Raw genomic sequence first — 72,089 nt, forward strand, 5'->3', positions numbered from 1 at the left:
ACATAGAACATAATTCTTGGTATGTGTAAATCCTTAAAAGCAACAAGTATTGTGAAACGGGCAATAACAAGGAAGGGTCACAAAATGATAAATAATTTAAAAAGTTTTGCTCACAATTAAGCCTTTTTTGTTGGTCAAACATGTAATAAATAAAAGTCAATGAACAATTCCAATGTTGTACGTGTATTATTTAAAATTAATCATTATAAAAAAAATTACTTTGAAAAACTTAAAGAAACGACCTCTCAATGCTCTATAAATTAAGATTGATGTAAGTCCTGTAGGCATTGTGCATACAACAATGGCAATTCCAAGTGCATCCACCTTAAAATTATCAATACTCATAATCATACTACTTGCATTTGAGGCTAGAGAGACTATCGCTATTGGTGCCAGGGTAAGAGTTACTATTGAAAATAACGTACGAGCTCCAAATCCAACAACCATGACTGTTCATTGCAAATCCAAAGATGATGATCTTGGATATCACACAGTCATATTTGGACAAAGTTACATGTTTTCATTCAAACCAATAGTATTCCCGATTAAGGTAGCTACCTTATTCTTCTGTAGTTTTACTTGGCCACAAGACCCGAGTCTTCATTATCTTGACGTTTACGACGAAAACAAAGACACTTGCAGAAATTGCTCATGGACAATAAATGTTGATGGTGGATGTTTGAATGGTGAGTGTCGTTCTTTTAAAAAAAATATCCAATTAATGGATGTAAGAGCTTAGCCTTGTAATTTTAAGGTACTCTTTCAAATTTAAGTGGGGGATGGTTGTAAAATGGCCAGAAGTGTCAATTTAATTAATAAAATATTTCCTGAGAAAAATTATATTTCTGTCAACTAGTTTTATAATCTTTCAATATTTATTTTAAGTATATTACTTATCACTCAAATTAAAAGTATTGAGTAATTGAAAATAAGAAGTAAACTATATGAGTTTTCTAGAAGTTATTGTTACTCTTACTATCTACAACAGTAAAATAAAATAAGAAGCGAACAACGTTCTCCTCCTACGCCATAATTTGTACGCGGATGCACTTCCAACGTAAGATATATAAAAAAACACACACACCCCAACACACAAAGATATATATATATATATATATATATATATATATATATATATATATATAGATCATAAGAAGAGTTTCATCCCCAACAAAATTTGACTCGTTTGCCCCTTTGAAGAATGCTCGGTTGTTAGGAATAATACATTGTCATATACAAAGGTCGAGGGTTGAACTACGGACACCCCACTTATTCACCTTAAAGATATATTATAACCACTATACTATACTTGACAAAAATAACAATATAACACATTAAATATCTTTTATTTAATATGTTGACTCCCCTTTTTCGGCATATTATGTTGATGCTAGGACAATGGTTAGAAACAAAACTATTTTATTTTTCAAGAATAATTAAAAAAATCGTATAAATCAAATAAATTATTTTATTAAATATATAAGGTATTTTTTTAACAACAATAAGGTTTATTTTATAACACTTATCGATTTGTTTTACGTGTAATTTAATACAGAAACTCCCAAATATATATAAATTGTTTATACAACTAAATTTTTTTGGAAAGCTACCACCTCTGTTTCCCTCACCTTTTTGTAGGTTTTGGACAAGACTACACCAATACGGAGTAAAGTAAGCCAAGCACAAACTCCAGGGCCCAAAGCAGAGAATCAAAAAGCAATATTGAAAGAGCCTGATTCTCTAAATATGTATAGATTAATTACGCCGTCCGTTTAAAATTATAAGTGATTTTAAGAAAATTAATTTATAGTCATTTTACATTACCAATATAGCATTTACGTGACTTTTCCTATTATACTCTTAAATTTGTTGTGTTTTTTTATTGTTGAGTTGGCTTCATTTTGTTAAAACAATATTTTCTGGCAAGCTGTTGTACCAAATGACCTAGACATGTAGTACAACATCGTTCATGTGTAGTTGTACCGTATTTTGCCTTCATTGGCGTGATGTACTTTTGTGTGTGATCTTAGAAGATTTGATTGAATATTTTTTTTGTGATACATGAGCTCCAATAAGCGTGTGGTTCTAAAAGCTTGCATGTGTTGGTTTATGTTGCCGTATATTTGAAGTTATTTTCCAACATAGATTTCATAAAAATATATTTTGCTTATAGAAATATTGTAGCTCAAGAATATAATTTTGTTCAACTGATTTGTTTAACCCATGCGAAGAAAAGTCTATGATGAGAAGAACAACTGGCTATATCAGGAGACTCTGACCCTAGTTCCTAATTGTGAAAGTGAGGATTAAAAGAAGAAATTATTAGGTTTTTTCGTTTGAGTCTTTGAGTTATTTTCTACACCTCTCCTGTGTCTCCCTTGAATATCAAAATGTTACGAGTTTGTTTGTTTGGTTGAGCTGTAATTATTCTTTGTATACCGCTCTAGTGCTTCTAGCCAGAATTGGTTTGTGTTTAGAGTTGTTCGCCTCATATTATTATAACTGTGATTGAGTCAATCACTGGGGAGTGGGGATATTGGTTGGGAGAAATTGAGAAGGGTTTCTCATATTTAGGGGGAGTCCTAGATAGAAATGCACGAGTAGTATTAGGAGAAGAAGCAGTGAATAAGGTTTGTTCACATAAGACTAGGAAATGATACTATTGAGAATGAATTTCCTTTCTTGGGTGGATGGTCCCCAGATGTAGGTGTTGTTGCACCGAACTGGGTTACCAAATCTCGTGTTCTTCTTAATCGCACTTTTTTTAATTTATTTCTATTATTTATTGTGCTATATTGTCGTGCCTATTTTCCAGGACATCACATAGAACATAATTCTTGGTATGTGTAAATTCCTTAAAAGCAACAAGTATTGTGAAACGGAGGCAATAACAAGGAAGGGTCACAAAATGATAAATAATTTAAAAAGTTTTGCTCACAATTAAGCCTTTTTTGTTGGTCAAACATGTAATAAATAAAAGTCAATGAACAAAAGTCAATGAACAATTCCAATGTTGTACGTGTATTATTTAAAAAAAATTACTTTGAAAAACTTAAAGAAACGACCTCTCAATGCTCTATAAATTAAGATTGATGTAAGTCCTGTAGGCATTGTGCATACAACAATGGCAATTCCAAGTGCATCCACCTTAAAATTATCAATACTCCTAATCATACTACTTGCATTTGAGGCTAGAGAGACTATCGCTATTGGTGCCAGGGTAAGAGTTACTATTGAAAATAACGTACGAGCTCCAAATCCAACAACCATGACTGTTCATTGCAAATCCAAAGATGATGATCTTGGATATCACACAGTCATATTTGGACAAAGTTACATGTTTTCATTCAAACCAATAGTATTCCCGATTAAGGTAGCTACCTTATTCTTCTGTAGTTTTACTTGGCCACAAGACCCGAGTCTTCATTATCTTGACGTTTACGACGAAAACAAAGACACTTGCAGAAATTGCTCATGGACAATAAATGTTGATGGTGGATGTTTGAATGGTGAGTGTCGTTCTTTTAAAAAAAATATCCAATTAATGGATGTAAGAGCTTAGCCTTGTAATTTTAAGGTACTCTTTCAAATTTAAGTGGGGGATGGTTGTAAAATGGCCAGAAGTGTCAATTTAATTAATAAAATATTTCCTGAGAAAAATTATATTTCTGTCAACTAGTTTTATAATCTTTCAATATTTATTTTAAGTATATTACTTATCACTCAAATTAAAAGTATTGAGTAATTGAAAATAAGAAGTAAACTATATGAGTTTTCTAGAAGTTATTGTTACTCTTACTATCTACAACAGTAAAATAAAATAAGAAGCGAACAACGTTCTCCTCCTACGCCATAATTTGTACGCGGATGCACTTCCAACGTAAGATATATAAAAAAACACACACACCCCAACACACAAAGATATATATATATATATATATATATATATATATATATATATATATAGATCATAAGAAGAGTTTCATCCCCAACAAAATTTGACTCGTTTGCCCCTTTGAAGAATGCTCGGTTGTTAGGAATAATACATTGTCATATACAAAGGTCGAGGGTTGAACTACGGACACCCCACTTATTCACCTTAAAGATATATTATAACCACTATACTATACTTGACAAAAATAACAATATAACACATTAAATATCTTTTATTTAATATGTTGACTCCCCTTTTTCGGCATATTATGTTGATGCTAGGACAATGGTTAGAAACAAAACTATTTTATTTTTCAAGAATAATTAAAAAAATCGTATAAATCAAATAAATTATTTTATTAAATATATAAGGTAATTTTTTAACAACAATAAGGTTTATTTTATAACACTTATCGATTTGTTTTACGTGTAATTTAATACAGAAACTCCCAAATATATATAAATTGTTTATACAACTAAATTTTTTTGGAAAGCTACCACCTCTGTTTCCCTCACCTTTTTGTAGGTTTTGGACAAGACTACACCAATACGGAGTAAAGTAAGCCAAGCACAAACTCCAGGGCCCAAAGCAGAGAATCAAAAAGCAATATTGAAAGAGCCTGATTCTCTAAATATGTATAGATTAATTACGCCGTCCGTTTAAAATTATAAGTGATTTTAAGAAAATTAATTTATAGTCATTTTACATTACCAATATAGCATTTACGTGACTTTTCCTATTATACTCTTAAATTTGTTGTGTTTTTTTATTGTTGAGTTGGCTTCATTTTGTTAAAACAATATTTTCTGGCAAGCTGTTGTACCAAATGACCTAGACATGTAGTACAACATCGTTCATGTGTAGTTGTACCGTATTTTGCCTTCATTGGCATGATGTACTTTTGTGTGTGATCTTAGAAGATTTGATTGAATATTTTTTTTGTGATACATGAGCTCCAATAAGCGTGTGGTTCTAAAAGCTTGCATGTGTTGGTTTATGTTGCCGTATATTTGAAGTTATTTTCCAACATAGATTTCATAAAAATATATTTTGCTTATAGAAATATTGTAGCTCAAGAATATAATTTTGTTCAACTGATTTGTTTAACCCATGCGAAGAAAAGTCCATGATGAGAAGAACAACTGGCTATATCAGGAGACTCTGACCCTAGTTCCTAATTGTGAAAGTGAGGATTAAAAGAAGAAATTATTAGGTTTTTTCGTTTGAGTCTTTGAGTTATTTTCTACACCTCTCCTGTGTCTCCCTTGAATATCAAAATGTTACGAGTTTGTTTGTTTGGTTGAGCTGTAATTATTCTTTGTATACCGCTCTAGTGCTTCTAGCCAGAATTGGTTTGTGTTTAGAGTTGTTCGCCTAATATTATTATAACTGTGATTGAGTCAATCACTGGGGAGTGGGGATATTGGTTGGGAGAAATTGAGAAGGGTTTCTCATATTTAGGGGGAGTCCTAGATAGAAATGCACGAGTAGTATTAGGAGAAGAAGCAGTGAATAAGGTTTGTTCACATAAGACTAGGAAATGATACTATTGAGAATGAATTTCCTTTCTTGGGTGGATGGTCCCCAGATGTAGGTGTTGTTGCACCGAACTGGGTTACCAAATCTCGTGTTCTTCTTAATCGCACTTTTTTTAATTTATTTCTATTATTTATTGTGCTATATTGTCGTGCCTATTTTCCAGGACATCACATAGAACATAATTCTTGGTATGTGTAAATTCCTTAAAAGCAACAAGTATTGTGAAACGGAGGCAATAACAAGGAAGGGTCACAAAATGATAAATAATTTAAAAAGTTTTGCTCACAATTAAGCCTTTTTTGTTGGTCAAACATGTAATAAATAAAAGTCAATGAACAAAAGTCAATGGACAATTCCAATGTTGTACGTGTATTATTTAAAATTAATCATTATAAAAAAAATTACTTTGAAAAACTTAAAGAAACGACCTCTCAATGCTCTATAAATTAAGATTGATGTAAGTCCTGTAGGCATTGTGCATACAACAATGGCAATTCCAAGTGCATCCACAATTATCAATACTCCTAATCATACTACTTGCATTTGAGGCTAGAGAGACTATCGCTATTGGTGCCAGGGTAAGAGTTACTATTGAAAATAACGTACGAGCTCCAAATCCAACAACCATGACTGTTCATTGCAAATCCAAAGATGATGATCTTGGATATCACACAGTCATATTTGGACAAAGTTACATGTTTTCATTCAAACCAATAGTATTCCCGATTAAGGTAGCTACCTTATTCTTCTGTAGTTTTACTTGGCCACAAGACCCGAGTCTTCATTATCTTGACGTTTACGACGAAAACAAAGACACTTGCAGAAATTGCTCATGGACAATAAATGTTGATGGTGGATGTTTGAATGGTGAGTGTCGTTCTTTTAAAAAAAATATCCAATTAATGGATGTAAGAGCTTAGCCTTGTAATTTTAAGGTACTCTTTCAAATTTAAGTGGGGGATGGTTGTAAAATGGCCAGAAGTGTCAATTTAATTAATAAAATATTTCCTGAGAAAAATTATATTTTTGTCAACTAGTTTTATAATCTTTCAATATTTATTTTAAGTATATTACTTATCACTCAAATTAAAAGTATTGAGTAATTGAAAATAAGAAGTAAACTATATGAGTTTTCTAGAAGTTATTGTTACTCTTACTATCTACAACAGTAAAATAAAATAAGAAGCGAACAACGTTCTCCTCCTACGCCATAATTTGTACGCGGATGCACTTCCAACGTAAGATATATAAAAAAACACACACACCCCAACACACAAAGATATATATATATATATATATATATATATATATATATATATATATATATATATAGATTTAGATCATAAGAAGAGTTTCATCCCCAACAAAATTTGACTCGTTTGCCCCTTTGAAGAAAGCTCGGTTGTTAGGAATAATACATTGTAATATACAAAGGTCGAGGGTTGAACTACGGACACCCCACTTATTCACCTTAAAGATAGATTATAACCATTATACTATACTTGACAAAAATAACAATATAACACATTAAATATCTTTTATTTAATATGTTGACCCCCCTATTTCGGCATAGTATGTTGATGCTAGGACAATGGTTAGAAACAAAACTATTTTATTTTTCAAGAATAATTAAAAAAATCGTATAAATCAAATAAATTATTTTATTAAATATATAAGGTATTTTTTTAACAACAATAAGGTTTATTTTATAACACTTATCGATTTGTTTTACGTGTAATTTAATACAGAAACTCCCAAATATATATAAATTGTTTATACAACTAAATTTTTTTGGAAAGCTACCACCTCTGTTTCCCTCACCTTTTTGTAGGTTTTGGACAAGACTACACCAATACGGAGTAAAGTAAGCCAAGCAAAAACTCCAGGGCCCTAAGCAGAGAATCAAAAAGCAATATTGAAAGAGCCTGATTCTCTAAATATGTATAGATTAATTACGCCGTCCGTTTAAAATTATAAGTGATTTTAAGAAAATTAATTTATCGTAAATTAAGTCATTTTACATTACCAATATAGCATTTACGTGACTTTTCCTATTATACTCTTAAATTTGTTGTGTTTTTTTATTGTTGAGTTGGCTTCATTTTGTTAAAACAATATTTTCTGGCAAGCTGTTGTACCAAATGACCTAGACATTTAGTACAACATCGTTCATGTGTAGTTGTACCGTATTTTGCCTTCATTGGCGTGATGTACTTTTGTGTGTGATCTTAGAAGATTTGATTGAATATTTTTTTTGTGATACATGAGCTCCAATAAGCGTGTGGTTCTAGAAGCTTGCATGTGTTGGTTTATGTTGCCGTATATTTGAAGTTATTTTCCAACATAGATTTCAAAAAAATATATTTTGCTTATAGAAATATTGTAGCTCAAAAATATAATTTTGTTCAACTGATTTGTTTAACCCATGCGAAGAAAAGTCCATGATGAGAAGAACAACTGGCTATATCAGGAGACTCCGACCCTAGTTCCTAATTGTGAAAGTGAGGATTAAAAGAAGAAATTATTAGGTTTTTTCGTTTGAGTCTTTGAGTTATTTTCTACACCTCTCCTGTGTCTCCCTTGAATATCAAAATGTTACGAGTTTGTTTGTTTGGTTGAGCTGTAATTATTCTTTGTATACTGCTCTAGTGCTTCTAGCCAGAATTGGTTTGTGTTTAGAGTTGTTCGCCTAATATTATTATAACTGTGATTGAGTCAATCACTGGGGAGTGGGGATATTGGTTGGGAGAAATTGAGAAGGGTTTCTCATATTTAGGGGGAGTCCTAGATAGAAATGCACGCGTAGTATTAGGAGAAGAAGCAGTGAATAAGGTTTGTTCACATAAGACTAGGAAATGATACTATTGAGAATGAATTTCCTTTCTTGGGTGGATGGTCCCCAGATGTAGGTGTTGTTGCACCGAACTGGGTTACCAAATCTCGTGTTCTTGTTAATCGCACTTTTTTTAATTTATTTCTATTATTTATTGTGATATATTGTCGTGCCTATTTTCCAGGACATCACATAGAACATAATTCTTGGTATGTGTAAATTCCTTAAAAGCAACAAGTATTGTGAAACGGAGGCAATAACAAGGAAGGGTCACAAAATGATAAATAATTTAAAAAGTTTTGCTCACAATTAAGCCTTTTTTGTTGGTCAAGCATGTAATAAATAAAAGTCAATGAACAAAAGTCAATGAACAATTCCAATGTTGTACGTGTATTATTTAAAATTAATCATTATAAAAAAAATTACTTTGAAAAACTTAAAGAAACGACCTCTCAATGCTCTATAAATTAAGATTGATGTAAGTCCTGTAGGCATTATGCATACAACAATGGCAATTCCAAGTGCATCCACCATAAAATTATCAATACTCCTAATCATACTACTTGCATTTGAGGCTAGAGAGACTATCGCTATTGGTGCCAGGGTAAGAGTTACTATTGAAAATAACGTACGAGCTCCAAATCCAACAACCATGACTGTTCACTGTAAATCCAAAGATGATGATCTTGGATATCACACAGTCATATTTGGACAAAGTTACATGTTTTCATTCAAACCAATAGTATTCCCGATTAAGGTAGCTACCTTATTCTTCTGTAGTTTTACTTGGCCACAAGACCCGAGTCTTCATTATCTTGACGTTTACGACGAAAACAAAGACACTTGCAGAAATTGCTCATGGACAATAAATGTTGATGGTGGATGTTTGAATGGTGAGTGTCGTTCTTTTAAAAAAAATATCCAATTAATGGATGTAAGAGCTTAGCCTTGTAATTTTAAGGTACTCTTTCAAATTTAAGTGGGGGATGGTTGTAAAATGGCCAGAAGTGTCAATTTAATTAATAAAATATTTCCTGTGAAAAATTATATTTTTGTCAACTAGTTTTATAATCTTTCAATATTTATTTTAAGTATATTACTTATCACTCAAATTAAAAGTATTGAGTAATTGAAAATAAGAAGTAAACTATATGAGTTTTCTAGAAGTTATTGTTACTCTTACTATCTACAACAGTAAAATAAAATAAGAAGCGAACAACGTTCTCCTCCTACGCCATAATTTGTACGCGGATGCACTTCCAACGTAAGATATATAAAAAAACACACACACCCCAACACACAAAGATATATATATATATATATATATATATATATATATATATATATATATATATATATATAGATTTAGATCATAAGAAGAGTTTCATCCCCAACAAAATTTGACTCGTTTGCCCCTTTGAAGAAAGCTCGGTTGTTAGGAATAATACATTGTAATATACAAAGGTCGAGGGTTGAACTACGGACACCCCACTTATTCACCTTAAAGATAGATTATAACCACTATACTATACTTGACAAAAATAACAATATAACACGTTAAATATCTTTTATTTAATATGTTGACCCCCCTTTTTCGGCATAGTATGTTGATGCTAGGACAATGGTTAGAAACAAAACTATTTTATTTTTCAAGAATAATTAAAAAAATCGTATAAATCAAATAAATTATTTTATTAAATATATAAGGTATTTTTTTAACAACAATAAGGTTTATTTTATAACACTTATCGATTTGTTTTACGTGTAATTTAATACAGAAACTCCCAAATATATATAAATTGTTTATACAACTAAATTTTTTTGGAAAGCTACCACCTCTGTTTCCCTCACCTTTTTGTAGGTTTTGGACAAGACTACACCAATACGGAGTAAAGTAAGCCAAGCACAAACTCCAGGGCCCTAAGCAGAGAATCAAAAAGCAATATTGAAAGAGCCTGATTCTCTAAATATGTATAGATTAATTACGCCGTCCGTTTAAAATTATAAGTGATTTTAAGAAAATTAATTTATCGTAAATTAAGTCATTTTACATTACCAATATAGCATTTACGTGACTTTTCCAATTATACTCTTAAATTTGTTGTGTTTTTTTATTGTTGAGTTGGCTTCATTTTGTTAAAACAATATTTTCTGGCAAGCTGTTGTACCAAATGACCTAGACATGTAGTACAACATCGTTCATGTGTAGTTGTACCGTATTTTGCCTTCATTGGCGTGATGTACTTTTGTGTGTGATCTTAGAAGATTTGATTGAATATTTTTTTTGTGATACATGAGCTCCAATAAGCGTGTGGTTCTAGAAGCTTGCATGTGTTGGTTTATGTTGCCGTATATTTGAAGTTATTTTCCAACATAGATTTCAAAAAAAAATATTTTGCTTATAGAAATATTGTAGTTCAAAAATATAATTTTGTTCAACTGATTTGTTTAACCCATGCGAAGAAAAGTCCATGATGAGAAGAACAACTGGCTATATCAGGAGACTCCGACCCTAGTGCCTAATTGTGAAAGTGAGGATTAAAAGAAGAAATTATTAGGTTTTTTCGTTTGAGTCTTTGAGTTATTTTCTACACCTCTCCTGTGTCTCCCTTGAATATCAAAATGTTACGAGTTTGTTTGTTTGGTTGAGCTGTAATTATTCTTTGTATACCGCTCTAGTGCTTCTAGCCAGAATTGGTTTGTGTTTAGAGTTGTTCGCCTAATATTATTATAACTGTGATTGAGTCAATCACTGGGGAGTGGGGATATTGGTTGGGAGAAATTGAGAAGGGTTTCTCATATTTAGGGGGAGTCCTAGATAGAAATGCACGCGTAGTATTAGGAGAAGAAGCAGTGAATAAGGTTTGTTCACATAAGACTAGGAAATGATACTATTGAGAATGAATTTCCTTTCTTGGGTGGATGGTCCCCAGATGTAGGTGTTGTTGCACCGAACTTGGTTACCAAATCTCGTGTTCTTCTTAATCGCACTTTTTTTTAATTTATTTCTATTATTTATTATGATATATTGTCGTGCCTATTTTCCAGGACATCACATAGAACATAATTCTTGGTATGTGTAAATTCCTTAAAAGCAACAAGTATTGTGAAACGGAGGCAATAACAAGGAAGGGTCACAAAATGATAAATAATTTAAAAAGTTTTGCTCACAATTAAGCCTTTTTTGTTGGTCAAGCATGTAATAAATAAAAGTCAATGAACAAAAGTCAATGAACAATTCCAATGTTGTACGTGTATTATTTAAAAAAAATTACTTTGAAAAACTTAAAGAAACGACCTCTCAATGCTCTATAAATTAAGATTGATGTAAGTCCTGTAGGCATTGTGCATACAACAATGGCAATTCCAAGTGCATCCACCTTAAAATTATCAATACTCCTAATCATACTACTTGCATTTGAGGCTAGAGAGACTAAAATGCCTAAAATGGGTTTTAATACAGGAAATGACTAAAATGCCCTTTTTCATTATTTTTGCAAATAAAGTTGAAATAAAATGCAGAGAAATATGCAATTGATCAGAGACAATCTTCAAATAACTTGGAATGCAAGAAAACCCTTTTGGATGGCTTAAAATGCAAGAAAACCACAGACAAAATCACAATTGAAAATATTTTCAAAACAAAGACAGTAACATATGCAGAGAAAGCATGGTGAAATATCAGGGTAAAACAATATCGAATTGGCAATCTCTCAAGAGTAATAGACACATATCAAAGATGGAAAAACATTTTGAACAAGTATTTTTAGGTCCAAAATTAGGGTATGACAGCTGCCCCTATTTAAGTTTCTTTGTCCGGAGGGTCAAGAGACGAAGTCTTTGATTTGACGGGACGAAGATACTTAAATATCAACATTTGCACTGTTTTTGGACATAAAAATACGCTCTCACATTTGCAAAAACATGAATGCCATGCAACATTTTGATTATGAATGCAAGACAAACGAATGGAGTCTACAGAGCATGTCATATCACTGGGGATCTAGGTAGACATTAACAGGGTAGACAAATTAGGGGACGAAAGGTAGGTACAAGCTGTTCTTTGGATCGAACTGGCCACTTGACCAAGTGATACAAACAAAAGATGGGTACAAGCTGTTCTTTGGATCGAACTTGCTACTTGACTGGGGATAGAAGTACAAGACAGGTACAAGCTGTTCTTTGGATCGAACTTGTCACTTGACCGGAAACATAGACATATAGGCATGTACAAGCTGTTCTTTGGATCGAACTTGCTACTTGATCAATATCACAACATGCAGGCAGGTCCAAACTGTTCTTTGGATCGAACTTGCTATTTGACCGATAACAAAACATAAGCAGGGTACAAACTGTTCTTTGGATCGAACTTGTCGTTTGACCGGAAACACAGGCATATAAGCAGGTACAAGCTGTTCTTTGGATCGAACTAGCCACTTGACCAATGACAAAACATATAGCAAGATACAAATTGAGAGTAGATCGACATTGACTGGACTTGAAGATAGACATGACCATTATCGTTGGCCCAGAAGAAACTTTCACAAAGATTTAATCATAGACATCAAATTTGCAGGTAGAAACATGGCCAAGTAACGTTGGCTCACAGAAATTTCACAGGAGTTTTCACATAGACATAAACAGAGACTTTAACAGAGACATTAACAGAGGCATTATCAGAGACATTGAATTGAAGATTGAGATTGAAAGAGACATAGGCATTGAATTGAATTGAGAGTTGAGATAGAAAATGCAACATGTATATATGGTATAACAGTCTTACAAATGCATGAGCACATAGAATGCATCATTATGCATGTATGAATGGTTGGAAATGCATGATTGGTTTACAATTTGGCAGGACAGTTTCACAGAGACAGACAAAACATTGGAAGATTGGGCACGTGGTGGCTCGTGCTATAACATATACACACAGGAATCCTCCTTGGAGAGACCGTCGTTGAGAGACGTATCGAAACCATGGCTGAGGGCAATATATCACTTCACATATATAAAACTTGCAGAAGAGGGAACCTTGGAAGATTCCTTGATACAGGTCGCCATTGCTAGGCGTGTCAGTGCTGGGTAAACATTGGATGTTCGCATCTGTGGTCAATGCTCTTCATATCATTTTTCATTCTTTCATTTTTCATTCTTTCATTTTTCAATCCCATTTTTGCCTGAACCGCCATTTCGGGTTTTCGATTCACCGGGAATAAATTCTTCTCATTGCCCCATTTTTGCCTGAATTGCCTTCATAGGTTGTCAATCAGCGGGGTGCTCATTTTTGCCTAAGCCGCCCTTTCGGGTTTTCAACTTTGCGAGCTTTTTATTTGCATTTTTCAATTTTTTTATTTTCATTCTGTTTTTTCGTTCTTTCCATTGACCACAGATCATCCTAGGGAACAACCTGCTTGTAACATGTATTGAAATGGACATTGATACACATTTATTCATGCATGTTTCACTGGAATGTACCCTATTGCTCAGGTTTGCTTTCAAAATAGACAGAAAAAGGATTTTTCAATTTTCAAAGATGTTTGTTTCAGACATTGACATTATCAAATAGAAAGAAAATATTTTGTATATAGCATTGAAAATAGAAAGAAAATAGAATTTCAAACAAAAGCACAGGCTCAAATTGAGGTAGAAGGGTGAAAGTCAGCCAAAGGCATAACTCCACGGATTTACAAAGCTTGGAAAATGGTAATTTTATTGGTTGGTGGTACATTGAACACGATGACCACTACATTTCATAGAAATTTTGAATTCACAAGTACAGAAGCTTCTGATGAAGACGATCATTGACAGTTGCAAATGCCCCAAGGGGTGATGGTGATTTGCCAGATATAGTTACTTGTCTTTCATTATCAATCTCATTTTTGCATGAACCGCCCTTTCGGGTTTTCGGCTCATCGAGACGCTCGTTTTTGCCTGAGTTGCATACAATCTCAGCGAGCTTCTTCATATTCATTTTTTTGTCCCTAAATTTTGCCTGGATCGCCCTTTCGGGTTTTCGATCCACCAGGAAGCGCATTTTTGGCTAGGCCGCCCTTTCGGGTTTTCGACCTACCACGCTGTTCTTTTAATATTTTTAGACAAAGTATTTCTTGACTATATCGGCATTTATAGGATTCGGAAGTTCAACACCATCCATGTGTGTAAGGATCAAATCACCACCATAGAAAGCCTTCTTGACAACATAAGGACCTTCATAGTTAGGTGTCCACTTGCCCCTTGGGTCGGGTTGCTGGCTTATCCTCCTTTTCAATACAAGTTCACCTTCCTTGAATTCACGAGGCCGGACTTTCTTGTCAAAAGCATTCTTCATTCGCACTTGATACAACTATCCATGAGTCATAGCATCCATGCATTTCTCTTCAATCAAATTCAACTGATCATACCGACTTTGACACCATTCAGCCTCAGTTAATTTTGCTTCCATGATCACTCGAAGAGACGGAATCTCCACTTCCAGAGGGAGAACTGCTTCAATACCATATACCAGAGAAAAATGTGTTGCCCCGGTTGAAATGCGCACTGTAGTACGGTAACCATGCAATGCAAAAGGTAGCATCTCATGCCAGTCTTTGTAAGTAGTGACCATCTTCTGAACAATCCTCTTGATGTTCTTGTTAGCGGCCTCAACTGCACCATTCATCTGAGGTCTATAAGGAGAAGAGTTGTGATGTTCAATCTTGAATTCTTCACATAAAGCTCGCATTATGTTATTGTTCAGATTGGAACCATTGTCAGTGATGATCTTGCTGGGAACACCGTGTCGGCGGATGATGTTATTCTTGATAAACTTCACTACCACTTGCTTGGTCATATTAGCATAGGAAGCAGCTTCAACCCATTTGGTGAAGTAATCAATTGCCACTAAAATGAAACGATGACCATTGGAAGCTTTTGGTTCAATTCTTCCGATCATGTCGATGCCCCACATAGAGAAAGGCCATGGGGAAGAGATAACATTGAGGGCATGTGGAGGCACATGAATCTTGTCAGCATAGATTTGACATTTGTGGCATCTCTTGGCATGTTTGTAGCAGTCACGCTCGATAGTCATCCAGTAATAGCCGGCTCTTAACAGTTTTCTTGACATAGTGTGACCCGTAGCATGGGTCCCAAAAGTACCGTCATGTACATCATGCATCAATTTCTCAGCTTCTTGTTCATCAACACATCTCAACAAGACCATATCATAGTTCCTCTTGTATAGGATTTCTCCGTCCAGAAGGAATCTACTAGCCCATCTCCTCAGGGTCTTTTTATCCCTATTGGAAGCGCCATGTGGATATTCATGATTCTGCAAGAACTGCTTGATGTTATAATACCAAGGTTTTCCATCATTCACATTTTCATCAGTCTGACTAGGTGCTTTTTCAATAGTAAACACATGAGCGGGTCTATCAAGACGCTGCACTTTGATTATGGGCACGTCATTCCAGTGGTTCACACGAAACATGGAAGACAAAGTAGCAAGGGCATCAGCCATCTGATTTTCATCCCGAGGGATATGGTGTAGCTCAACCTTCGTAAAATATGTCAACAAACGTCTTGCATAGTCACGGTAAGGGATCAGCTTCTCATGATGAGTCTCCCATTCACCTTTTATCTGATTAATGACAAGCGCGGAATCACCGTAGATGTCAAGATGCTTGATTCTCATATCAATGGCTTCTTCAATTCCCAAGATACACGCTTCATATTCAGCCATATTGTTCGTGCATTCAAAAGTTATTCGAGCAGTGAAAGGAATGTGGTGCCCCTGCGGAGTTACAATAATGGCCCCAATCCCTTTACCATAAGCATTGACAGCGCCATCAAATACGAACCCCCATTTGCTGTTGGGGTCTGGCCCTTCATCAATCAGCGGTTCCTCACAGTCTTTTGCTTTCAGATACATAATCTCTTCATCAGAGAATTCAAACTTAATCGGCTGGTAATCATCAAGAGGTTGACAAGCAAGATGCTCAGCAAGGAAGCTTCCTTTGATTGCTTTTTGAGCTTTATACACAATATCATATTCAGACAACAACATTTGCCAACGTGCAATCTTTCCAGTAACAGCAGGCTTTTCAAAGATGTATTTGATTGGATCCATTCAGGATATCAACCAAGTTGTATGATTCACCATATAATGACGCAGGCGTTTGGCAGCCCAACCTAAAGCACAACAAGTCTTTTCAAGCATTGTATACCGAGTCTCACAGTCGGTGAATTTCTTGCTCAGATAGTAGATAACATGTTCTCTCTTCCCAGTCTCGTCTTGTTGACCGAGAACACAACCCATGGGTCCATTTAACACTGACAGATACATAATCAAAGGCCTTCCTTCCACTGGCGGGCCAAGGATAGGTGGTTCTAACAGGTATTCCTTGATGCTATCAAAGGCTTCCTGGCATTCATCATTCCATACAACAGGCTGATTCTTTCTGTGCAATTTGAAAATTGGTCCACAAGTAGCAGTCATATGAGATATGAATCTGGATACGTAATTCAGGCATCCGAGGAAACCTCTGACTTGCTTTTCAGTTTGAGGGGCCGGCATCTCTCTGATAGCTCGGACTTTGTCAGGATCAACTTCAATGCCTCTTTGGCTGACAATGAAGCCTATCAACTTTCCAGATCTTACACCAAATGTACATTTGTTGGGATTCAACCGCAACTTGTACTTTCTCAACCTTTCAAACATCTTTTTCAAGTACACAACATGCTGCTCTTCATCACTTGATTTCACAATCATGTCATCAACATATACTTCAATTTCTTTGTGAATCATATCATGAAACAGAGTGGTCATACCCCTTTGATAGGTGGCACCAGCATTTATCAAGCCGAAAGGCATTACCTTATAACAGAATGTTCCCCATGGAGTGATGAAGGACGTCTCTTCTCTATCTTCAGGCGACATCCGTATCTGATTATAGCCAGAGAAACCATCCATAAAGGAGAACACTTTGGATTGAGCAGTACTGTCAACGAGTACATCAATATGAGGCAATGGGAAGTTATCTTTTGGACTGGCTTTATTCAAATCTCTGTAATTGTTTTATCTTGGTTTTTGGGTGTCAAACATTGATTAAGTTTGAACCTTTTTAACCTTTGATATCTCATTTTTTCTTGGGAAGGGAAAAAATAAGCAAAACCCTTGAGAATCGAGGTCCGGGAGTTGTTTTCGCTACGGGAAGGTGTTAGGCACCCATAATGACTATAGTATCCTATAGGAACCGTCTTTACTTTCTACGCGCGCGCTTTATTTTTAAATGCTATTTGAAAGTGATATTTACACCTAAGAGTTTACTAAGTCAAGAATTGGAGGGAGGAGAAAGTGTTTGAATTTTTGTTTTATTTGAATTGAAGGAATTTTGATTCCTTGCCTACGTACCCTTTTAAGGGATCAAATCCACCGTAGTTCTCTTCCAAAAATGTTTTTGTTTTTGTTGGTTGATTTTAAGTTTGAAAATTGGACTTTGAAGAATGAGAGAGAGAGGCCTGAAGGGCATAAGATTGGAAAAGAGTGGGGTGGAATTAGTTATTTTGCAAATGGAGTCTTGTATGGTTAAAGTTCATTAAAATTTTATTTAAGAAAATAAAAGGAAAATCAATGGAACTTTGATCCCAAAGTTTATTTAGAAAATGATTTGAGTGACATTGTTCATATTTTTTGGAAAAGAGAATTTTTCTAAGTATCGCGATTCCTAAGCATACATCTAAACATACATTCCCTAAGCATACATCTAAAGTAACCATGTGTTGTGTGTGCATATGTCGGTGCTTGTGTCAGTGTACATCATTAGAGTCCATTGTCCTTTACATCATTTGCCTAAATACAAACTACTTCCCTTTGTGAGAACTTAGTCTCACATAAAATGAATTAAAGCCAAAACAAAGTGCAATAGGAAGGAAATGGGGAATGAAGTGAAGATGGTGAGGGATGCTTATGAAACAATGAACAAAGTGGTTAGTGACAATAGGCATAGGATGATAAGAAAATAGGCAAGGAGAAAGGCATAACAACATGGTAAAATGGCAAGAAAAAGTGACAAAGTACACCTAACAAAATACCAAAATCCCAAGCAAGCAAAAGACTCATAACCCTCACATTATGACATTTTCCAAAGAGTTTTAAGCTCAGCCCTAATGTGAGAGTTATAAGAGAATCTCAAGCCAAAAAGTCATGGTACATTCTTAGGTCTATTTTGCACTCAATCACATGTTAAAATTCAAGTAACTTGCCATATAAGAAACTAGTTATCATATATCACAAACAGCACCAAATACACTAAACCAAGGGCAAACATATCACAAAATTGATTCATCAAGTATCAATCATTATGAGATCAAGTATTGGAATCAAATTATGCAAAGAAAACTTCACAAATGTTGACAAAAAGCACCAAAACATCACAAGCAAGATCACCTATGTTTTTATATCCATTTTTCATGTCAAAATATCATAGGAAACTAGTATTAAACATCAAGTATGATTGCAAGAAAATTCTCAAGATTTTAGAAATTTTAACAAGATTTTTTTTGACAAGAAATGGAAAAGAAATGAATCAACAAAAGAACAAAATATTTCCTCATTTTTTGATGAATACTTAACATATAAATACATCAAGATTCATCAAAAATGACAAGAAAATGATTTGAACAATCTTTAAGCATTTTAAGGGTTTTTTAATGAGACAGAGGTGTAAAAAGTATTAGGCAGCGTAGGAATAGCAAGAAAAACATAAGAATATAAAGCCTGCACAAGAAAAGAACCCAGGCCTAAGGGAACGTGGATCCTGGATCATCCAAATGTATCAGGGACGTTGGATTGATCCAGTTCCTAAAACCCTAGATCAGACAGTGTAAACACATGGTCCAAGGGTGAACCAGACCGGTTCGAATGAACCAGTTCGGTTCACGCCTATATAAAAGCAAAAGAGGCCGGTTCTTTTCATTCTTAACCCTAGTTTCTCTCTCTAAGGCTCTCTCTCTCTCTCTCAGAGCTCTGCAAAGAACTCGCCGGAGAGGATGAATACCGGTCGGAAACTTCATCTTCTCCGACATAGCCTCCAGATTCCGATGAACATGAAACTTAAACGTTTTTTTAGAACAGAAACACCGTAACACTCGTTTCTTCGTCCTCTATCTGAATCTTTCATTATTTCTTGCAAAAAATTTGTAGATCTTCCTAGATCTACACTTTTAGGGTTCGGTTATGTTGAGACTGACGAAGAACAAGTTGAAACGATGTTATGACGTTCGTCTTTACGGTGTAAATCCTCACCTCTTCCTCTATTTGCAAACGTTTTCAAGAAAAAATGAGGAAAGAAGTGAAGATTCACACCGATTCACTTCGATCTGACTTCGCTGATGTATTTAAAGGAAAAAACTGAGAAGTTTTACGTGTTTACCTGTTGGAAATTGGTGATTCGAAGGAAAACAAAGGAAGATTCCTTGATTCTTCTCTGATCTTCTGGTGAACGCTTCGTTGTTGTTTCAACTAAAAAGATAAAACGGTGAGTCTGTTTTGACGCACCGGTCTGATTCTTTCTCCTCTATCTTCTTCTCTGGTTCGATCTTACTTTGATCCTTCTTCTTCTCTCCTTTAATCTCCTTCTTGTGATCGCCTTTGAGCTCGAATTGCAAGAAGAGGGAAGAGATGCAGTTCGATGATGATGATTTTCGAAGAAAATCACTGAGAACTTGCACGAATCCGATTGAATTTGATGAAAATTTGTTGAATTGAAATGGTTTTGGTTTTGATTCTCTGAGAATTTTCGTTGATTTTTGTGTAATTGGTGATGAATTTGTTAATTTTGTGTTTGTTTTGGTGAATCTGGAAACAGTTAGGGTTTGTTAGGTGATGAAGTTCTTCATGAACTTCATCACGTTCTTGACGAAAATGTGACTTTGATCCACTTTTTGAGAGAGAGAGAAAGGGTTGTGTTTGCGTGATTTGGCTGTGATGTGTCACTGAGTTATTGAGGTCTCTCTTCTGACCTTGACCTTGACCATGAGTTGGCTTTTATAGCTGATGACTGTGATACTTGGACCAATGAGAGACTGCCATGTGGACCTGGACCAATGGGAACTTGACACCTGTACCTGGACTTGTAACTGACTCGGCTTTGGCTTAAAATTGACCTGAGGACCTTTTTACAATTCTTTGAAATTAAGGGACCAATCTGCAATAAAAAAAATGGACTAAAAAAGAATTTGACACTAGTAGGGACTGTTCTGCAATTAACTAAAACTTGTGGACTAAACTGCAATTATGGAAAAAGGACTTAAAAATGCAATTACTAGAAGTTTTAGGACTAAAATGAAAATTAAAATAAAATTGGTAAATGGAAAATAACGTAAAGTGAAACGATTAAAAACAACAAGACGGCCTAAAATGAACCAACTACTAAATGAGGTACTTTAAAGTAACCTCTCTCTGCCAAAATTTCGTGTGAAATGACCAAAATGCCCCTAGGGACTAAAATGACTCAAAACGTCTGAGATGCAATTTTAAAATGGTTTTTTTAATAGGGAATTAAAGCAAGAGTTTATACAAACTAAATGAAAAGACTCAGAGACAATTTTTAGGGATTAAACAGAGTTTTAACATAGGAAATGACCAAAATGCCCCTAGGGGCTAAACTTACTCAAAATGACTTCAAATGTAATTTTTGGAATGGGTTTTGACATTGAATTAAAACAAGGACTTATACAAATCAAATGAAAAGACACAAACAATTTTCAAGGACTAAAATGAGTTTGGATGCAGGAAATGACTAAAATACCCTTTTTCATGAATTTTGCAAGTAATATTGAAATAAGATGCAGAGAAAGATGCAACTGATCAGAGACAAATTCAAATGACTTTGAAATGCAAGAAAAATATTTTTGGATGATTTGAAATGCAAGAAAACATAGACAAATACACAGTTGAAAAGATTTTTAAAGCTATATTGAGAGATAAAGCAGGGCAAAATGTCAGTGTAAACAACAGCAAGTTGGCAATTCTTCAAGAGTAATAGACATATATTCAAGATAGAAGAAATATTTTGAATAAGTATTTTTAGGTCCAAAATTAGGGTATAACAGTAATCAACACACATCCAAACTTTCCCATCTTTCTTCGGTACTGGTACAATGTTGGCGATCCACTCAGGATATTCAGCTGTCATGAGGAAACCTGCGTCAATTTGCTTTTGCACCTCAGCCTTAATCTTAAGAGCCATGTTTAGACGAGACCTTCTCAATTTCTTCTTGACGGGAGGGCATTCAGGTCTTGTCGGTATCCGATGCTCCACAATCTTGGGATCTAGACTCGGCATATCTTCATAGGACCATGCGAAGACATCTGGATAATCACGGAGAAGCTGAGTAATCTTCTTTTTCACTTATGGCTCAAGTGCAGCACCAATTTTGATCTCTCGCTTGTTCTCTTCAGTACCCAAATTAACGAGCTCAATCTCTTCCTGGTGAGGCTGAATGGCTCTTCTTTCTTCAAGCAGTCGAGTGATCTCATACGGTATCTCTTCATCATCCTCCTCATCTTCAGCTTCATATACAGGGAATTCAAAATTTGGACGAACCGTAGGGTCACTGTGTTCAATGGGTTTATTATGGTTCAATCTGCATAATATGATTGGGATGATTTTAGAAAAAGGTTTTCTCATGAGATTTTTGAAATTAATAAGAAAGTAAAGATGTTTTGGTTTTTTCTGGCATTACCATTATTTCCAAGAAAAAGGTACTAAAAAATAAAGAAAACCAAGAGTCGCGGAAAAGACGACAACTTTTATTGATAACAGCAATGCCGAAACAAACATGCCCTTACAAAGACATCACTTTCGCCTTGGGCAGAGCGAAAGGATTGTTATTTTGAAAACAAAGGAAAGCATGAGCAACAAGACACATTACATGGAAGTATGCATGACTAAAGGAATATCAACAGCCTCCCAATTTCTCACGGTGCCTCCTGGTACAACGAACACAGGCACATGACTATTTTCAGCAGCATCTTCGGCGATAGCGTTGATAAACCCAGCACTATAGAAAGTTCCTGTTGAAACGCCTGAGGTCGGGGAGAACCCAAGGCCCTCTTTGCGCTTATTCTCCAAAATCTGTATCACTTTGCCCCAGCCAGCAGCTTGCCCTTCTTGAACAGCTTTCTGGGCGTCTTTCAATGAAGCCATAGTAGCACTAGCTCTCCGGGGTTCCTCACCTTCAACAGTCAAGCCTTGAAATGACGTCCCTTCAGCGGACCCTGCTTCAACACAAGAGAAAGATGACACTTGGCTAACCAGATACGCTTCTTCACCATGTACAGTGACAAGCTTACCATTCCTCACAAAGTTGAGCTTTTGATGCAGAGTGGAAGTACTGCCCCAGCATCGTGAATCCACGGTCTTCCGAGGAGGCAACTGTAAGAGGCGTTGATGTCCATGATTTGGAAAGTGATTTGGAATGTCTCCGGACCAATAGTAATTGGCAGATCTACCTCTCCAAGAACATCCTTACGAGATCCGTCAAAAGCCTTAACCAAATAGATGCTTCCTCTTAGATAAAATCCATGATGACTCAACTGTCTCAGTGTAGACTCAGGCATTACGTTTAAGGACGATCCAGTGTCTACCAACACATTAAATATCAGGTCAGACTTACAGTGCACTGAGATATGCAAAGCTAAGTTGTGGTATTTCCCTGCTTCGGGGAGTTCATCGTCACCAAACCATAAGTTATTACAAGCAGTAATGTTACCCACTATTCCATCGAACTGATCCACGGAGACTTCATGATCGACATAGGCTTGTTCCAGCACTTTCATCAACACTTTCCTGTGAGCTTCTGAGCTCAGGAGTAAAGACAAGATGGATATTTTTGATGGAGTTTGCAGCAGTTGGTCTACAATCTTATAATCGCTCTTTTTGATGAGCCTCAAAATCTCGTCCAGATTAGACTCTTCAATAGACTGGCCCGATGGGCTGGCATTCTTGTCAACAGGAGGAGCAACCGGTGGAGTTACTGTGGCAGCAGGTGTAACGACCTTCTTCTGGAACAAGGGTGGACGGACCCTTCCACTTCTCAGAGTTGTAGTTTCTTCAGCAATGTTACCAACCACAGCTGGGGATACTAGAGGCATTTCTATCCCATTCTCAACCATAGTCGCATCATACTTGTAAGGGATTGCCTTAGTTGAGGCATAAGATACCGGGCCAGGTAGCCTGATCACTAAGGGTTCGTCCTTCCTTGTCTGAGGTACACTCCTGGCAGGAGAATCATGAAACACTGGCACAATTATACAAACGTCACTAGCAATCAAGTGTTTGTTGTCCATTAAACTCTGTATATCATCCTGTACAGTACAACAGCCCATAGGATTCTGAAGACACTCTGAACAGGAAGCATGATCGTGATTAAACAAGGAAGCTTGGCAAAGCTTGACATGTAGTGGCACCAAAGGAGTAGCAACATTACGGACATCTAAAGTGGGAGCCTTTCGAGGAACCCGAGATGTTTCAACTTTATCAAAAGCCTCAATCATGTTAACAGCTGCATGGTCTGGAAGTGGATTGTCAAGAACGTGTGGAACACTATTTTCAAAAGTCAACTGTCCTTTGTCTATTAGATCCTTTACAACATACTTCAGAGCATAGCAACCCTCAACATCGTGGCCCTGAGCGCCCTGATGGAATTCACATCTGAGATCCTGTTGGAACCTGGGAGGCAATGGCGTAGGTGGAGGCTTGCCTGGTCTGGTGACGCAATGTCCTTTAGCAAGTAGAGTTGGGAGCAGATCAACATACCGCATCGGTATTGGTGGAAAATAAGGCCTGGGCCGAGGGCCCTGTTGTTGCGGCTGTTGCTGTTGAGCAGGAGGCTGCTGTTGTACCTGCTGAGCAATGGCATTAACGAGCACTGGTGGTTTACCCGGTGGCAGAGGATATTGCTGGTAGAATGGTGGGAAGAAAGGATGTTGAGAGTACTGCATATATTGGTAGGGTAGGGGTAACTGAGCAGCATTAATAGGAGCGACAGCAGCTGTGGACTGGTTACCGGATACCATCCCTACTTCATATTCCTTCTTCTTATGGTGGCCGTTACCATACTTCTTTGGCGCACTAGCTGACGACTCACCTTTTTCAAGAATGATGATGCCTTCTCTGACAGCCTCCACTAGACGAGTTCCCATAGTAACCATGTCGGAGAAATTATTTGGTGCAGAGACTATCATCCGTTCAACATATTCCTTCTTCAAAGTTTTCAGGAATGTCTGTGTCAGTTCTTCCTCGTCAAGCCGAGGAGAAACATGGGCAGCTGCCCCTCTCCATCTTTGAGCATATTCACGGAAGGTTTCATCTGACTTCTGAGACAAAGACTTAAGAGAATCCATATTCGGCTTCAAGCGGGTGTTGAACTCATAATGATTCTCAAAAGCAGCAGCGAGTTCCTCAAAAGTATGGATATTGTCTTTACTCAAGCCAGTGTACCAGTCTGCCGCATCTTCTGTCAGGCTATCCTGGAAGCAGTGGATCATCAGCGCATCATTGTCTGCGTAATTGGCCATCTTTCGGACGTACCGAATGACATGGCTATGTGGACAAGAAGATCCATTGTATTTGTCAAAATCTGGCACTTTGAACTTTTTGGGAACCTCAAATCGGGATATCACGAGCCTTAGCAGAAACACCATTCCCACGGCTAGCTTTGACCACACGGAGCTCCCCAGCTAGCTCTCTTAACTGTTCTCTCATAGCCTCCATTATAGGGCCCTGTCCACGCGGAGTGTCAACATCGATTACCTGTTGCACAGTATGCACAACAGGATCGGTAACAACAGTAGTCACTTGAGGCATAGAGGTAGATGTAGAAGCAAAAGTTGTTGCAGGAATCTGTCCTTGATTAGCAATACCAGAAATACTAGCTGCAGTATTAGGAGCATAGAAAGATGAGAGTCCATAAGGGCGTCCATTGGGCATAACAAACCGAGCATCAGAAGCCACTGTGGACAATGGGATGGATGGCATCATTTCAGTAGTAGCTGGGACGTAAACATTACTAAACAACTGAAACATTATAGCCAGACGAAACACGCAAACATCACAAGGTCTTACAAGATAATTCCCTTTGAAATGCTAAGCCAAGGGATAGACTTTGAAATGTAAAACAACATGAACAACAACTGGGAACAACAACAGGCAACAAAAATCCTCAATCATAGGAAGTGGAAGGATCATCTTCAGACTCAGACTCAGACTCGTAGCTGCAATATCGGGCATAGAAGTTACGGGCCCCCTAGCCCTCTTGGAATCCCTCATAAGCAACTCATCCGTTTCTTTAATTTCCTTTCTAGCCTTAGCCAACTCCCTCTTCAACATTGACACCTCATGAGACTTTTGCTCATCTTTTCCATCCAGAGTCATGATCAGATTCTCAGCCTCATAGTATCTAGCCTTCCATTGGTGCTTTTCTCGGCTCTCCATAGCTAGATGCTCCTGATACATCTCCTAAGTAGGCAGAGGTAGAGGTAAAGGCATGGTTGGAGTAGATGCGGACACATATCTCATGGCGGGGGTAAGGCATGCCAATCTTCTCAGCCTGGTTTATTACCATTGAGTATAGGCCTCATGAGCAATACCGGATCTCACACCCATATGCTTCACATCTTTCTTCCAAATCTTGGACCAAGCCTCTATGAAATCTTCTCTTATTCCTGTAGGAGCATTAAAGTAATGGAAGAAATAAGGAGATGTAGCAAGATAGATGGGCTTCTCTTTCATCGGGAAACCAAATTGTCGCAAGGCGAGCTCCGGGTTATAGTTGATTCCACCCCGGGTACCAAGAAGAGGTACATTAAGAAACTTTCCACCACCGAAGATAATTTCTTTGACTCTAGCAGCAGGAGTGAGCCAAACCACTTCGTTAGGGGTGAGAGCCATAATCTGTTGTGAAATAGTCCAATTCTCTGAATAGCATGGTATGTGTTAGCCAGCAAAGTAGGAACTGGATTCTTGGAGCGGAAGATCGTAATAGCATTCATATCCACGAAGTCATCAAGATTTGGAAAGAGGATAAGCCCATAGATGAGTAGTGCAAGAATAGCCTCAAGAGTGTCCTGACAAGTGGTTTTGAGATTGGCTTTCTCAAGTAGATACTCTGAAGTGAATCCTCGGATGTGAGCCTTAGTGACAAGATTCTTGGAAACATCGGAGGTCTTGAGATAAAGATCATGTAACATCCCAGACTGCTTACAGGATTGCCGACTAACCCCACAAACCAACACGAGTCTTTTCAGCATGCTTTGTCCTCACTCACATGCTTACCGGGAAACTTCCCGGTAGGTCACCTATCCTAGTACTACTCCAAGCCAAGCACGCTTAACTGTGGAGTTCCTATGGATTGAGCTCCCGAAAAGAAGATGCATCTTGTTAATATGGGTAGTACCTAACAATTCTTATAAGCCTTCCTTCAACCATGTAGTCCCATACCTACACGGCCTCCGGATCCCTCTCATTCCGATGTGATTTGGTTCCTCCTATCAACGTGGGGTCATCCTGTAACAGCCCGGTGGTCCGAGTCATCCCGCTTAAGTCCGGGGCCGGCCTGGCTCCGCCACTGTTACTGGGCCACGTTGTGCGTGTTACATGCCCACCAGCTTCCGCCTGGTTCGTCCCCGAACCACACCGTACTGGGAGAGGTCTGCTCTGATACCAAGTGTAACATCCCAGACTGCTTACAGGATTGCCGACTAACCCCACAAACCAACACGAGTCTTTTCAGCATGCTTTGTCCTTACTCACATGCTTACCGGGAAACTTCCCGGTAGGTCACCCATCCTAGTACTACTCCAAGCCAAGCACGCTTAACTGTGGAGTTCCTATGGATTGAGCTCCCGAAAAGAAGATGCATCTTGTTGATATGGGTAGTACCTAACAATTCTTATAAGCCTTCCTTCAACCATGTAGTCCCATACCTACACGGCCTCCGGATCCCTCTCATTCCGATGTGATTTGGTTCCTCCTATCAACGTGGGGTCATCCTGTAACAGCCCGGTGGTCCGACTCATCCCGCCTAAGTCCGGGGCCGGCTTGGCTCCGCCACTGTTACTGGGCCACGTTGTGGGTGTTACAGATCACGGGCAATAACCAAAGGAGTAGGGGGATGCTCAAGACCCGTGAAAGGTGTCTCCTTGGCAATAGATAGATCCATCAAGCAAGAATAAGCCTCGAGTGTGGGCACCAACTGAAAGTCGGGAAAAGTGAAGCAGCGATAGTCCCGATCATAAAACTGCTCTAGAGTGTGTACAAGCTTCTCATCCATATTAGTCCGGAGAAGAGTAAGTAAGTCCCCGTAACAACGTCGGAAACCGGTCGGATCCTTGACCTTGAGTGCCAAATCTCTCAAACTAGCCAAATCCACTTCCTTGAACTTGTAGGATTTAGTCTTCCCCATTCCTACAATGTTTACAAATTCAATTTGTCTAAGCCCTTCGATAAATGCATGGAAAAAGTTTATGCATGTATGCATGATCACATTCAAGAAAGGAGAAAACATGGTGGGTTTGAGATTCAAAGTCAAGGAGTTATGGGCGAACACGGTGTCCGGCGAAACTAGGGCTTTGGGTAATAGTAACCGGGTTCTACAAAAGGTTCCCAAGTCGCAACCTCTCCTACGTATATCATGGTGCCACGAGACAAGCACTCGCTCCAGGATTATCCGTAAGAAGGTTTAATTTGAGTGTAGTATCGCGTGACGACTAAAACTTGAGACAAACACTCGGTTTAGCCTCCGCACTACATCCTAGAAAATGGCCATGGATGGGTTCGGTTTATCTACGGTCCATAACGTCATAGAACAATTGGAAGCAAAGTGCCTAAACGCGACAACACGCGCCGACAACATCACCCCCAAAATGCCTCAGCTATGTGGGATTGATCGCATAATCCAATACACGAGGCAACCCTCGGAATGAATTGTCGATTATATCCCCCCTAAATCCTAAGTTCACTAAGCCCGGGTGTAGGGCTTTAATATTCTCACCCCACACGTTTGCAAGAATTTAAACATTTATTCATATAAGAAAGCAAATAAAAGAAGCAAGTAAAAACAAAAGCGCAAGCGTGAAAATAAAGACTAGGCGTAACTCTCGAATCTCCCCAGTGAAGTCGCCATCTGTTTTATCTTGGTTTTCCGGGTGTCAAACATTGATTAAGTTTGAACCTTTTTAACCTTTGATATCTCATTTTTTCTTGGGAAGGGAAAAATAAGAAAAACCCTTGAGAATCGAGGTCCGGGAGTTGTTTTCGTCATGGGAAGGTGTTAGGCACCCATAACGACTATAGTATCCTACAGGAACCGTTTTTACTTTCTACGCGCACGCTTTATTTTTAAATGCTATTTGAAAGTGTTATTTACACCTAAGGGTTTGCTAGGTTAAGAATTGGAGGGAGAAGAATGTGTTTGAATTTTGTTTTATTGGAATTGGAGAAGTTTTGACTTCTTGCCTACATACCCTTTTAAGGGATCAAAATCCATGTAGTTCTCTTCCAAAAATGTTTTTGTTTTTGTTGGTTGATTTTAATTTTGAAAATGGAATTTTGAAGAATAAGAGAGAGAGGCCTCAAGGGCATAAGATTTGGAAAATGTGAGGTGTGATTAGTTACTTTGCAAAAAAAAGTCTAAGTATGATTAAAGTTCATTAAGGTTTTTTGTCTAAGAAAATAAAGGGAAAATTCAATGGGATTTTGATCCCAAGGTTTCTTTGGAAAATTATTTGAGTGAAGTTGTTCATATTTTTTGGAAAAGAGAATTTTTCTAAGTATCGTGATTCCTAAGCATACATCTAAAACATGTATTCCCTAAGCATACATCTAAAGTAACCATGTGATGTGTGTGCATGTGTCGGTGCTTGTGTCGGTGTACATCATTAGATAGAGTCCATTGTCCATTACATAGGCCCTAGTTTACATGCTATGGTCTTGCAAGAATTTAAATTGCATGAAATAAAGTCCAAAAAAAACCTAGGTTATACATGCTAAGTCTTGGCAAAATTTAAAGTGCAAGAAATAAAAGCTAAGAATATAAGATGGAGGATGAGATGCTTATGGATGAATGAAACATAAAATGAAAGGGTTAGTAGCATAAGGCATAATAGAATAGAAATTATAAGCAAAAGGAACACTAAGCAAAGTAGCAAAAACTTGACAAAAAAGTAACAAAACTCTTAACATAAAGGTAGCAAAATATACCTAAAATTTATCATAATATCAAAACAAATATATGACCTATAATTCTCATATCATGACAATTTTTCAAAGGTTTCATTACACCAATAATGTGAGAATTATAAGAACATATTCAAGTCAAGAGTTATGATACATTTTTAGATACATTTGGCACTTTATTTTCACAAACAATTATTTACATGACTTGTAAAACAAGTAACTAACCACAACACATTAACATTCAGTAAAAACACATCAACTACAGAGGTAACCTCATCACAAATTCACACATCACAAATCAAAGACATATATCAAGATTTAATATCAAGAACATGCAAATTTTCCACAAATTTTACACAAAGTATCACACAATAGCAAGAAAATTACTACATTATTTTTTATCAATTTTCAAATTGTAAAAACACTGCAAAAATACCACAAATGTATTAAGAAGCACATAGAAAAAAAATTAGGAAATTATCATGAAAATTGAGCAACATAGGGGTGCAGATATCACATGGCAGCATGGAAATAGCAAGAAAACCAAAAAAGAACTCAGGAAGCACAAACCAAAGCCCAAGCCCAAGATCCTTGATGGATCTGGACTATCCAAACGCATCAGGAGCGTTGGATTGATCCAGCTCCATCTAAACCTAGATCTAACGGTGAAGGCGCATCCTAGAGGTCTATATAAGCCTCACTTCACCGTTTTCCTCACTTTCCTCTCTTCTTTCTCTCTCTAACTTCTCTCCTAGTGAGAGAAGCTCTCACCTCTCTCCTCCCCATTCATCCTTCGCCGTCGGTTTCTGGAATGAAACGGCTGGAGAAGATGAAGATTCATCGGAATCTTCATCAACGCCGCCGTGAATTCCAGATTCCGGCGAGTCCTAACAACACCGATCTACATGGATCTAAACCCTAACCTACTCTATTTTTCACACTGATTACGAATATGAACTTAGTTTTGCAAAATAAACGGTGAAACATTGTAGATCTATGTTTGAAGTTACAGTTTCAAATCTTTTTCAATCTTTTCAAAGCTTTTTCGAAGGAAAAGGTTTCTAAGTCACCGATCTACTTTGATTCACCGTTTATTCGTACTTACAGACCTTCGTTGAGCTTTTTGCAATCAAAACGAGAAGGTTTTTTGTGGTTACCTGAATTGAACTGGAGATTCGAACGAGAAGATGAAGGAAAACTTCGTGAATCTTCTCTGAGCCTCTAGTAAGTGATTTGTTGTTGTTGAAGACCGAAAATAAATCGGTGAAGTTCTTCCTATTCTTCTCTGGTTTGATTCTTCTTCTTCGATCTTTCTTCTTCTCAACTTCGATCCTTTCTGTGATCGTATGAATTCGTCACTCACAGTGGCGAATTTGTGCTTGAATTGCAGAAAAAGCGGTTCAATGATGATGATTCATGCTTGAATCACTGAGAACTGTGAAAGATTCATCGAATTTGTTGTGAATTGTTGTTTCTGGCGATTTAGGGTTTCGAATTGGGGATGAATTTCTTGGTTTCTTTGTGTTTTTGATCGTAACTGTCAAGAGAGAGAAAGTGTGATTCTGTTTCTGTGATTTTGATGAGTTGGTGAAATCTCAATGGAATTGTGATGATTGGATCCTTTATATAGCTGACATGTGTACCACTGGACCAATAGAAACTTGACACCTGTGCTTGGACCTTAACAGACTGGGCCTTGCTGAGTTTCTTGCCTTAGGGACCTCTCTGCAATTTTTGGAACTTTGGGACTAGTCTGCAATTCTTGAAAGTACAAGGACCAAACTGCAATTTTAAATAAAAAGGACTAAAAAATAAACTTGACACAAATAGGGACTGTTCTGCAATTAAGAAAAAGGACCAAAAAAGCAATTTTAAAACCAAAAGGACTTAAATGCAATTTTTTTAAAACTTTGAAGGACTAAAATGCATATTAAAAATAAAATTGGGTAAAAAATGTAAAATGGAAAATAACGTAAAGTGAAAATATTAAAAAAACACAAAAAAGACTAAAATGAATCAACTACAAAATGAGGTACTTTAAAGTAACCTCTCTCTGTCGAAATTTCATGTGAAATGACCAAAATGCCCCTAGGGACTAAACTGACTCAAAATGACTCAAATGCAATTTTTAAAATGGATTTTAACATGGAATTAAAGCAAGGATTTATACAAACTAATTGAAAAGACTCATAGACAATTTCCAAGGACTAAAATGGGTTTTAATACAGGAAATGACTAAAATGCCCTTTTTCATGATTTTTGCAAATAAAGTTGAAATAAAATGCAGAGAAATATGCAATTGATCAGAGACAATCTTCAAATAACTTGGAATGCAAGAAAACCCTTTTGGATGGCTTGAAATGCAAGAAAACCACAAACAAAATCACAATTGAAAATATTTTCAAAACAAAGACAGTAACATATGCAGATAAAGCATGGTGAAATATCAGCGTAAAACAATATCAAATTGGCAATCTCTCAAGAGTAATAGACACATATCAAAGATGGAAAAACATTTTGAACAAGTATTTTTAGGTTCAAAATTAGGGTATGACACTCGGTTGTTAGGAATAATACATTGTAATATACAAAGGTCGAGGGTTGAACTACGGACACCCCACTTATTCACCTTAAAGATAGATTATAACCACTATACTATACTTGACAAAAATAACAATATAACACATTAAATATCTTTTATTTAATATGTTGACCCCCCTTTTTCGGCATAGTATGTTGATGCTAGGACAATGGTTAGAAACAAAACTATTTTATTTTTCAAGAATAATTAAAAAAATCGTATAAATCAAATAAATTAATTTTATAATATATAAGGTATTTTTTAACAACAATAAGGTTTATTTTATAACACTTATCGATTTGTTTTACGTGTAATTTAATACAGAAACTCCCAAATATATATAAATTGTTTATACAACTAAATTTTTTCGGAAAGCTACCACCTCTGTTTCCCTCACCTTTTTGTAGGTTTTGGACAAGACTACACCAATACGGAGTAAAGTAATCCAAGCACGAACTCCAGGGCCCAAAGCAGAGAATCGAAAAGCAATATGGAAAGAGTCTGATTCTCTAAATATGTATAGATTAATTACTCCGTCCGTTTAAAATTATAAGTGATTTTAAGAAAAATAATTTATCGTAAATTAAGTCATTTTACATTACCAATATAGCATTTACGTGACTTTTCCTATTATACTCTTAAATTTGTTGTGTTTTTTTATTATTGAGTTGGCTTCATTTTGTTAAAACAATATTTTCTGGTAAGCTGTTGTACCAAATGACCTAGACATGTAGTACAACATCGTTCATGTGTAGTTGTACCGTATTTTGCCTTCATTGGAGTGATGTTCTTTTGTGTGTGATCTTAGAGGATTTGATTGAATATTTTTTTTGTGATACATGAGCTCCAATAAGTGTGTGGTTCTAGAAGCTTGCATGTGTTGGTTTATGTTGTCGTATATTTGAAGTTAGATTCCAACATAGATTTCAGAAAAAATATATTTTGCTTATAGAAATATTGTAGCTCAAAAATATAATTTTGTTCAACTGATTTGTTTAACCCATGCGAAGAAAAGTCCATGATGAGAAGAACAACTGGCTATATCATGAGACTCCGACCCTAGTTCCTAATTGTGAAAGTGAGGATTAAAAGAAGAAATTATTAGGTTTTTTCGTTTGTGAGTCTTTGAGTTATTTTCTACACCTCTCCCGTGTCTCCCTTGAATATCAAAATGTTACGAGTTTGTTTGTTTGGTTGAGCTGTAATTATTCTTTGTATACCACTCTAGTACTTCTAGCCAGAATTGGTTTGTGTTTAGAGTTGTTCGCCTAATATTATTATAACTGTGGTTGAGTCAATCACTGGGGAGTGGGGATATTGGTTGGGAGAAATTGAGAAGGGTTTCTCATATTTAGGGGGAGTCCTAGATAGAAATGCACGAGTAGTATTAGGAGAAGAAGCAGTGAATAAGGTTTGTTCACATAAGACTAGGAAATGATACTATTGAGAATGAATTTCCTTTCTTGGGTGGATGGTCCCCAGATGTAGGTGTTGTTGCACCGAACTGGGTTACCAAATCTCGTGTTCTTCTTAATCGCACTTTTTTTAATTTATTTCTATTATTTATTGTGCTATATTGTCGTGCCTATTTTCCAGGACATCACATAGAACATAATTCTTGGTGTGTGTAAATTCCTTAAAAGCAACAAGTATTGTGAAACGGAGGCAATAACAAGGAAGGGTCACAAAATGATAAATAATTTAAAAAGTTTTGCTCACAATTAAGCCTTTTTTGTTGGTCAAACATGTAATAAATAAAAGTCAATGAACAAAAGTCAATGAACAATTCCAATGTTGTACGTGTATTATTTAAAATTAATCATTATAAAAAAAATTACTTTGAAAAACTTAAAGAAACGACCTCTCAATGCTCTATAAATTAAGATTGATGTAAGTCCTGTAGGCATTGTGCATACAACAATGGCAATTCCAAGTGCATCCACCTTAAAATTATCAATACTCCTAATCATACTAGTTGCATTTGAGGCTAGAGAGACTATCGCTATTGGTGCCAGGGTAAGAGTTACTATTGAAAATAACGTACGAGCTCCAAATCCAACAACCATGACTGTTCATTGCAAATCCAAAGATGATGATCTTGGATATCACACAGTCATATTTGGACAAAGTTACATGTTTTCATTCAAACCAATAGTATTCCCGATTAAGGTAGCTACCTTATTCTTCTGTAGTTTTACTTGGCCACAAGACCCGAGTCTTCATTATCTTGACGTTTACGACGAAAACAAAGACACTTGCAGAAATTGCTCATGGACAATAAATGTTGATGGTGGATGTTTGAATGGTGAGTGTCGTTCTTTTAAAAAAAATATCCAATTAATGGATGTAAGAGCTTAGCCTTGTAATTTTAAGGTACTCTTTCAAATTTAAGTGGGGGATGGTTGTAAAATGGCCAGAAGTGTCAATTTAATTAATAAAATATTTCCTGAGAAAAATTATATTTTTGTCAACTAGTTTTATAATCTTTCATATTTATTTTAAGTATATTACTTATCACTCAAATTAAAAGTATTGAATAATTGAAAATAAGAAGTAAACTATATGAGTTTTCTAGAAGTTATTGTTACTCTTACTATCTACAACAGTAACAGAAAATAAGAAGCGAACAACGTTCTCCTCCTACGCCATAATTTGTACGGGGATGCTGTAACACCCATGTCGTGGCTTTCGATATCCCGCTAGGTGGATACGAAAGGTTCCCGACCTAAGAGGAATGGTTTAAGCCGCAAGGGACCCCCACGACAATAGTAGGAACCGAAACACATCGGAATGAGAGGGATCCGGAGGCCGTGTAGGTATGGGACTACATGGTTGAAGGAAGACTTATAAGAATTGTTAGGTACTACCCATATCAACAAGATGCATCTTCTTTTCGGGAGCTCAATCCATAAGAACTCCACAGTTAAGCGTGCTTGGCTTGGAGTAGTACTAGGATGGGTGACCTACCGGGAAGTTTCCCGGTAAGCATGTGAGTGAGGACAAGGCATGCTGAAAAGACTCGTGTTGGTTTGTGGGGTTAGTCGGCAATCCTGTAAGCAGTCTTGGATGTTACACTTGGTATCAGAGCAGACCTCTCCCAGTACGGTGTGGTTCGGGGACGAACCAGGCGGAAGCTGGTGGGCATGTAACACCCACGTCGTGGCTTTCGATATCCCGCTAGGTGGATACGAAAGGTTCCCGACCTAAGGGGAACAGTTTAAGCCGCAAGGGACCCCCACGACAATAGTAGGAACCGAAACACATCGGAATGAGAGGGATCCGGAGGCCGTGTAGGTATGGGACTACATGGTTGAAGGAAGGCTTATAAGAATTGTTAGGTACCACCCATATCAACAAGATGCATCTTCTTTTCGGGAGCTCAATCCATAGGAACTCCACAGTTAAGCGTGCTTGGCTTGGAGTAGTACTAGGATGGGTGACCTACCGGGAAGTTTCCCGGTAAGCATGTGAGTGAGGACAAAGCATGCTGAAAAGACTCGTGTTGGTTTGTGGGGTTAGTCGGCAATCCTGTAAGCAGTCTGAGATGTTACAGATGCACTTCCAACGTAAGATATATAAAAAAAACACACACACCCCAACACACAAAGATATATATATATATATATATATATATATATATATAGATATATATATATATATATATATATATATATATATATAGATATAGATATAGATTTAGATCATAAGAAGAGTTTCATCCCCAACAAAATTTGACTCGTTTGCCCCTTTGAAGAAAGCTCGGTTGTTAGGAATAATACATTGTAATATACAAAGGTCGAGGGTTGAACTACGGACACCCTACTTATTCACCTTAAAGATAGATTATAACCACTATACTATACTTGACATAAATAACAATATAACACATTAAATATCTTTTATTTAATATGTTGACCCCCCTTTTTCGCCATAGTATGTTGATGCTAGGACAATGGTTAGAAACAAAACTTTTTTATTTTTCAAGAATAATTAAAAAAATCGTATAAATCAAATAAATTATTTTTATAATATATAAGCTATTTTTTAACAACAATAAGGTTTATTTTATAACACTTATCGATTTGTTTTACGTGTAATTTAATAAAGAAACTCCCAAATATATATAAATTGTTTATACAACTAAATTTTCGGAAAGCTACCACCTCTGTTTCCCTCACCTTTTTGTAGGTTTTGGACTAGACTACACCAATACGGAGTAAAGTAATCCAAGCACGAACTCCAGGGCCCAAATCAGAGAATCGAAAAGCAATATGGAAAGAGTCTGATTCTCTAAATATGTATAGTTTAATTACTCCGTCCGTTTAAAATTATAAGTGATTTTAAGAAAATTAATTTATCGTAAATTAAGTCATTTTACATTACCAATATAGCATTTACGTGACTTTTCCTATTATACTCTTAAATTTGTTGTGTTTTTTTATTGTTGAGTTGGCTTCATTTTGTTAAAACAATATTTTCTGGCAAGCTGTTGTACCAAATGACCTAGACATGTAGTACAACATCATTCATGTGTAGTTGTACCGTATTTTGCCTTCATTGGAGTGATGTACTTTTGTGTGTGATCTTAGAAGATTTGATTGAATATTTTTTTTGTGATACATGAGCTCCAATAAGCGTGTGGTTCTAGAAGCTTGCATGTGTTGGTTTATGTTGCCGTATATTTGAAGTTAGTTTCCAACATAGATTTCAGAAAAAATATATTTTGCTTATAGAAATATTGTAGCTCAAAAATATAATTTTGTTCAACTGATTTGTTTAATCCATGCGAAGAAAAGTCCATGATGAGAAGAACAACTGGCTATATCAGGAGACTCAGACCCTAGTTCCTAATTGTGAAAGTGAGGATCAAAAGAAGAAATTATTAGGTTTTTTCGTTTGTGAGTCTTTGAGTTATTTTCTACACCTCTCTTGTGTCTCCCTTGAATATCAAAATGTTACGAGTTTGTTTGTTTGGTTGAGCTGTAATTATTCTTTGTATACCACTCTAGTGCTTCTAGCCAGAATTGGTTTGTGTTTAGAGTTGTTCGCCTAATATTATTATAACTGTGATTGAGTCAATCACTGGGGAGTGGGGATATTGGTTGGGAGAAATTGAGAAGGGTTTCTCATATTTAGGGGGAGTCCTAGATAGAAATGCACGAGTAGTATTAGGAGAAGAAGCAGTGAATAAGGTTTGTTCACATAAGACTAGGAAATGATACTATTGAGAATGAATTTCCTTTCTTGGGTGGATGGTCCCCAGATGTAGGTGTTGTTGCACCGAACTGGGTTACCAAATCTCGTGTTCTTCTTAATCGCACTTTTTTTGAATTTATTTCTATTATTTATTGTGCTATATTGTCGTGCCTATTTTCCATGACATCACATAGAACATAATTCTTGGTGTGTGTAAATTCCTTAAAAGCAACAAGTATTGTGAAACGGAGGCAATAACAAGGAAGGGTCACAAAATGATAAATAATTTAAAAAGTTTTGCTCACAATTAAGCCTTTTTTGTTGGTCAAACATGTAATAAATAAAAGTCAATGAACAAAAGTCAATGAACAATTCCAATGTTGTATGTGTATTATTTAAAATTAATCATTATAAAAAAAATTACTTTGAAAAACTTAAAGAAACGACCTCTCAATGCTCTATAAATTAAGATTGATGTAAGTCCTGTAGGCATTGTGCATACAACAATGGCAATTCCAAGTGCATCCACCTTAAAATTATCAATACTCCTAATCATACTAGTTGCATTTGAGGCTAGAGAGACTATCGCTATTGGTGCCAGGGTAAGAGTTACTATTGAAAATAACGTACGAGCTCCAAATCCAACAACCATGACTGTTCATTGCAAATCCAAAGATGATGATCTTGGATATCACACAGTCATATTTGGACAAAGTTACATGTTTTCATTCAAACCAATAGTATTCCCGATTAAGGTAGCTACCTTATTCTTCTGTAGTTTTACTTGGCCACAAGACCCGAGTCTTCATTATCTTGACGTTTACGACGAAAACAAAGACACTTGCAGAAATTGCTCATGGACAATAAATGTTGATGGTGGATGTTTGAATGGTGAGTGTCATTCTTTTAAAAAAAATATCCAATTAATGGATGTAAGAGCATAGCCTTGTAATTTTAAGGTACTCTTTCAAATTTAAGTGGGGGATGGTTGTAAAATGGCCAGAAGTGTCAATTTAATTAATAAAATATTTCCTGAGAAAAATTATATTTCTGTCAACTAGTTTTATAATCTTTCAATATTTATTTTAAGTATATTACTTATCACTCAAATTAAAAGTATTGAATAATTGAAAATAAGAAGTAAACTATATGAGTTTTCTAGAAGTTATTGTTACTCTTACTATCTACAACAGTAAAATAAAATAAGAAGCGAACAACGTTCTCCTCCTACGCCATAATTTGTACGGGGATGCACTTCCAACGTAAGATATATAAAAAAACACACACACCCCAACACACAAAGATATATATATATATATAGATCATAAGAAGAGTTTAATCCCCAATAAAATTTGACTCGTTTGCCCCTTTGAAGAAAGCTCGGTTGTTAGGAACAATACATTGTAATATACAAAGGTCGAGGGTTGAACTACGGACACCCTACTTATTCACCTTAAAGATAGATTATAACCACTATACTATACTTGACAAAAATAACAATATAACACATTACATATCTTTTATTTAATATGTTGACCCCCCTTTTTCGGCATAGTATGTTGATGCTAGGACAATGGTTAGAAACAAAACTTTTTTATTTTTCAAGAATAATTAAAAAAATCGTATAAATCAAATAAATTATTTTAATAATATAAGGTATTTTTTAACAACAATAAGGTTTATTTTATAACACTTATCGATTTGTTTTACGTGTAATTTAATACAGAAACTCCCAAATATATATAAATTGTTTATACAACTAAATTTTTCGGAAAGCTACCACCTCTGTTTCCCTCACCTTTTTGTAGGTTTTGGACAAGACTACACCAATACGGAGTAAAGTAATCCAAGCACGAACTCCAGGGCCCAAATCAGAGAATCGAAAAGCAATATGGAAAGAGTCTGATTCTCTAAATATGTATAGTTTAATTACTCCGTCCGTTTAAAATTATAAGTGATTTTAAGAAAATTAATTTATCGTAAATTAAGTCATTTTACATTACCAATATAGCATTTACGTGACTTTTCCTATTATACTCTTAAATTTGTTGTGTTTTTTTATTGTTGAGTTGGCTTCATTTTGTTAAAACAATATTTTCTGGCAAGCTGTTGTACCAAATGACCTAGACATGTAGTACAACATCGTTCATGTGTAGTTGTACCGTATTTTGCCTTCATTGGAGTGATGTACTTTTGTGTGTGATCTTAGAAGATTTGATTGAATATTTTTTTTTGTGATACATGAGCTCCAATAAGCGTGTGGTTCTAGAAGCTTGCATGTGTTGGTTTATGTTGCCGTATATTTGAAGTTAGTTTCCAACATAGATTTCAGAAAAAATATATTTTGCTTATAGAAATATTGTAGCTCAAAAATATAATTTTGTTCAACTGATTTGTTTAATCCATGCGAAGAAAAGTCCATGATGAGAAGAACAACTGGCTATATCAGGAGACTCAGACCCTAGTTCCTAATTGTGAAAGTGAGGATCAAAAGAAGAAATTATTAGGTTTTTTCGTTTGTGAGTCTTTGAGTTATTTTCTACACCTCTCTTGTGTCTCCCTTGAATATCAAAATGTTACGAGTTTGTTTGTTTGGTTGAGCTGTAATTATTCTTTGTATACCACTCTAGTGCTTCTAGCCAGAATTGGTTTGTGTTTAGAGTTGTTCGCCTAATATTATTATAACTGTGATTGAGTCAATCACTGGGGAGTGGGGATATTGGTTGGGAGAAATTGAGAAGGGTTTCTCATATTTAGGGGGAGTCCTAGATAGAAATGCACGAGTAGTATTAGGAGAAGAAGCAGTGAATAAGGTTTGTTCACATAAGACTAGGAAATGATACTATTGAAAATGAATTTCCTTTCTTGGGTGGATGGTCCCCAGATGTAGGTGTTGTTGCACCGAACTGGGTTACCAAATCTCGTGTTCTTCTTAATCGCACTTTTTTTGAATTTATTTCTATTATTTATTGTGCTATATTGTCGTGCCTATTTTCCATGACATCACATAGAACATAATTCTTGGTGTGTGTAAATTCCTTAAAAGCAACAAGTATTGTGAAACGGAGGCAATAACAAGGAAGGGTCACAAAATGATAAATAATTTAAAAAGTTTTGCTCACAATTAAGCCTTTTTTGTTGGTCAAACATGTAATAAATAAAAGTCAATGAACAAAAGTCAATGAACAATTCCAATGTTGTACGTGTATTATTTAAAATTAATCATTATAAAAAAAATTACTTTGAAAAACTTAAAGAAACGACCTCTCAATGCTCTATAAATTAAGATTGATGTAAGTCCTGTAGGCATTGTGCATACAACAATGGCAATTCCAAGTGCATCCACCTTAAAATTATCAATACTCCTAATCATACTAGTTGCATTTGAGGCTAGAGAGACTATCGCTATTGGTGCCAGGGTAAGAGTTACTATTGAAAATAACGTACGAGCTCCAAATCCAACAACCATGACTGTTCATTGCAAATCCAAAGATGATGATCTTGGATATCACACAGTCATATTTGGACAAAGTTACATGTTTTCATTCAAACCAATAGTATTCCCGATTAAGGTAGCTACCTTATTCTTCTGTAGTTTTACTTGGCCACAAGACCCGAGTCTTCATTATCTTGACGTTTACGACGAAAACAAAGACACTTGTAGAAATTGCTCATGGACAATAAATGTTGATGGTGGATGTTTGAATGGTGAGTGTCGTTCTTTTAAAAAAAATATCCAATTAATGGATGTAAGAGCATAGCCTTGTAATTTTAAGGTACTCTTTCAAATTTAAGTGGGGGATGGTTGTAAAATGGCCAGAAGTGTCAATTTAATTAATAAAATATTTCCTGAGAAAAATTATATTTCTGTCAACTAGTTTAATAATCTTTCAATATTTATATTTTAAGTATATTACTTATCACTCAAATTAAAAGTATTGAATAATTGAAAATAAGAAGTAAACTATATGAGTTTTCTAGAAGTTATTGTTACTCTTACTATCTACAACAGTAAAATAAAATAAGAAGCGAACAACGTTCTCCTCCTACGCCATAATTTGTACGGGGATGCACTTCCAACGTAAGATATATAAAAAAACACACACACCCCAACACACAAAGATATATATATATATATATATATATATATATATATATATATATATATATATATAGATCATAAGAAGAGTTTAATCCCCAATAAAATTTGACTCGTTTGCCCCTTTGAAGAAAGCTCGGTTGTTAGGAACAATACATTGTAATATACAAAGGTCGAGGGTTGAACTACGGACACCCTACTTATTCACCTTAAAGATAGATTATAACCACTATACTATACTTGACAAAAATAACAATATAACACATTACATATCTTTTATTTAATATGTTGACCCCCCTTTTTCGGCATAGTATGTTGATGCTAGGACAATGGTTAGAAACAAAACTTTTTTATTTTTCAAGAATAATTAAAAAAATCGTATAAATCAAATAAATTATTTTAATAATATAAGGTATTTTTTAACAACAATAAGGTTTATTTTATAACACTTATCGATTTGTTTTACGTGTAATTTAATACAGAAACTCCCAAATATATATAAATTGTTTATACAACTAAATTTTTCGGAAAGCTACCACCTCTGTTTCCCTCACCTTTTTGTAGGTTTTGGACAAGACTACACCAATACGGAGTAAAGTAATCCAAGCACGAACTCAAGGGCCCAAATCAGAGAATCGAAAAGCAATATGGAAAGAGTCTGATTCTCTAAATATGTATAGTTTAATTACTCCGTCCGTTTAAAATTATAAGTGATTTTAAGAAAATTAATTTATCGTAAATTAAGTCATTTTACATTACCAATATAGCATTTACGTGACTTTTCCTATTATACTCTTAAATTTGTTGTGTTTTTTTATTGTTGAGTTGGCTTCATTTTGTTAAAACAATATTTTCTGGCAAGCTGTTGTACCAAATGACCTAGACATGTAGTACAACATCGTTCATGTGTAGTTGTACCGTATTTTGCCTTCATTGGAGTGATGTACTTTTGTGTGTGATCTTAGAAGATTTGATTGAATATTTTTTTTGTGATACATGAGCTCCAATAAGCGTGTGGTTCTAGAAGCTTGCATGTGTTGGTTTATGTTGCCGTATATTTGAAGTTAGTTTCCAACATAGATTTCAGAAAAAATATATTTTGCTTATAGAAATATTGTAGCTCAAAAATATAATTTTGTTCAACTGATTTGTTTAATCCATGCGAAGAAAAGTCCATGATGAGAAGAACAACTGGCTATATCTGGAGACTCAGACCCTAGTTCCTAATTGTGAAAGTGAGGATCAAAAGAAGAAATTATTAGGTTTTTTCGTTTGTGAGTCTTTGAGTTATTTTCTACACCTCTCTTGTGTCTCCCTTGAATATCAAAATGTTACGAGTTTGTTTGTTTGGTTGAGCTGTAATTATTCTTTGTATACCACTCTAGTGCTTCTAGCCAGAATTGGTTTGTGTTTAGAGTTGTTCGCCTAATATTATTATAACTGTGATTGAGTCAATCACTGGGGAGTGGGGATATTGGTTGGGAGAAATTGAGAAGGGTTTCTCATATTTAGGGGGAGTCCTAGATAGAAATGCACGAGTAGTATTAGGAGAAGAAGCAGTGAATAAGGTTTGTTCACATAAGACTAGGAAATGATACTATTGAAAATGAATTTCCTTTCTTGGGTGGATGGTCCCCAGATGTAGGTGTTGTTGCACCGAACTGGGTTACCAAATCTCGTGTTCTTCTTAATCGCACTTTTTTTGAATTTATTTCTATTATTTATTGTGCTATATTGTCGTGCCTATTTTCCATGACATCACATAGAACATAATTCTTGGTGTGTGTAAATTCCTTAAAAGCAACAAGTATTGTGAAACGGAGGCAATAACAAGGAAGGGTCACAAAATGATAAATAATTTAAAAAGTTTTGCTCACAATTAAGCCTTTTTTGTTGGTCAAACATGTAATAAATAAAAGTCAATGAACAAAAGTCAATGAACAATTCCAATGTTGTACGTGTATTATTTAAAATTAATCATTATAAAAAAAATTACTTTGAGAAACTTAAAGAAACGACCTCTCAATGCTCTATAAATTAAGATTGATGTAAGTCCTGTAGGCATTGTGCATACAACAATGGCAATTCCAAGTGCATCCACCTTAAAATTATCAATACTCCTAATCATACTAGTTGCATTTGAGGCTAGAGAGACTATCGCTATTGGTGCCAGGGTAAGAGTTACTATTGAAAATAACGTACGAGCTCCAAATCCAACAACCATGACTGTTCATTGCAAATCCAAAGATGATGATCTTGGATATCACACAGTCATATTTGGACAAAGTTACATGTTTTCATTCAAACCAATAGTATTCCCGATTAAGGTAGCTACCTTATTCTTCTGTAGTTTTACTTGGCCACAAGACCCGAGTCTTCATTATCTTGACGTTTACGACGAAAACAAAGACACTTGCAGAAATTGCTCATGGACAATAAATGTTGATGGTGGATGTTTGAATGGTGAGTGTCGTTCTTTTAAAAAAAAATATCCAATTAATGGATGTAAGAGCATAGCCTTGTAATTTTAAGGTACTCTTTCAAATTTAAGTGGGGGATGGTTGTAAAATGGCCAGAAGTGTCAATTTAATTAATAAAATATTTCCTGAGAAAAATTATATTTCTGTCAACTAGTTTAATAATCTTTCAATATTTATTTTAAGTATATTACTTATCACTCAAATTAAAAGTATTGAATAATTGAAAATAAGAAGTAAACTATATGAGTTTTCTAGAAGTTATTGTTACTCTTACTATCTACAACAGTAAAATAAAATAAGAAGCGAACAACGTTCTCCTCCTACGCCATAATTTGTACGGGGATGCACTTCCAACGTAAGATATATATATATATATATATAGATCATAAGAAGAGTTTAATCCCCAATAAAATTTGACTCGTTTGCCCCTTTGAAGAAAGCTCGGTTGTTAGGAACAATACATTGTAATATACAAAGGTCGAGGGTTGAACTACGGACACCCTACTTATTCACCTTAAAGATAGATTATAACCACTATACTATACTTGACAAAAATAACAATATAACACATTACATATCTTTTATTTAATATGTTGACCCCCCTTTTTCGGCATAGTATGTTGATGCTAGGACAATGGTTAGAAACAAAACTTTTTTATTTTTCAAGAATAATTAAAAAAATCGTATAAATCAAATAAATTATTTTAATAATATAAGGTATTTTTTAACAACAATAAGGTTTATTTTATAACACTTATCGATTTGTTTTACGTGTAATTTAATACAGAAACTCCCAAATATATATAAATTGTTTATACAACTAAATTTTTCGGAAAGCTACCACCTCTGTTTCCCTCACCTTTTTGTAGGTTTTGGACAAGACTACACCAATACGGAGTAAAGTAATCCAAGCACGAACTCAAGGGCCCAAATCAGAGAATCGAAAAGCAATATGGAAAGAGTCTGATTCTCTAAATATGTATAGTTTAATTACTCCGTCCGTTTAAAATTATAAGTGATTTTAAGAAAATTAATTTATCGTAAATTAAGTCATTTTACATTACCAATATAGCATTTACGTGACTTTTCCTATTATACTCTTAAATTTGTTGTGTTTTTTTATTGTTGAGTTGGCTTCATTTTGTTAAAACAATATTTTCTGGCAAGCTGTTGTACCAAATGACCTAGACATGTAGTACAACATCGTTCATGTGTAGTTGTACCGTATTTTGCCTTCATTGGAGTGATGTACTTTTGTGTGTGATCTTAGAAGATTTGATTGAATATTTTTTTTGTGATACATGAGCTCCAATAAGCGTGTGGTTCTAGAAGCTTGCATGTGTTGGTTTATGTTGCCGTATATTTGAAGTTAGTTTCCAACATAGATTTCAGAAAAAATATATTTTGCTTATAGAAATATTGTAGCTCAAAAATATAATTTTGTTCAACTGATTTGTTTAATCCATGCGAAGAAAAGTCCATGATGAGAAGAACAACTGGCTATATCTGGAGACTCAGACCCTAGTTCCTAATTGTGAAAGTGAGGATCAAAAGAAGAAATTATTAGGTTTTTTTGTTTGTGAGTCTTTGAGTTATTTTCTACACCTCTCTTGTGTCTCCCTTGAATATCAAAATGTTACGAGTTTGTTTGTTTGGTTGAGCTGTAATTATTCTTTGTATACCACTCTAGTGCTTCTAGCCAGAATTGGTTTGTGTTTAGAGTTGTTCGCCTAATATTATTATAACTGTGATTGAGTCAATCACTGGGGAGTGGGGATATTGGTTGGGAGAAATTGAGAAGGGTTTCTCATATTTAGGGGGAGTCCTAGATAGAAATGCACGAGTAGTATTAGGAGAAGAAGCAGTGAATAAGGTTTGTTCACATAAGACTAGGAAATGATACTATTGAAAATGAATTTCCTTTCTTGGGTGGATGGTCCCCAGATGTAGGTGTTGTTGCACCGAACTGGGTTACCAAATCTCGTGTTCTTCTTAATCGCACTTTTTTTGAATTTATTTCTATTATTTATTGTGCTATATTGTCGTGCCTATTTTCCATGACATCACATAGAACATAATTCTTGGTGTGTGTAAATTCCTTAAAAGCAACAAGTATTGTGAAACGGAGGCAATAACAAGGAAGGGTCACAAAATGATAAATAATTTAAAAAGTTTTGCTCACAATTAAGCCTTTTTTGTTGGTCAAACATGTAATAAATAAAAGTCAATGAACAAAAGTCAATGAACAATTCCAATGTTGTACGTGTATTATTTAAAATTAATCATTATAAAAAAAATTACTTTGAAAAACTTAAAGAAACGACCTCTCAATGCTCTATAAATTAAGATTGATGTAAGTCCTGTAGGCATTGTGCATACAACAATGGCAATTCCAAGTGCATCCACCTTAAAATTATCAATACTCATAATCATACTACTTGCATTTGAGGCTAGAGAGACTATCGCTATTGGTGCCAGGGTAAGAGTTACTATTGAAAATAACGTACGAGCTCCAAATCCAACAACCATGACTGTTCATTGCAAATCCAAAGATGATGATCTTGGATATCACACAGTCATATTTGGACAAAGTTACATGTTTTCATTCAAACCAATAGTATTCCCGATTAAGGTAGCTACCTTATTCTTCTGTAGTTTTACTTGGCCACAAGACCCGAGTCTTCATTATCTTGACGTTTACGACGAAAACAAAGACACTTGCAGAAATTGCTCATGGACAATAAATGTTGATGGTGGATGTTTGAATGGTGAGTGTCGTTCTTTTAAAAAAAATATCCAATTAATGGATGTAAGAGCATAGCCTTGTAATTTTAAGGTACTCTTTCAAATTTAAGTGGGGGATGGTTGTAAAATGGCCAGAAGTGTCAATTTAATTAATAAAATATTTCCTGAGAAAAATTATATTTCTGTCAACTAGTTTAATAATCTTTCAATATTTATTTTAAGTATATTACTTATCACTCAAATTAAAAGTATTGAATAATTGAAAATAAGAAGTAAACTATATGAGTTTTCTAGAAGTTATTGTTACTCTTACTATCTACAACAGTAAAATAAAATAAGAAGCGAACAACGTTCTCCTCCTACGCCATAATTTGTACGGGGATGCACTTCCAACGTAAGATATATAAAAAAACACACACACCCCAACACACAAAGATATATATATATATATATATATATATATATATATATATATATATATATATATATATAGATCATAAGAAGAGTTTAATCCCCAATAAAATTTGACTCGTTTGCCCCTTTGAAGAAAGCTCGGTTGTTAGGAACAATACATTGTAATATACAAAGGTCGAGGGTTGAACTACGGACACCCTACTTATTCACCTTAAAGATAGATTATAACCACTATACTATACTTGACAAAAATAACAATATAACACATTACATATCTTTTATTTAATATGTTGACCCCCCTTTTTCGGCATAGTATGTTGATGCTAGGACAATGGTTAGAAACAAAACTTTTTTATTTTTCAAGAATAATTAAAAAAATCGTATAAATCAAATAAATTATTTTAATAATATAAGGTATTTTTTAACAACAATAAGGTTTATTTTATAACACTTATCGATTTGTTTTACGTGTAATTTAATACAGAAACTCCCAAATATATATAAATTGTTTATACAACTAAATTTTTCGGAAAGCTACCACCTCTGTTTCCCTCACCTTTTTGTAGGTTTTGGACAAGACTACACCAATACGGAGTAAAGTAATCCAAGCACGAACTCCAGGGCCCAAATCAGAGAATCGAAAAGCAATATGGAAAGAGTCTGATTCTCTAAATATGTATAGATTAATTACTCCGTCCGTTTAAAATTATAAGTGATTTTAAGAAAATTAATTTATCATAAATTAAGTCATTTTACATTACCAATATAGCATTTACGTGACTTTTCCTATTATACTCTTAAATTTGTTGTGTTTTTTTATTGTTGAGTTGGCTTCATTTTGTTAAAACAATATTTTCTGGCAAAAGCTGTTGTACCAAATGACCTAGACATGTAGTACAGCATCGTTCATGTGTAGTTGTACCGTATTTTGCCTTCATTGGAGTGATGTACTTTTGTGTGTGATCTTAGAAGATTTGATTGAATATTTTTTTTTTGTGATACATGAGCTCCAATAAGCGTGTGGTTCTAAAAGCTTGCATGTGTTGGTTTATGTTGCCGTATATTTGAAGTTAGTTTCCAACATAGATTTCAGAAAAAATATATTTTGCTTATAGAAATATTGTAGCTCAAAAATATAATTTTGTTCAACTGATTTGTTTAACCCATGCGAAGAAAAGTCCATGATGAGAAGAACAACTGGCTATATCAGGAGACTCAGACCCTAGTTCCTAATTGTTAAAGTGAGGATTAAAAGAAGAAATTATTAGGTTTTTTCGTTTGTGAGTCTTTGAGTTATTTTCTACACCTCTCCTGTGTCTCCCTTGAATATCAAAATGTTACGAGTTTGTTTGTTTGGTTGAGCTGTAATTATTCTTTGTGTACCACTCTAGTGCTTCTAGCCAGAATTGGTTTGTGTTTAGAGTTGTTCGCCTAATATTATTATAACTGTGATTGAGTCAATCACTGGGGAGTGGGGATATTGGTTGGGAGAAATTGAGAAGGGTTTCTCATATTTAGGGGGAGTCCTAGATAGAAATGCACGTGTAGTATTAGGAGAAGAAGCAGTGAATAAGGTTTGTTCACATAAGACTAGGAAATGATACTATTGAGAATGAATTTCCTTTCTTGGGTGGATGGTCCCCAGATGTAGGTGTTGTTGCACCGAACTGGGTTACCAAATCTCGTGTTCTTCTTAATCGCACTTTTTTAATTTATTTCTATTATTTATTGTGCTATATTGTCGTGCCTATTTTCCAGGACATCACATAGAACATAATTCTTGGTGTGTGTAAATTCCTTAAAAGCAACAAGTATTGTGAAACGGAGGCAATAACAAGGAAGGGTCACAAAATGATAAATAATTTAAAAAGTTTTGCTCACAATTAAGCCTTTTTTATTGGTCAAACATGTAATAAATAAAAGTCAATGAACAAAAGTCAATGAACAATTCCAATGTTGTACGTGTATTATTTAAAATTAATCATTATAAAAAAAATTACTTTGAAAAACTTAAAGAAACGACCTCTCAATGCTCTATAAATTAAGATTGATGTAAGTCCTGTAGGCATTGTGCATACAACAATGGCAATTCCAAGTGCATCCACCTTAAAATTATCAATACTCCTAATCATACTAGTTGCATTTGAGGCTAGAGAGACTATCGCTATTGGTGCCAGGGTAAGAGTTACTATTGAAAATAACGTACGAGCTCCAAATCCAACAACCATGACTGTTCATTGCAAATCCAAAGATGATGATCTTGGATATCACACAGTCATATTTGGACAAAGTTACATGTTTTCATTCAAACCAATAGTATTCCCGATTAAGGTAGCTACCTTATTCTTCTGTAGTTTTACTTGGCCACAAGATCCGAGTCTTCATTATCTTGACGTTTACGACGAAAACAAAGACACTTGCAGAAATTGCTCATGGACAATAAATGTTGATGGTGGATGTTTGAATGGTGAGTGTCGTTCTTTTAAAAAAAATATCCAATTAATGGATGTAAGAGCTTAGGCTTGTAATTTTAAGGTACTCTTTCAAATTTAAGTGGGGGATGGTTGTAAAATGGCCAGAAGTGTCAATTTAATTAATAAAATATTTCCTGAGAAAAATTATATTTCTGTCAACTAGTTTTATAATCTTTCAATATTTATTTTAAGTATATTACTTATCACTCAAATTAAAAGTATTGAATAATTGAAAATAAGAAGTAAACTATATGAGTTTTCTAGAAGTTATTGTTACTCTTACTATCTACAACAGTAAAATAAAATAAGAAGCGAACAACGTTCTCCTCCTACGCCATAATTTGTACGGGGATGCACTTCCAACGTAAGATATATAAAAAAACACACACACCCCAACACACAAAGATATATATATATATATATATATATATATATATATATATATATATATATATATATATAGATCATAAGAAGAGTTTAATCCCCAATAAAATTTGACTCGTTTGCCCCTTTGAAGAAAGCTTGGTTGTTAGGAACAATACATTGTAATATACAAAGGTCGAGGATTGAACTATGGACACCCCACTTATTCACCTTATAGATAGATTATAACCTCTATACTATACTTGAAAAAAATAACAATATAACACATTACATATCTTTTATTTAATATGTTGACCCCCCTTTTTCGGCATAGTATGTTGATGCTAGGACAATCGTTAGAAACAAAACTTTTTTATTTTTCAAGAATAATTAAAAAAATCGTATAAATCAAATAAATTATTTTTATAATATATAAGGTATTTTTTAACAACAATAAGGTTTATTTTATAACACTTATCGATTTGTTTTACGAGTAATTTAATACAGAAACTCCCAAATATATATAAATTGTTTATACAACTAAATTTTTTCGGAAAGCTACCACCTTTGTTTCCCTCACCTTTTTGTAGGTTTTGGACAAGACTACACCAATACGGAGTAAAGTAAGCCAAGCATAAACTCCAGGGCCCATAGCAGAGAATCGAAAAGCAATATGGAAAGAGGCTGATTCTCTAAATATGTATAGATTAATTACTCCGTCCGTTTAAAATTATAAGTGATTTTAAGAAAATTAATTTATCATAAATTAAGTCATTTTACATTACCAATATAGCATTTACGTGACTTTTCCTATTATACTCTTAAATTTGTTGTGTTTTTTTATTGTTGAGTTGGCTTCATTTTGTTAAAACAATATTTTCTGGCAAAAGCTGTTGTACCAAATGACCTAGACATGTAGTACAGCATCGTTCATGTGTAGTTGTACCGTATTTTGCCTTCATTGGAGTGATGTACTTTTGTGTGTGATCTTAGAAGATTTGATTGAATATTTTTTTTTTGTGATACATGAGCTCCAATAAGCGTGTGGTTCTAAAAGCTTGCATGTGTTGGTTTATGTTGCCGTATATTTGAAGTTAGTTTCCAACATAGATTTCAGAAAAAATATATTTTGCTTATAGAAATATTGTAGCTCAAAAATATAATTTTGTTCAACTGATTTGTTTAACCCATGCGAAGAAAAGTCCATGATGAGAAGAACAACTGGCTATATCAGGAGACTCAGACCCTAGTTCCTAATTGTTAAAGTGAGGATTAAAAGAAGAAATTATTAGGTTTTTTCGTTTGTGAGTCTTTGAGTTATTTTCTACACCTCTCCTGTGTCTCCCTTGAATATCAAAATGTTACGAGTTTGTTTGTTTGGTTGAGCTGTAATTATTCTTTGTGTACCACTCTAGTGCTTCTAGCCAGAATTGGTTTGTGTTTAGAGTTGTTCGCCTAATATTATTATAACTGTGATTGAGTCAATCACTGGGGAGTGGGGATATTGGTTGGGAGAAATTGAGAAGGGTTTCTCATATTTAGGGGGAGTCCTAGATAGAAATGCACGTGTAGTATTAGGAGAAGAAGCAGTGAATAAGGTTTGTTCACATAAGACTAGGAAATGATACTATTGAGAATGAATTTCCTTTCTTGGGTGGATGGTCCCCAGATGTAGGTGTTGTTGCACCGAACTGGGTTACCAAATCTCGTGTTCTTCTTAATCGCACTTTTTTAATTTATTTCTATTATTTATTGTGCTATATTGTCGTGCCTATTTTCCAGGACATCACATAGAACATAATTCTTGGTGTGTGTAAATTCCTTAAAAGCAACAAGTATTGTGAAACGGAGGCAATAACAAGGAAGGGTCACAAAATGATAAATAATTTAAAAAGTTTTGCTCACAATTAAGCCTTTTTTATTGGTCAAACATGTAATAAATAAAAGTCAATGAACAAAAGTCAATGAACAATTCCAATGTTGTACGTGTATTATTTAAAATTAATCATTATAAAAAAAATTACTTTGAAAAACTTAAAGAAACGACCTCTCAATGCTCTATAAATTAAGATTGATGTAAGTCCTGTAGGCATTGTGCATACAACAATGGCAATTCCAAGTGCATCCACCTTAAAATTATCAATACTCCTAATCATACTAGTTGCATTTGAGGCTAGAGAGACTATCGCTATTGGTGCCAGGGTAAGAGTTACTATTGAAAATAACGTACGAGCTCCAAATCCAACAACCATGACTGTTCATTGCAAATCCAAAGATGATGATCTTGGATATCACACAGTCATATTTGGACAAAGTTACATGTTTTCATTCAAACCAATAGTATTCCCGATTAAGGTAGCTACCTTATTCTTCTGTAGTTTTACTTGGCCACAAGATCCGAGTCTTCATTATCTTGACGTTTACGACGAAAACAAAGACACTTGCAGAAATTGCTCATGGACAATAAATGTTGATGGTGGATGTTTGAATGGTGAGTGTCGTTCTTTTAAAAAAAATATCCAATTAATGGATGTAAGAGCTTAGGCTTGTAATTTTAAGGTACTCTTTCAAATTTAAGTGGGGGATGGTTGTAAAATGGCCAGAAGTGTCAATTTAATTAATAAAATATTTCCTGAGAAAAATTATATTTCTGTCAACTAGTTTTATAATCTTTCAATATTTATTTTAAGTATATTACTTATCACTCAAATTAAAAGTATTGAATAATTGAAAATAAGAAGTAAACTATATGAGTTTTCTAGAAGTTATTGTTACTCTTACTATCTACAACAGTAAAATAAAATAAGAAGCGAACAACGTTCTCCTCCTACGCCATAATTTGTACGGGGATGCACTTCCAACGTAAGATATATAAAAAAACACACACACCCCAACACACAAAGATATATATATATATATATATATATATATATATATATATATATAGATCATAAGAAGAGTTTAATCCCCAATAAAATTTGACTCGTTTGCCCCTTTGAAGAAAGCTTGGTTGTTAGGAACAATACATTGTAATATACAAAGGTCGAGGATTGAACTATGGACACCCCACTTATTCACCTTATAGATAGATTATAACCTCTATACTATACTTGAAAAAAATAACAATATAACACATTACATATCTTTTATTTAATATGTTGACCCCCCTTTTTCGGCATAGTATGTTGATGCTAGGACAATCGTTAGAAACAAAACTTTTTTATTTTTCAAGAATAATTAAAAAAATCGTATAAATCAAATAAATTATTTTTATAATATATAAGGTATTTTTTAACAACAATAAGGTTTATTTTATAACACTTATCGATTTGTTTTACGAGTAATTTAATACAGAAACTCCCAAATATATATAAATTGTTTATACAACTAAATTTTTTCGGAAAGCTACCACCTTTGTTTCCCTCACCTTTTTGTAGGTTTTGGACAAGACTACACCAATACGGAGTAAAGTAAGCCAAGCATAAACTCCAGGGCCCATAGCAGAGAATCGAAAAGCAATATGGAAAGAGGCTGATTCTCTAAATATGTATAGATTAATTACTCCGTCCGTTTAAAATTATAAGTGATTTTAAGAAAATTAATTTATCATAAATTAAGTCATTTTACATTACCAATATAGCATTTACGTGACTTTTCCTATTATACTCTTAAATTTGTTGTGTTTTTTTATTGTTGAGTTGGCTTCATTTTGTTAAAACAATATTTTCTGGCAAAAGCTGTTGTACCAAATGACCTAGACATGTAGTACAGCATCGTTCATGTGTAGTTGTACCGTATTTTGCCTTCATTGGAGTGATGTACTTTTGTGTGTGATCTTAGAAGATTTGATTGAATATTTTTTTTTTGTGATACATGAGCTCCAATAAGCGTGTGGTTCTAAAAGCTTGCATGTGTTGGTTTATGTTGCCGTATATTTGAAGTTAGTTTCCAACATAGATTTCAGAAAAAATATATTTTGCTTATAGAAATATTGTAGCTCAAAAATATAATTTTGTTCAACTGATTTGTTTAACCCATGCGAAGAAAAGTCCATGATGAGAAGAACAACTGGCTATATCAGGAGACTCAGACCCTAGTTCCTAATTGTTAAAGTGAGGATTAAAAGAAGAAATTATTAGGTTTTTTCGTTTGTGAGTCTTTGAGTTATTTTCTACACCTCTCCTGTGTCTCCCTTGAATATCAAAATGTTACGAGTTTGTTTGTTTGGTTGAGCTGTAATTATTCTTTGTGTACCACTCTAGTGCTTCTAGCCAGAATTGGTTTGTGTTTAGAGTTGTTCGCCTAATATTATTATAACTGTGATTGAGTCAATCACTGGGGAGTGGGGATATTGGTTGGGAGAAATTGAGAAGGGTTTCTCATATTTAGGGGGAGTCCTAGATAGAAATGCACGTGTAGTATTAGGAGAAGAAGCAGTGAATAAGGTTTGTTCACATAAGACTAGGAAATGATACTATTGAGAATGAATTTCCTTTCTTGGGTGGATGGTCCCCAGATGTAGGTGTTGTTGCACCGAACTGGGTTACCAAATCTCGTGTTCTTCTTAATCGCACTTTTTTTAATTTATTTCTATTATTTATTGTGCTATATTGTCGTACCTATTTTCCAGGACATCACATAGAACATAATTCTTGGTATGTGTAAATTCCTTAAAAGCAACAAGTATTGTGAAACAGAGGCAATAACAAGGAGGTCACAAAATGATAAATAATTTAAAAAGTTTTGCTCACAATTAAGCCTTTTTTGTTGGTCAAACATGTAATAAATAAAAGTCAATGAACAAAAGTCAATGAACAATTCCAATGTTGTACGTGTATTATTTAAAATTAATCATTATAAAAAAAATTACTTTTAAAGAAACGACCTCTCAATGCTCTATAAATTAAGATTGATGTAAGTCCTGTAGGCATTGTGCATACAACAATGGCAATTCCAAGTGCATCCACCTTAAAATTATCAATACTCCTAATCATACTACTTGCATTTGACGCTAGTGAGACTATCGCTATTGGTGCCAGGGTAAGAGTTACTATTGAAAATAACGTACGAGCTCCAAATCCAACAACCATGACTGTTCATTGCAAATCCAAAGATGATGATCTTGGATATCACACAGTCATATTTGGACAAAGTTACATGTTTTCATTCAAACCAATAGTATTCCCGATTAAGGTAGCTACCTTATTCTTCTGTAGTTTTACTTGGCCACAAGACCCGAGTCTTCATTATCTTGACGTTTACGACGAAATCAAAGACACTTGCAGAAATTGCTCATGGACAATAAATGTTGATGGTGGATGTTTGAATGGTGAGTGTCGTTCTTTTAAAAAAAAATATCCAATTAATGGATGTAAGAGCTTAGCCTTGTAATTTTAAGGTACTCTTTCAAATTTAAGTGGGGGATGGTTGTAAAATGGCCAGAAGTGTCAATTTAATTAATAAAATATTTCCTGAGAAAAATCATATTTTTGTCAACTAGTTTTATAATCTTTCAATATTTATTTTAAGTATATTACTTATCACTCAAATTAAAAGTATTGAATAATTGAAAATAAGAAGTAAACTATATGAGTTACCTAGAAGTTATTGTTACTCTTACTATCTACAACAGTAAAAGAAAATAAGAAGCGAACAACGTTCTCCTCCTACGCCATAATTTGTACGGGGATGCACTTCCAACGTAAGATATATAAAAAAACACACACACCCCAACACACAAAGATATATATATATATATATATATATATATATATATATATATATATATATAGATCATAAGAAGAGTTTCATCCCCAATAAAATTTGACTCGTTTGCCCCTTTGAAGAAAGCTCGGTTGTTAGGAACAATACATTGTAATATACAAATGTCGAGGATTGAATTACGGACACCCCACTTATTCACCTTATAGATAGATTATAACCACTATACTATACTGTTTTATCTTGGTTTTTCGGGTGTCAAACATTGATTACGTTTGAACCTTTTTAACCTTTGATATCTCATTTTTTCTTGGGTAGGGAAAAAATAAGAAAAACCCTTGAGAATCGAGGTCCGGGAGTTGTTTTCGCTACGGGAAGGTGTTAGGCACCCATAACGACTATAGTATCCTATAGGAACCGTCTTTACTTTCTACGCGCACGCTTTATTTTTAAATGCTATTTGAAAAATAATATTTACATCTAAGGTTCTACTATGTGAAGAATTGGAGGGAGAAAAGATGTGTGTGAATTTTTATTTTATTTGAATTGAAGGAATATTGGTTCCTTGCCTACGTACCCTTTTGAGGGATCAAATCCACCGTAGTTCTCTTCCAAAAAATATTTTTGTTTTTGTTGGTTGATTTTAAGTTTAAAAATGGAATTTTGAAGAATGAGAGAGAGAGGCCTCAAGGGCATAAGATTGTGAAAATATGAGGTTGAATTAGTCATTTTGCAAAAGAAATCCAAGTATGATTAAAATTCATTAAGATTTTTATTTAAGAAAAGAAAAAGGAAAATTCAATGGGATTTTGATCCCAAGGTTTATTTGGAAAATGATTTGAGTGAAGTTGTTCATATTTTTTTGAAAAGAGAATTTTTGTCTAAGTTTCAAGGCTCCTAAACATACATCTAAGCATACATTCCCTAAACATACATCTAAAGTATCCATGTGATGTGTGTGTGCATGTGTCGGTGCTTGTGTCGGTGTACATCATTAGAGTCCATTGTCTTTTACATATGCCCTAGTTTACATTCTATGGTCTTGCAAGAAATTAAAAAACATAAAGAAAATTACAAAATTCCTAGGTCTTTACATCCTAATTCTTTGCAAGAAATGTAAATTGCAAGAAAATTAAATCTAGAGAGATGGGATGAGAATGCTATGAATGAACTATGGTTGAGAGGGTTAGTGACATAATATGGCATAATGGAATAGAAATTATAAACAATAGGAACATTAAACAAAAGTAGCAAAAACTTAACACAAACAAGGGGACAAAACTCTTAGCAAAATATACCTAAAATTTATCATAATATCAAGACAAGTATATGACCTATAATTCCCATATCATGACAATTTTCAAGGGTTTTTATCACAATCAATAATATGAGAATTATAAGAACACATTCAAGCCAAGAATCATGATATACTTTAGACATATTTGGCATTTAATTTTCACAAACAATATCCACATAACTTGCAACACAAGAAATCAACAAATTGCATTCACGAACAGTAAAAAAAGGACCCAAATCAGAGACTAACATATCACAAATTTGCACATCAAGCATCAATATCAATTTAACAAAATATCATATCAAAGCATAGTAAAAATTGACAAGAAAGATAAACAAATCACAAGTGTCAAGTATATTTTTTTTTCAATTTTTAATATGTAAAACATTCACAAAAATATCAAGAAACACATTAAAAACACACAAGAATTTTTAGGAATTTTTATAAAAGATTTTAAAGTCAAAAGAGGTGTAATTAGCAAAAGCAGTATACAAAATAGCAAGAAAATAAGTGAAGAACGAAAATCTGCAAGAAATAGGCCCAGGCCCAAGATCCTGGATGGATCTGGACTATCCAAACACATCAGGAGCGTTGGATTGATCCAGCTCCATCAAACCCTAGATCTAGTGGTTAAAAACGAAGCAGAGTTGAACCAAGGTTGAACCGGTCTGGTTCAGAGGCCTATATAATGGCTAAGGGACCGGTTCAGCTCACTTCTCACTCCCCTTTCTCTCTCTAAGCTCTCTCCTAGTGAGAGAAGCTCTGCAACTCTCTTCTTCTCTGATCATCTTCTCCGACGAACACAACTGCGGAGGTACGGTGGCTCGCCGGTGGCGCCGCCGTACCTGAATACTTTTTCTGAAATTTTTTACATCGTTGTGTTTGTCTTTGACTCCCCTTCATGATTTAGAAACTCGTTTTTTGAAATAGGGCCTAGATATGAACAGATCTACGCTTGAATCTTTCAGTTTCTATGTTTTCAAAACTTTTCGAAACTTCGTGAAATGAAACCCTAATCTAAACTATTTTCTTCACTGATTATGAATATGAGCTTGGATTTACAAAATAAACGGTGAATCTTCGTAGATTTACATTTTAGGGTTTCGGTTTCAAGCTTTTCGAATCCTTTCAAAGTTATTTGAAAGAACAAGTCTGAGAACTTGTTAATCCAGTTCGATTCACCGTTTATTTGTGGTTGTGAACCTTCGATGAGCTTTTGCAATGAAAACGAAGAAGTTTTGATGATTACCTGAACTTTGAATTGGAGATTCGAACAAAAAGATCCTTGAAAGCTTCTGGTAAGTTTGGACCAAAAATAAATCGGTGTTCTTCTCTCTTTCTTCTTCACTGGTTCAGAACTTGCTTCGATTCTCTCTTCTTCTCACTTCTCTCACTGTGATCGTACGAATTCTTTGAATTTGTGCTTGAATTGCAGTTTTTCTAGTTCGATGATGAAGATTCAAACGTGAATCTCTGAGAACTGTGATGAATTTACTTCAATTCGATTCAATTTTTGGTTCTGGAAAATTAGGGTTTGATGAATGTTCTTGGTGTTCTTGAAGATTCTGGGAAAAAAACGGTTACGATTTTGATTCTGAGGAGAAGAGAGAGAATGGGAAATTGTGTTTGTGATGTGGCACTGAATGATTGGGATTATTGGCACTGTGCATTGAATAGGTGGCCTTTATATAGGCTGCCATGTGTACCACTGAACCAATTGCAACCTGACACCTGTACTTGGACTGAGACTGGCTCGGCCTTGGCTTAAAATAGACCTGAGGACCTTCCTGCAATTTTTAAGACTTTGGGACCAATCTGCAATTTTAGTAAAAGGACTAAAAACAGACTTTAAGACAATATGGGACTGGACTGCAATTTTAGAAAAAGGACTAAAAACAAATTTAAAACCAAAAGGACCTAAATGCAAAAAATAAGGACTTAAATGCAATTTTTGAAAGTTGAAGGACTAAAATGCAAATTGAAAAATAAAATTGGGTAAAAAATGTAATTTGAAAACAACGTAAAGTGAAACCAATAAAAAAAATGCCAAAAGGACTAAAATGAACCAACTACACAAATGAGGTACTTCAAACTAACCTCTCTCTGTCAAAATTTCATGTGAAATGACCAAAATGCCCCTGGGGACTAAACTGACCTAAAATGTCTAAAAATGCAATTTTTGAAATGGATTTCCACATGGGATTGAAGCAAAGACTCTTACAACCAATTGGAAAAGGCTCAGAGACAATTTTCAGGGATTGAAGAGGTTTTAACACTGGAAATGACTAAAATGCCCCTAGGGGCTAAACTGACTCAAAATGACTCAGATGCAATTTTTGGAATGGATTTTGACATGGAATTAAACAAGAATTTATTCAAACCAATTGAAAGGTCTCAGGGACAGTTTTTAAGAACTAAAATGAGTTTGAATGCAGGAAATGACTAAAATACCCTTTTTCACGAATCTTGCAAATAATATTGAAATAAAATGCAGAGAAATATGCAACTGATCAGAGACAAACTCAAATGACTTGAAATGTAAGAAAAAATTTTTGGATGGCTCTAACTGCAAGAAACCATAGACAAAGTTACAATTAAAAATGTTTTGAACATAGACAGTAGAAATATGCAGATAAAGCAGAGTGAAATATCAGTGTAAAACATTAGCAAATTGACAATCTCTCAATAATAATTGACACATATCAGAGGAAAGACATTTTTGAGCAAGTATTTTTAGGTCCAAAATTAGGGTATAACATATACTTGACAAAAATAACAATATAACATATTAAATATCTTTTATTTAATATGTTGACCCCCCTTTTTCGGCATAGTATGTTGATGCTAGGACAATGGTTAGAAACAAAACTATTTTATTTTTCAAGAATAATTAAAAAAATCGTATAAATCAAATAAATTATTTTTATAATATATAAGGTATTTTTTAACAACAATAAGGTTTATTTTATAACACTTATCGATTTGTTTTACGTGTAATTTAATACAGAAACTCCCAAATATATATATATATATATATATATATATATATATATATATAAATTGTTTATACAACTAAATTTTTTCGGAAAGCTACCACCTCTGTTACCCTCACCTTTTTGTAGGTTTTGGACAAGACTACACCAATACGGAGTAAAGTAAGCCAAGCAAAAACTCCAGGGCCCAAAGCAGAGAATCGAAAAGCAAAGAAGACCAACAAAGAAAAGGAGGGGGACATAAAACCAAAACCTCCTAGGCATTAGAAACCCTAAAACTGGGCATTCCAAGCCTGTCGTGCACAAACATACAATTAAGATAATCAGGCATATCCATCCAAATAGTGACCCCTTGAATTTCTAAACCTTTTGAAGACAACTTATCTGCGCATTTGTTACCCTCCCTATATATATGACTGACAACAAAATTCATATCACCAAGCAAAGCTCTACAATTGATCCATATATTTCTTAGGCTGCAAGGGATCATAGAGATTTTGTTAAATACCATTACAACCAGAGTTGAGTCTGTTTCGATCCATATGTTCCTCCATCTTCTATGAGAAGCAATTTCAACTGCTTTGTGTAAGTTCAGATTATAACCTAAGAGGGGGGGGGGGGGGGGGGGGGGGAGGTGAATTAGGTTTCTAGGAATATTGGTAAATTTTTTAAGAGTTTCAAGTTGTTGATCATTTTTCCGGTAAATAATGATGAAGCTATGAATGAGGAAAAATAAAAGAGTAAGAGAAGAAGAAATGACACAAGAGAATTTATAGTGGTTCCCCTCTAAACCTTAGGGTCAGTCCACTCCCTTCACACCCCGCGAAGGAATTCACTATGTTAGAATCTTTGTTACAAGCAATCTCACCCCAAGACCCCCTAACAATATTTCTAACATAAACACAAGAAAGAAACCCTCTCTCTTGATTACAACACAAACACCAAACACTTTTGGTGGACTTTGAATCTCCCCGAATCAAAGAACCTTTTACAACAATCACAAGATAGCAACCCACAATCTTTAACAATAATTCCCACCAACAATTGATGTGAATGTTACAAATGAATTGAAGAATAAAATTGTATGGTTGTATATCTTGATCAATATCACTTTAACAATATGGACTTAGTGCTCAGAAAACTTTTTAATAAATGTTAAAGTGTATGCAAAGTTTTCCAAACAATTTGAATGAAAGTTTTAAAGACAAGTGATATTGAAAAATGTCAATTGAGATAATGAAAGTTGTTGTGTGTAAATTGCTTTGATTCTCAATTGAATTTATAGAGGCTAAAAAGATGTTTATGAAGCAATGTTACTTTTCAAAAAAGAAATACCAATAAATAGAAACATATTTGAAATGACACCTATTCATAAACAATGAGTATGAAATGCATTTAAAACAAATATGGCTGTTGGCAAAATATCTTAGAAAATAACCGTTAGCCATTTTTAAAAGTTAGACGATGCATTTCATTATGAAAGACATGGCTGATACAATTTTAAATTCCAATAACTATAAGCCATTTCAAGAAGATCCGTTGTAGCATTGTTATAGAAAAGACAACATGTAATCTGTTTTATGAATCCCAATGGTAAGATAAAAACAATTTGTTCCATGCCAAGAAAATCATAATGCATAGTTAGACCATGCTGAAACTATTTATGCAAAAACCATTTTTTTAATGGTAAATTTAATAATGCAATTTTCATAATAAACTATGGCTTTTCTGGTAAAAAATATTTTCACACACAATCACATTTATATTAAAATCATTGTGAGTGTGCGATTTATTTTTAGGAGAGCTTTAGGCATTGCTTCATATGCAGACTTGGAAAAAAATGTTTGTAATTATTTTCTGAGCATTCTAAGTTATTCCATAAGTTAAGAATGACAAATCAAAAATAACCATACTTACAAAGAGTATATAACCAAGAAGCTTATGCAATAATCTTCATTCTTAATCTTCATCTTGAGCCTCCAAAGTTTTTCTTCTTTTGTGATGTGAGTTTGTTATCATCAAAACTCAGCCAAACCTATGAAGGAAATCTTCTTCACACTTTGATGATGGCTGAAAGTTCAGCATGGTAAGCACTACCACCTCCAAGATTTTCAGCGAAACAACAAATAAAATTACCATTAGAGTTCCTGAAGACACCCCCCCCCCCCCCCCCCCCCACCCCACAAGATGAAGAGGTAGAAGTGGATGCCCCATCAGTGTTGCACTTTATCCATCCTACAATAGGGGGGAGACCAGATGATTTCTTTGATGCAAGCAGGCTTTGGAGGATGGATGTTAACATTAAATTTCTTTAAGATGATGAATTCCCTGATTGAGGAGTTGGACAGCTTGTTAGTGTGGTTACCAGAAAGGTTCACGGCAGAAATTATACTATTTATTGCTAGCTGCCAGTGTGGGACTTTGTTATGGAACCTGCTTTGATTTCTAGTATGCCAAATTGAGCTAATTATATTGATAATAGTTGCTTTAATTACAATCTTGCACTGAGGAGACCAACCACGTTCACAAATTGTCCAAATATCAGGGATGGAGGTAAATTGTAAAGGAGTATCAAGAATGGAGGCAAACCAGCACTAAATCTTGAAAGAAAAGCTGCATTCGTAGAAGAGGTGGAAAGAAGTTTCTGCATGTTTACCACAAAGGGAGCACATTGAAGGCATTTGACAACCTCTATGCTGAAGCTTTTCATCGGTTGGAACCTTATCATGGACCAATCTCCAAGAGAGGAGGGATTTAGAGGGAGGGATGTCTCTGCTCCAAATATATTTAGCCCAGTGATGAACATTGGTGTTTTGATTTTTGAATAGATATGAGTCCTTAAGCTGCAATTCACCAATAGAGTTGTGTTTCTAAGCTAGCTTGTCCTCAGTGTCCTCCATAGGGATTGTAACTTTCTCTACTAGCAGTCTCAGCTCAGGGTGTTGAATACTAATAAATTGAGGTATATTCCATTTGAAGTTATGGATATACTCATGAACCAATTTAGGATATGTTGAGTAAGCATTATGATCCAGATCAAGAGACTCAATCAAAGGGGCGCCACCCCATTCATCTTCCCAGAAGTGTATGTGATTTCCATTTCCAAGGACCCACTTTGAGCTATCAATAACTGTTGAGAATTCATTATTGATACTAGACTAAATTAAGGAGTAAATGTGATAGTTAATGGCTTTGTTACCTCTAACTGCTCTGTTGTTCAACACTTTGGCCCAGTCTTCTTCAGATTGCATGAGATCCCAACAGAGTTTCATATTAAAAGCTTCATTCAAAGATATTAAGTTTCTCAAGCCTAGCCCACCTTCCTCATAAGGCTTGCATATCTTCTTCCATGCCACAATAACCAGCTTTCTTTTTGAAACATCACCGCTCCAGATGAAGTTTTTTATCCACTTTTCCATGTCTTTCAAAAGAGAAATTGGCCATGAATAAATAGACATTGAGTGAGTGAGCATGCTGTAAGTTACTGATTTAACCATTTGAACTCTCCCTGCAATGGATAGGAGGGGTGCTTCCCAGCTTGCAAGTTTAGTTTTAACCCTGTCTGCTATAGGCTGCAAATGAATTCTCTTTGGCTTCCCTTTAAATATGGGCATACCTAAATAAGTAAAAGGGAGAGAACCAACTTCAAACCCTAAAAGGTTAACTATGTTTTGCACTCTTTGTGAAATACCTCCAGCAAAAATAGTTGATTTGCAAGCACTGATGACTTGACCTGCACTTTCAGCATATCTAGTAAACAATTGTTGCAATGTATAGATTAATTACTCCGTCCGTTTAAAATTATAAGTGATTTTAAGAAAATTAATTTATCGTAAATAATAAGTCATTTTACATTCCCAATATAGCATTTACGTGACTTTTCCTATTATACTCACTACTACAAAAATGGGCTTATATAGCGCTTTTTTTTGGCTTTAGATAGTGCTTTTGAAGCGCTATTGTAAATGGCGCTGGTAAAGGTAATATAGCGTTTTTTTTCTGTATAAAGCGCTAGCTAAAGTAGGGTTTATATAGCGTTTTATGTCAAAAAGCGCTAGAAAAGGTTCTCCTTAGATAGCGCTTTCAAAAATAAACGCCATCTAAGACAGGTTTAAAAACAGCGTTTTTGTTTTAAAAGCGCTATGTAACAATATGTTTAGATAACGCTTTATAAAGGATAAAAATCACTAGGAAAAGCATTTATTTTTTTATTTGTCAAATTTTTTTCCTTTACAAATAGCATTTTTTATTAATTTAAATTAATATATATATATATATATATATATATATAATTTTGGCACATTATAATTAATTGAGACTATTATTTATCAAATAAAACTTAACCATATCATAAAAAATGTATGTATATATAGCTTAAAAGTCGGAAATGTATAGCCTCTAATATGGTAACATGGATATCTCTAAGAGTTACAACTAATTAGTTAACATAAAGATCAAAATCTTCTATGGTATCATGCAGTCTTCATCTATCTTTTTGGTCTTCTCAACATTTTTATCCAAAACAAGTAGGCAAATCATCATTCATTTCCAAATTTCGTTCACTCTCCTCCACCTAAATATATACCAGAAAACACCATTAAGCAATAACACTATTATATTACAGATAAATTCAAAGTACTACTGATCATGAGTACAAATTAAAGCAAGATTATAAGTTAAAACAACTACCACTTCTAGCAAATATATTTAGAACATTAAACTCAACTTATTATGAAAAATCATATAACTTTTACGCTGATCATGAACCGACACCATTCTTCTTGGATTTCTATTAGTTTATCTTTTGAGTATGTCACACACTTGAAACCATCAATGTACTGCATATATTATAACATAAAAAATAACCAACTTTTTTTTTTTTTGAAAGGATAAAAAATAACCAACTTAATTATATACAGATATTATACTTTAATATAAAAAAAAAAACATACCAGCTTTGGAATCTTGTTTAGTTTTGAAATGAGAATCTCTTTCATAAACCTCATCACAAAGTACCCGCAATCTATACCAATTTCTTGGTGAGGACACTACAAAAAATAAAATAAGTAATTGTATCAATAAAACAAGAATCAAGTTACCATGAGCCAAGTTAGGATTAAGCATATGAATATGAAAGGAAGTTGGTGTGGTCCATACATGCTTGAATGTATAGTTTTCTTTTGTGGTCACAACTTCGATGCTCCACACCTCTCACCCATGTATTCTTGAACTTCAAGTAAGTTCATTGTTAACAAGTACATTAAATTCAATGAAATGTATTCCCTTTGCACTTGATTATGAATAAATACACTAGTCTAAAGCATAAAACCATGAAACAATATTTTGTGACACTCCAAGTCTCGAAAGGTAGCGCTTTTTAATATTTATAAACGCTATCTTTCTCAAACCTTTGGCAACACTTTAAAAGCGCTATTTATGGTTGAGCCTAAAATAGCGCTTCTTATAAGAAGCGCTATCTAAGATTAATCCTGAATTTTTTAATTATATTTACTATTATTTTATGAATCTATGGTGACGGTTTTTGAATAAAACGCTATATAAAGTCAGTACTGTATATAGCATTTTTTTTGAAAAAGTGCTATGTAAGGCCTCCCTATTTTCATTTATAGCGCTTTAGTGTTATAAGCGCTATTAAAGGGGCGCCTGTAACGCCCTCCTTTTATTTATATATTTTTATTAAGTTAGAATCTATTTATGTGATTTATTTATATATATGAGGTGTTAGTATTTTATTATGTGGCATTATTCTATTATTTATTAGAATATGAGAATTATTAGTGTAAGTAGAATTGGAGGTTAGAATAGAAATAAGAATAAGTTATTGGGCCTAAATAGATTTAGGAAGAGTGATTAGTATTATAAATAAGGAAGCTTATGTTAGAAAGAGTTTTTACGTTAAACCGCTTTTTGGAGAAAGAGGAGAAAGAGGAGAACTCAGAGAGAACCCTAGGAACGAAGAACGCTGCTTTTGATTTCAGAAAAACAATCTAAGGTAAGGGTGAGACCATCTTTCACTAATATTAGGTCTGTGAATCATTAAATTGCATCTAACATGCTTTAGGATGAGTTTGTAAGGGGGAGAGTTTCTATTCACCATAAGGGTTGTATAAACATATGGGTAGTGAAGGGTTTTGTTTTTCATCATGATCTTTTAATGTTTCCATGATAAACTTTCTGATTAAATCATTGAATTCGAGCCATTTGATATATGCTTATATGAATATGATTCACTTTTATGTATATGGTGTCGATTTTGTATAGTTATGAATATGATACAGAACCTTTGTCCTGTCGCTATAAAAAGCATCCTTCGAAACAATATTTTAGAATCTTTTTATATTATATAGCATCGCTTTTGAATTACATGTGATACAGGCTTTGCAAAAGGGGCATCGGTGTTATTTTATTGGTTGAAAAATTCTAATATATTTTTTTGATAGAGTACTTGAATTCCATAGAGCATACCATATAGTATACCATATATCTGCCTGCCTTATAGTCAGTTGCTAGAAGTGATATCTACCAAATTTCATGAATATGTGCTTGCTAGTCCTAAAGCTTTGCTTATAATATTTTTGTACCTGAGACATCTTAAAAACTCATTAGTAATATGTGCTTCGTGTTTTGCAAGTCAAGTGTGATTAATATTAGTAGAAGTTCCTTACTTTAAAACATGGATAAAGTTATAATTGCTACAATCAAATTTTGTTTGCCAGTTAGTTGTTTGACTTCAATAAGTTAACCTATTAAGTCATAGACTTATTTCCCTAGAGGTTATCCATGAATTAAGGACATATAATTATAAATCATATTTTAATGAGTATATATGTATATATGTGACTAGTACCGTGTTGCTGTTTCAAATTTCTAAACAGACTAAATTAAATGATTAAATTTGGATAAGTCTTATGTACATATATATATATATATATATATATATATATATATATATATATATACTTTTTCTTTTGTGGTCGTATTTGTTCCTATTTATGTTCCAAGGTTTAACTTCAGTTGATACTACTAGATCATGTTCTAAGTGTAGTATAAAATTAGGCATATTCTATGGTCATATTTTTAAGTAAAATAAATTGATTCCAATTATTTAAAATTGTCAATTCTTTTATTGATTTTGATAGTTAGTTGTGGTTGCTATTGGACGATGTGTGTTTAAAAATGTCTTATATAAAGATGTGTTAATTATGATGCTTATGTTGATACGATGTTGTTGATTACCATTTGATGTTGTTCATGTTGTTGTTCAAGTTGCATTTAGAGTTGTGTTGTTGCATAGTCAGCGATGGGGGCTTAATGCCTGACAGGTCCTTTATGACCTTAGCGATGGGGGCTTCATGCCTGACAGGTCCTATATGACCTTAGCGATGGGGGCTTAATGCCCGACAGGTCCAAATATGACCTTAGCGATGGGGGCTTAATGCCCGACAGGTTCAAATATGACCTTAGCGATGGGGGCTTAATGCCCGACAGGTCCAAATGTGACCTTAGCGAAGGGGGCTTAATGCCCTGGTGGTACCACATGCATGTTGAAGTTGTCTAAGTTGTTGTTGAATTTGTCTAAGTTGTTGTCGAAGTTGTCTAAGTTGTTGTTGAAGTTGTTGTTGCATTGTAGAGTCGTCGTAATTTATATTTGATGATGATGTTTGAGATTATGTTTTGATGATGATGTTTGATAAATGATGATGTTTATGTATTTAATTATAGTTGTTAAATTATAAGATGTTTATGTTGTTATATGTAATTTATGATTTATGAGCTTAATATTATTGTTTGAGAAATCTCACCCCTTTGCTTGGAAATGTTGCTCTTCGTATGGGTAACTTGCAGGTAACCAAGAGTAGGCGTGGTCGTGAGTGGACTCCTCACAGTGTGTCTTTAGGTGCTCTGATACGTAACAGGATGGGGGTTTTGACATTTGTTTCTATTCCTTTACGTATTACTTTATGAATCTTCCAAGAATTGATGTTGAACTATGTTTTATGAGATTTTATATTGAGGCCCTTGTGCCGAAGATTATTTAAGTTGTCGAACTATCCCGCTGCGAAGTTTTAAATATTATGTTGTTGAACGTTTTGAAGGATAAATATTTATTTATTTAGTTTATGTTTTTAGAAAAAGAATGTGACATTCCGTTTTGTGATGAAAAACTCTGATTTTAATTATGAAAATTTTACGTTGGGAAAACGGGGTGTTACAATTGGTATCAGAGCAGGTCGGTCCGTCCGGCCAAGTAGTTGTGTCGTGTCGTCATGTTTTCTAGTTAGTAGTTATGTTTTATTACGTGATCATGTTTAACTGACTAACTTTGATGTGGTTTTGTGTTTTGTTTGAGGAAGCAATAACTAAATTTACTTTTTCTTGTGCTTTGAATTTCGAAGACGAAATTCTTTTAAGTTGGGGAGAGTTGTAACGCCCTCCTTTTATTTATATATTTTTATTAAGTTAGAATCTATTTATGTGATTTATTTATATATATGAGGTGTTAGTATTTTATTATGTGGCATTATTCTATTATTTATTAGAATATGAGAATTATTAGTGTAAGTAGAATTGGAGGTTAGAATAGAAATAAGAATAAGTTATTGGGCCTAAATAGATTTAGGAAGAGTGATTAGTATTATAAATAAGGAAGCTTATGTTAGAAAGAGTTTTTACGTTAAACCGCTTTTTGGAGAAAGAGGAGAAAGAGGAGAACTCAGAGAGAGAACCCTAGGAACGAAGAACGCTGCTTTTGATTTCAGAAAAACAATCTAAGGTAAGGGTGAGACCATCTTTCACTAATATTAGGTCTGTGAATCATTAAATTGCATCTAACATGCTTTAGGATGAGTTTGTAAGGGGGAGAGTTTCTATTCACCATAAGGGTTGTATAAACATATGGGTAGTGAAGGGTTTTGTTTTTCATCATGATCTTTTAATGTTTCCATGATAAACTTTCTGATTAAATCATTGAATTCGAGCCATTTGATATATGCTTATATGAATATGATTCACTTTTATGTATATGGTGTCGATTTTGTATAGTTATGAATATGATACAGAACCTTTGTCCTGTCGCTATAAAAAGCATCCTTCGAAACAATATTTTAGAATCTTTTTATATTATATAGCATCGCTTTTGAATTACATGTGATACAGGCTTTGCAAAAGGGGCATCGGTGTTATTTTATTGGTTGAAAAATTCTAATATATTTTTTTGATAGAGTACTTGAATTCCATAGAGCATACCATATAGTATACCATATATCTGCCTGCCTTATAGTCAGTTGCTAGAAGTGATATCTACCAAACTTCATGAATATGTGCTTGCTAGTCCTAAAGCTTTGCTTATAATATTTTTGTACCTGAGACATCTTAAAAACTCATTAGTAATATGTGCTTCGTGTTTTACAAGTCAAGTGTGATTAATATTAGTAGAAGTTCCTTACTTTAAAACATGGATAAAGTTATAATTGCTACAATCAAATTTTGTTTGCCAGTTAGTTGTTTGACTTCAATAAGTTAACCTATTAAGTCATAGACTTATTTCCCTAGAGGTTATCCATGAATTAAGGACATATAATTATAAATCATATTTTAATGAGTATATATGTATATATGTGACTAGTACCGTGTTGCTGTTTCAAATTTCTAAACAGACTAAATTAAATGATTAAATTTGGATAAGTCTTATGTACATATATATATATATATATATATATATATATATATATATATATATATATATATATATACTTTTTCTTTTGTGGTCGTATTTGTTCCTATTTATGTTCCAAGGTTTAACTTCAGTTGATACTACTAGATCATGTTCTAAGTGTAGTATAAAATTAGGCATATTCTATGGTCATATTTTTAAGTAAAATAAATTGATTCCAATTATTTAAAATTGTCAATTCTTTTATTGATTTTGATAGTTAGTTGTGGTTGCTATTGGACGATGTGTGTTTAAAAATGTCTTATATAAAGATGTGTTAATTATGATGCTTATGTTGATACGATGTTGTTGATTACCATTTGATGTTGTTCATGTTGTTGTTCAAGTTGCATTTAGAGTTGTGTTGTTGCATAGTCAGCGATGGGGGCTTAATGCCTGACAGGTCCTTTATGACCTTAGCGATGGGGGCTTCATGCCTGACAGGTCCTATATGACCTTAGCGATGGGGGCTTAATGCCCGACAGGTCCAAATATGACCTTAGCGATGGGGGCTTAATGCCCGACAGGTTCAAATATGACCTTAGCGATGGGGGCTTAATGCCCGACAGGTCCAAATGTGACCTTAGCGAAGGGGGCTTAATGCCCTGGTGGTACCACATGCATGTTGAAGTTGTCTAAGTTGTTGTTGAATTTGTCTAAGTTGTTGTCGAAGTTGTCTAAGTTGTTGTTGAAGTTGTTGTTGCATTGTAGAGTCGTCGTAATTTATATTTGATGATGATGTTTGAGATTATGTTTTGATGATGATGTTTGATAAATGATGATGTTTATGTATTTAATTATAGTTGTTAAATTATAAGATGTTTATGTTGTTATATGTAATTTATGATTTATGAGCTTAATATTATTGTTTGAGAAATCTCACCCCTTTGCTTGGAAATGTTGCTCTTCGTATGGGTAACTTGCAGGTAACCAAGAGTAGGCGTGGTCGTGAGTGGACTCCTCACAGTGTGTCTTTAGGTGCTCTGATACGTAACAGGATGGGGGTTTTGACATTTGTTTCTATTCCTTTACGTATTACTTTATGAATCTTCCAAGAATTGATGTTGAACTATGTTTTATGAGATTTTATATTGAGGCCCTTGTGCCGAAGATTATTTAAGTTGTCGAACTATCCCGCTGCGAAGTTTTAAATATTATGTTGTTGAACGTTTTGAAGGATAAATATTTATTTATTTAGTTTATGTTTTTAGAAAAAGAATGTGACATTCCGTTTTGTGATGAAAAACTCTGATTTTAATTATGAAAATTTTACGTTGGGAAAACGGGGTGTTACAATTGGTATCAGAGCAGGTCGGTCCGTCCGGCCAAGTAGTTGTGTCGTGTCGTCATGTTTTCTAGTTAGTAGTTATGTTTTATTACGTGATCATGTTTAACTGACTAACTTTGATGTGGTTTTGTGTTTTGTTTGAGGAAGCAATAACTAAATTTACTTTTTCTTGTGCTTTGAATTTCGAAGACGAAATTCTTTTAAGTTGGGGAGAGTTGTAACGCCCTCCTTTTATTTATATATTTTTATTAAGTTAGAATCTATTTATGTGATTTATTTATATATATGAGGTGTTAGTATTTTATTATGTGGCATTATTCTATTATTTATTAGAATATGAGAATTATTAGTGTAAGTAGAATTGGAGGTTAGAATAGAAATAAGAATAAGTTATTGGGCCTAAATAGATTTAGGAAGAGTGATTAGTATTATAAATAAGGAAGCTTATGTTAGAAAGAGTTTTTACGTTAAACCGCTTTTTGGAGAAAGAGGAGAAAGAGGAGAACTCAGAGAGAGAACCCTAGGAACGAAGAACGCTGCTTTTGATTTCAGAAAAACAATCTAAGGTAAGGGTGAGACCATCTTTCACTAATATTAGGTCTGTGAATCATTAAATTGCATCTAACATGCTTTAGGATGAGTTTGTAAGGGGGAGAGTTTCTATTCACCATAAGGGTTGTATAAACATATGGGTAGTGAAGGGTTTTGTTTTTCATCATGATCTTTTAATGTTTCCATGATAAACTTTCTGATTAAATCATTGAATTCGAGCCATTTGATATATGCTTATATGAATATGATTCACTTTTATGTATATGGTGTCGATTTTGTATAGTTATGAATATGATACAGAACCTTTGTCCTGTCGCTATAAAAAGCATCCTTCGAAACAATATTTTAGAATCTTTTTATATTATATAGCATCGCTTTTGAATTACATGTGATACAGGCTTTGCAAAAGGGGCATCGGTGTTATTTTATTGGTTGAAAAATTCTAATATATTTTTTTGATAGAGTACTTGAATTCCATAGAGCATACCATATAGTATACCATATATCTGCCTGCCTTATAGTCAGTTGCTAGAAGTGATATCTACCAAACTTCATGAATATGTGCTTGCTAGTCCTAAAGCTTTGCTTATAATATTTTTGTACCTGAGACATCTTAAAAACTCATT

The 72,089-nt window shown here is 34.4% G+C and overlaps 1 protein-coding gene and 1 long non-coding RNA gene across 2 annotated transcripts; one reads left to right on the forward strand and one right to left on the reverse strand.

Annotated features, from left to right (window-relative positions):
- Nucleotides 1-8,814: 8,814 nt before the first annotated feature.
- On the forward strand, nt 8,815-23,485 carry LOC146916599 (S-protein homolog 24-like). The gene is made up of 2 exons (XM_085721681.1): nt 8,815-9,199; nt 23,307-23,485. Exons 1-2 carry the CDS (start codon nt 8,815-8,817, stop codon nt 23,483-23,485), a joined length of 564 nt encoding a protein of 187 aa, XP_085577807.1.
- A 41,008-nt stretch (nt 23,486-64,493) lies between these two features.
- On the reverse strand, nt 64,494-65,246 carry LOC146916600 (uncharacterized). The gene is made up of 3 exons (XR_015013951.1): nt 65,048-65,246; nt 64,843-64,938; nt 64,494-64,728 (listed from the first exon to the last, which is right to left on the reverse strand). It is a non-coding gene; the product is annotated as an uncharacterized LOC146916600 (long non-coding RNA).
- Between the last annotated feature and the right edge of the window lie 6,843 nt (nt 65,247-72,089).

This window comes from Medicago sativa, chromosome 6, assembly GCF_051527215.1.
Source record: "Medicago sativa cultivar Bolivia chromosome 6, Bolivia_mono, whole genome shotgun sequence".
NCBI classification, from domain to species: Eukaryota; Viridiplantae; Streptophyta; class Magnoliopsida; order Fabales; family Fabaceae; genus Medicago; species Medicago sativa.

What these genes read in the sequence shown, in the direction of transcription:
- LOC146916599 (XM_085721681.1), top strand. Translation starts at nt 8,815, where the DNA reads ATGGCAATTCCAAGTGCATCCACCATAAAATTATCAATACTCCTAATC. An exon ending in TGATGGTGGATGTTTGAATG is followed by an intron (nt 9,200 to 23,306) that starts GTGAGTGTCGTT and finishes TCTTGTCAACAG; the next exon opens with GAGGAGCAACCGGTGGAGTT.